A 70,940-nucleotide genomic window follows, 5' to 3' on the forward strand; every position below is an offset into this window, starting at 1 on the left:
CGTGGCAAAGGACTTCCCGCGACCGTTGGTCATGTGGCCCACCGGACGGCCAATCAGAGCGGGCTTCGAGAATTTGAAAGATGGGCGTTCCAGAAGGGGGGGTTGGTGGTTCCAGAACGCGTTGCGTCATAGTCAGCGGAGCAACAATCTGGCGCGAAGTCGATTCTCTTTGATGTGTCTTCGATTTTTTACACCGACCCCGAAACAATGTGCACATTTATTATTATGGAGAGACGGCTCGATCAAAGAAGGCGGGCCGCTGCTCAAAACAAGGAGCAAAGTTAACTGACCCGAAAATACCTAATTTATATATTGGTTTACACGTGATATACAATTCAAGATTCCTTTTATTGTCATTGTAAAATATATATATATATATATATACAACGAAATGTCATTGCACCAGGTGAGGATGGATCTCAGAGCAATAAAAAGTAAAAATGATAAAACTAGATAAATAACATTCATTCCACTAAATGCACATTTCACTCACACAAACACACACACACTCAGTCAACATATGCTGTAAACATAAAATAAATCATATTCATCATAAAATAAATATTATTGCACAATTATTAACCTAACCCTAACCCTTTTATTTTACAGTTATAAAAACGTTTTCAGCTCAAAAAGACTGTAAAAGTTGTATGTATCTTTATTTTCTATCCTTGAACAACTACACCTTCATCTAAAGCAGAGGTGCCAAACTCATTTTAAGTCCAAGCCCAATTTGATCTCATATGGGCTGGACCAGTAAAACCATTACATAATAACCTATAAATAAGGGTGAGAGGGCAACTTTGGAAATGTAATAGGTTACAGATGACTCATTGTTACCCTATTTAAAATGTAATAAGTTATTTATCTATTTCACTTACTTAAGCAAAGTAATGTAATGTATTACATTTTATTACTTTTTGATTACTTTTCTAATTTTCTAACAAATGTTTTCAGCTGTAAGGGTAAGTGTACCCATTACATTTACATTTACATTTAGTCATTTAGCAGACGCTTTTATCCAAAGCGACTTACAAGGGAGAATAACATCCAAGCTACATTGCAACAGAGACATTAGTGTAACAATAAATACATACTGCTAAGTAGTGCTAAGTAGTTGTAAATTAAGAGTGCTTAGTAATTGTAAGTTAAGAGAGGAGGTACTCTCAGAAGAGCTGGGTCTTCAAGTGCTTCTTAAGCACCAAAATCTAAGTTCAGTTGTTTTTCATGGATACTTTCTTATGAAGTAAGATTTATCTCTCATTTGCAAATGTATTCATTAGTTCATGTAGATTTTGGAATATAAAATAAAGATATTTTATGAAAAATAGGTGAGAGAAATATTCTGATCTTTATCTTCATAAAATATAACCATATAACCATGCAAATACATCAAACTACTGTAAGAAAATGAAGTGAAATAACAGTATTTTTTACTCATTAGGAAGACATGTTCTTTTTGACTTAGTGTATTATTCAAATTTTGATTACTTATCCATCAACATAACTGTATTTTTGTAGCTTGTTATTAACAAGTGGTTAAAATTGCTCAGTATTAACAAGTTGTTAATGCAATTTTAACCACTTTATATACTAGTGACTTTAATCATAGCTGCCATTGTATTTTCTGAAATGATGTCCTTATATTTGTAAAATATTTGTTTATAGTAACTATAGGTGTAATGAGTGAAGTAATGAGTACAATATGTGCCTCAGAAATGTAGTAGACTGAATGCATAATGTAATGAAAAGTAGAAATCACTTAAGTAAAAGACCTCAAAATTCTACTTAAATACAGTAGTAAATGTAGTGTTTCAGCCACTGCCTAAAAATGGTGGTGAATACCAACGCTCTCCCATTTACAGTAGAAAATGATTGGTAGCCACCACCGTCTCTTATCAGGAGTTTTTGATAAGGCAGACAGCTGATAACACACATCAAAAGCACATCTATACCCATGACATCAACATCTATAAAGACATTGTTCATATTGATTTGGTATAGTGCTTCAGAATTTGTATATAGTTATTTTTTGTCTCAAGTTGCACACATTTCGCAAAACACTTAAAAGTAGTATTCATTAATCAATACTTAAACATAAGATATTGTGTTATGTATCCCTTAATTTAATGTTTCACTTATATTTTACATTTTCCTCATGTAGTCTTTACTATGTGCTGCTGCAGCTGAACAACAAAGTATAACAAGGACTCAGGTGTTCAAAATTAAATACAGTCAAATAATCACACAATCTTTTTTTTTTTATTAGAAATAGCATTAGCTGTACATTGCACTGTGCATCATAAACATTAGAAAGCATTTTTCCCCTCCTTCCATCTGTTTGGTCGAGGGACAAAATAGCATAGCGGAACTCCAGTTATCAAAATCCTATGTACAGATAAAAGCTAAGTTCATTTGTGGAAAAAAGCCTCGGAGGAAGACTCGTGATTTCTCTTGCAGATAAAGTCCAATTCATATGGTTTTGAACCTAAATCATAGTCCAGAATGTGTCCATCAATCATCTAGGCCGGGTGACTCCCCTTGCTGTATTCTTGATGCTATTCTGATGGCTTCCTCCAGCGAAGGCTGATCACTGAGCTGCAGAGGAAAGAAAGACAAACATTTACTGACATACTGTTAACTACTGTTAATCGATCATTACTACTGATTAAATCTATGTGCTCTGCCACCCCTTTAAAAAAAGACAATACGACCTCTGATGCTGTCAGGCTGCTGAATTTCATTGATGACTGTCACATGGTGGTAAAAGGTTGGAAAAGAGTGTTTGCTTTGTAATTACCATGACAGAAAGAGCAGAAGGGGGTAAATGGAAACTATTCCTTAGGATAAATAAAGGTTGGTCATCAGACCTGCCTTTGATGTGATTGTCGCCCTCAGGGGTTTTAAATAGTTAATATACTACTTAGATTTTATTTAATAATGTAATATATTGTTAGAGCACATATATTTGTGATAATAAAACAGATTATCATCTTTCTAAAATGTTTTGAATTGGTTTGAAAAAGAAACAATGAATGTTTGGCATCACAAAATCTTTATTAATGGATGAAAAATTCCACAAATTTCCTTGTGGTCTTAGTGATAAGCTTCTGTTCAGATGTCAAGGCAATAAAATAAAATCCCACATAAAACCACAACTATAAATTATTATTATAGTGTTGGTTCGGAGCGGAGGTGATCGTTGTAAATTTGGATTACATGTAAACTCACACATCCTGTGTTTGTAAGTTTCGGTTAGTTTGATCCCTAATGAAATGCACCAGCAGGAGGGCGGCAACAAATCTACACCCCCCTCCAGCTGAATCCCACCTCCCCATGATCTTCTGCAAAGCGTTTGAACAAATAGCTAAACAGGGTGGGATCTGGGGAGGGGTGATTTAGGGAAACTAACTTAAGTGCCCTTTAAGTCCTGACTGAAACTCCTGCCAGTATCATGAATACAACACAACACTGAGTGTTTTCAGTCAAAGCAAAAAGGGGATCACAGTAGAATCTGTGGGCTTAACATCCAGTCTCTAATTGATATTTATGAATTTAAGAGGCCTCTTCTGCATGACTTGCCTCCCCAGTTTCAAAAATATCACATTTTCGGCATTTAAACGACACAGTGTCCTCAGCTCCATGAACTGAACTGAACAAATTCACAGATTGTGACTCACCCCACCAATCTATTCACTCCCATGGGGTCGGTCTACCAACCTGCACAGCAATGTGAGTGCCATTAGAAGTGGCCAATAACGTGACAGGATGAATGTCATCCTGGTCTTGGCTGTAGCCTGCCTCCTCCACAGTTTGGAACGAGGCCATGTCGGGGGCCATGATGGCCACCTGAGGGAGACAGAGAAATTGTAGTCAGATCACAAGTTTGGCGTTAATTCACAAATCAATTAGTAGAAAAAACATCTGATGCAATCAAGAATGTCCAGCAAAGAATTGGGAGTTCAACAATGGACACACACCTGAATATAAAACACACTGTGGTGAAGCTGTTTGACTAGTTTGTAACGGTTTGTCCCTGTCATCTAATTAAGTAAGTAATTTATTAAAGGGGACATATCATGCTTTTTGCGATTTTTCTGTCATTCATTTTGTTATAATGTTAAACCTACGTGAAACTGCTCCCTGAAAGTTAATAGTCAGGGCTTCTTCTTCTTCAGGGAATATTTTGGATTGGATGTATAGAGAAGTTTCCATTTTGAGTGAAGAGTGGGAAAAAGAAGCAAAATCTGACTACTATTGTTTGTTTACGTAGCTTCCGGAGCCGGTGGAAGTCTGCTGGGGGATTTCCGGGAGCTAATAAATCACAATAGAGTGGGCTCAATGGGGAGGGGGGATTTTTTTATTATCCTTTATTTAATCAGGGAAGTTTTATTGAAAGACAGCTTCTCTTTGGCAGGAATGCCCTGATCACGCCCAGCACAACCACAGTTTGACCTGCCAGCCACTGGAGCAGCTAGGGTTAAGTGCCTTGCTCAAGGGCACCTCAGTGGTGGTAATGAGGAAGGGTTGCTTTTTCACTTTTCTCCTCTCAGGTTTACCCTTCTGGTCTGGGGATTGAACTAATCACCTTCCAGTCACAAGCCGGATTTAAAGAGAGGAGCTACAACGACCTGTTTGAGACAAAAGCTGAACTGAGAGGCTGCAATAAGGGTCAGTATAACATAAATAATGAACTGTAAATCATCTAGAGAAATTCCAGTAGGGCCCAGAATGAAAATATAGACTTGGAAATGTGCATGATATGTCCTCTTTAACTGCTGAAGCGTTGTAAACCTTCAACAAGGCTATAAGATGGTGGATTACAATACTTAGAGAGTCCTCTATACAAAAAAAAAATCACAGCAGTCTAACAACATTTTTCTACAGTCTATTGAGAACTTGGACAATTATTCACCTGTTCGTCTGAGCCGTCTGTCGTTACCATGGTAACCGCGTGAGCACCTTGCGTCGCCAGTTCGTGGGCCGGGATGGTTATGGTTGTGCCTTCTTGGGTTACCATGGTGATTGTGCCACCCATAGCCTGTAAGTCTGCTTCAGAGATGCTGACCTGATGTGAGACACAATACAGAGGGAAGAGGGAAGAAGATTGAGTTTCAACTAACAGTACACTTGTAATTGTAAACCAGTCTGTAGTAGTAGTAGTAGTATTAGTATTAGTATTAGTAGCATTAGTAGTAGTAGTATTAGCATTATTAGTAGTAGTAGTAGTACTACAGTAGTAGTATAAATGCCTCCAGTTTGTGTAGAGCAGCACAGCAGTCAGCCAATCAGGTGTTTGTTTGATACAGAGCTGTTGTTTAACTGGGATGTGATTTTCTCATTACCATGACAACATGAAAAGTGGCCACCCTGTGGACTTCCTGAGCTCTGGTAGCGTTATGGAGCTTTTATTTCATGAGTGAGTCACTGTTTTGTTTTTCTTGTGCACACACATGGATGCACATGAACAAAGGTGACGTCGTACACGTACTTGAAAGCTGTAGTGACTATTGAGGCTGCTGCTGCGGGATATATAATGACGTGTGCTTCCAGTAAACGTTCGGGGCGTAGAAGGTCAAAGTTCAGATTTTATATATAGCTCTTTACAACCGTTCAGAAATGTCCACAAAGGTATATGAGTCAGTGACAAATAAGGGTTGGCAAGATGAGCAATCAAAAATATCATAAAAAATAGTTGTAAAAGCTGCATCAGGTTTGTTAAAATGTACATTTTGTATTTTTGTTGGTTTTATGTCATTTGAAATGATATATGTACCTTTTTCTACCAAAAGTAAGACTGAATGAATGCTCCTGAAAATGTCAAATGGTGTAACCACAAAAGAATGATAAATATTAAATATTTCATCCACCTACAGTGTATTTAAGTGCACTTATACAGATAATTACTTCATTTAAAAACATCAAATGAAAAGAAACATTTTTGGAGTATTTCCACATTAAAATTTTAAAATATTTTGTCAATATTGAGTGGGACATATCCTAAAAACAACCATTTTTTCTAAATAAGTTCTGAGAAATTAGTTAAAAAACATAGTGTTGTGTTGCAAAAGTGGATGATATTTATTCCACACTTGAGTTTACATTTATTTTCCTGTATATAATAAGACTTTTCTGAAAAAATACTAGCTACACTACTGATTAAGCTTGACTTTCTTAAGTAAAACTCTAAAAAATAAATAAAAATGTTGTTAAGATTTATTTTTGGGCTTTTTTGCCTTTATTTATATAGTATCTTGCAGAGAGGCAGGAAACAGGGAGAGAGAGAAAGTTAAGACCTGCACCATAGGTCCCTGGCCGAATTCAAACCAGGGACACTGCGGTTACGTGGCATGCGCTCTAACCACTCGACCACCAGGGCGCTCGAGTAAAACTCTCAATTTACCCAAAACAAGGCAGCGCTGACTACAAGTTGGACATGTATACATATGTATGAGTGTATGGTGTGGACCAGAGAATTATGTTTGTATTTTATCAGGCTGTTCTAGAGAGCTTAGTTAGATCATGGATGTCAGCATGGCACGGCAACCTCACTCTGAAGCTTGCTTGTCTTGTACACACTGCCGTGAGGGTGATGGGAGGGAATGAATAGCAGCCCCTCCAGTTGATGTATGAGCAGTCTGTTCTGTGGTGAGCTCAGAGGATAATGACTGAGCCATCATATATCCTCCACACAGAATGTGAGCTTTTGCCCTCTGGCAGACGATACAGACTTCCCCCACCATCAACCGTTTTAGAAACTCATTTGTGCCGACCTCTCTCAAACTTTTAAATAATGCTGCTTGAGGCTGTAAGGATTGTGCAATGGTTTCATAGTGTTTTATTATGGGGTGAGTGCAATATTGCGTTATGTGTAATTTATGTTGTTGTTTGTTTACTGTAACTCTGGAGGCATTTATGTGCACAGCATTTGAGTCCAAGACAAATTTCCCTATGGGGACAATAAAGTATATCATATCGTATTGGATCGTATTATATCATAAACACAAACGCACACATACAACTGAAAATGGCTCCTAAATAAATGTTTTCAAACTATTCAAATGATCTACAGGTGGTTGTAAAACCCAAGAAAAGCAGCAATGTGTCAGCAAATGCAGGGAAGAAGAAGAAGACTATGAGCCTGTAAACATTGATGTACATAAGGCGGGATTCAAAATAGTGTTTCAAACATTGACTTTACGAATGTTTAATGAGGAATGGCGTTTAACATTTCCATTACCTGCTGTTGTGTTCCGTCCTCCTGCGTTACCAAGGCAACGTGCTGCTGACCAATCATTTCTGAGGTCTCTACAGGAACCTGCTCCGAGCCGGAGTCGTCTGCCTCGACCACCGCTGTCGTGTAGCTCACATTGGGGTCATCGATGGCATCTGCATTAAGAACAGAGGATTTTAACTGTTTCCTGATGATGATACTTTTCTTAATCTAAAGTATAGATTTCAAATCTTTATTAAAAACTCTTTCTGTGGCTTAATTTACCCTGACCTGTCGGGGGTTCAAAGTAAGCCTCCTGCTCCTCCTCGATGGGCTCTGTGTCGTTGTGCGCTGTGCGTTTGTGCATGGCGAGCGTAGAGATCTGCTTGTAGGTTTTCCCACAGTGGTTGCAGTTGTAAGGTTTACACGGTGTATGAACCACGTGATGTTTGTAAAGGCTGGAGTATTCTGTGAAGCGCTTTTCACAGCCAGGCACAGTACACACATACGGTTTCTCTCCTGGAAAAGTAGGCAAAGAATAGTCAGACAATATATATTACGGTTTTTTTTCTTTATTAGTATAAGATGTCACTAAACCTCAGCTTCCTGACTCATAATGAGAGCAAATAAAAAGCCTGAGTGTCATTTTAAAGGGCTCACCAGTGTGAATCCTCATATGGTTCTTGTAGTTGGTGGCACTGGCAAATGACCGTCCGCAGCTCGGCTCGGAGCAATAGTACGGCCGCTCTCCGGTGTGTGTTCGGATGTGAACTTTGCGGATGTTGGAGGTGGTAAACGACCTGCCACAGCCATCGACTGGACATTTAAAAGGTTTCTCTCCTGCAGCACAAGAGACAGGACATAAGACAAAGAGGAAGAAAGTCAGGGTTTAAATGTGCGTTATTTGATTCTTTTCTTTTTTTGCCACTTGGGGGCAGCGGAAACAAGTTGTGAAAATAACACTGACACATTATTGCCTTTTAAATTAATATGTTGCATTTGTTAGCAATCAGTTTCTTATTTACACATCCAGCAGTTCAGGAGCAACATTATTATACACTCTCTTTGAACTGTTTTTGCTCTCTCTGCTAAATGCTCCACTTTGTCCACCATGTGCTAATTCTGTCTGTTTCCGGTTGGTGCTGAGCAGGTGGTGTACAGTGGGGTTTTTAGAGCTTTTTCTCTGAAAACAGATGCCTGCTGCATCTGAAAATAACGCTATGAAAGTGAGGCGAGAGAACCAAACCAGTAAAGTTGGAGTTGGACAGCTAAACAATGAGCTGAAACTCACTATAAAGCTCTGAAAAGCTCTAAGAGCTGTAGAGTCAAGACCAAATTAACTGTAGGTTCATCACTATGAGCCATGACCAACACATTACACATCGTCATTTGATTGTTATTATAATTAAAAAAATAGATTATCACTGTTTTAAGGGATACAATTTCAAGATTTATAGACTATTCTAAAACTTATTTTATTGACCTGATATGAACTAAAAAATGAAATACAGAAAAAGGTTTGAGGAAGTAGACGACAAGAATGCTACTTTATTCTAGTACATAACGCTCTATTTAATACTGATATATATATATAATATGAATAAAACAACAAAATCCACGTGTTAAAAAATGAACAGCAGCATCTTGGTTTCATATTTCTTCTGTTGACCACATGCCTGAAAGCTCCTCCAGCGCTTTTGTGGTTCTGTGAAAACATTCAACTCTCCACATCCAACCAACAAAACCTTGCAATTTGTTCAGCCAATCGTAACGCTGCATCACAATCTGTGTCGTTTCAAAAAGTCGGCAGGACCAAAATAACATAATCTCAGCTGAACATTGCTCAGTGACTTCTTTATTAAACAAAAAGGCCCTGAGGTCAAACTAACAGTCATGATTTCAGCTCCCAGCAGCAGCAAACTGTAGTTAAACCCTGCCAGACCTATGACACATGATGAGACATTTAAACCTCTTCAGACACGTGGCACAACATAATTATGACTGGTGAATGAGTTTCTGGGTGCGGTTGTGTACCTGTGTGAGTCCGCGTGTGCTTTTGAAGGTCTCCGGAGGTTTTGAAAGACTTGCAGCAGTTCAACTCCTGACATCTATATGGCTTCTCCCCAGTGTGTGTGCGTGAGTGACTCTTCAGTCCGTACCCTTAAATCACCAGAAAAACAAACATTGAGTCATTCACATTCAGCTAAACCATTATCTCTAATCAGTAGGATAAGATAAGATGTATCGTTATTGATCCTCCTTGGAGAAATTAAAATTGACAGTAGGTGCATAAGGGTGAAAGTGATAACATAAATAAAATAAAATAAAAATACTATATACACTAAACAATCTCTGTGTAAATAAATCTACAATAAATAAATGTGATATGTGCAAAAGTTCCTGAGATTATATACATGTGTGCAATGATACTGGGATTAACATAGTAATCTTGTTTTAGCCACATGAGAGCACCTCAAGACGTCATATTTATGTTGATTTCAAAATGATAATCGGTCTAGAACGCCACTATGGTAATTAATGGATGTCTGTCATGGAGTTAAGTAACTTGCATTACAGCAAAGAACATAAAATACCAAAGAAATTTATATTATTTTAATCTAGTAAAAGGCTTTAAATTAAATGAGACTGCCCAGTGTGAAAAGTTAAATACTCCACAGAAGTTAACTACCTGTTGCAAACTTCTTCCCACATCCTGGATAGTCACAGACGTAGGGTTTGTCTCCAGTGTGGGAGCGCTCGTGTACCTGCGGGAAAACAAACAGAAATGTTCAGCAGTGAGGCTACAAAAAGTAAACAAGGAGCTGACAACATCATGAGAATATGTTGTAAAGGAAATATACACCCACATTAGAGTAAGAACAAGCATACAAAGGACCACATTTACATACACACAGCCACCCACACTTACCTTGAGATGGTGGGCAGTGGTGTAGAGCTTTCCGCAGCCCTCATATTCACAGCGGAAAGACTTTTCTCCTACATTTGAGACCCGCCCTGGCCTATTGTCTTGACCCTGCAAGACAATCTGAAAGACAACGAACATGAGTAAGAACCCGGTGTTATACTTGGAGGATTAAAAAGTCTGGGGAGGGAAAAAAAGGATACTCTACCCGCATGTGGACGCCATTGTCTGCTTCCACTCTGCCAAAGGACCCCAAGGGGTTCTCGATGTTCTCCACCTGACAGGAAGGAGAACGGACACTTTATATTAAAGACAGCTGGTGTTATGAACATTCACAACCAAGGGAAATATAAAGAATTATGCATGCACAGGTTCATCATCTACATCTAAAGAAATGCTTTACAACATCTTGTCTTTACAGATAATAAGCAATAATTTCAGCATTTACTTTACTTTAAAAACATAAACACTAAAAACAAACACATTGTGGATGTAAAAGGTTGTTAATGGAAGACCACAACATTACAAGATAAGATGGGGAAACTGACAAAGTAAAATTTTAGATGTTAAAGAGGATACTTATATAAATAAAAAGTGCAAAAAAGTTACAGTATTATGTTAGGATGTGCAGTAAAGCATCAAAAGATTATTCCAAAACAAAAGGAAAAAAGTATAAAAATTAAACAAAAGTATGTATATCTAGAATCAATCCAGCACCTTTACCTTGGTGGTGTATTGTTCCAGTACACTGATGGTCTCGGGGTCAATTGCTGTGGCCTCGGCCTGCAGGTCTGCAATGGTTCCATCGGCCTGGATGGCCAGGATGGTGTTGGACTGGGGCATGTGTACTGTGTGCTGGATGTAGGCGGTGCTGCCGTCCTCCAGCTGCACCTCTTGCAGGCCGCTCTGGTCGTAAGCATCTGAACAAACATAAGAAGAGGGATGTAGAGAGAGAAATCGAACGGGGGAAACTGGGCTCTGGTCCAGTATGAAACCTTAGGTGGTTGTTTATTCAGGGATGATGGAGGATTTTCTGAATGAACACAGTCCAAATAAGTGTTTCTTTATATTAAATCACTCAGCTACAGGACAGGTGTTGTTAAAAAAACAACGGTTTGGAAATCTTAAGGGCTAATGCTGTTAGTGATTAGTTATAAGTAATATATTACACAGTCCTCTTTGTAGCATTTTTTAAAAATAGCTGTAAATAAATAGCCAAACATCATCTAGGTTGGGTTACTTATCCTATACTGACAGAAACAGATCTGAACTGAATGCAGCACACAATTTTGTTTAAAGTGAGTGTATAACATGATAATAACAAATTACTGCAACACCACTTTTTAAGAAGTTGTCCAATAGCATTATAAAAAGGGAGCAGACATGACAGGTAGAGGTAAAGCAAGAACACTAAAATGTTCAATTAAACCTTAATCACTCCCCGACTGATTAAAAATAAAAATGTTAGCATCTTAATTAGTTAAATCCTTTATGTTGGCATGTTTTAACATAAAATTACAGAAATTAGACACTTTGAAGTTTAATGAGAATGAAGAAACTGGTAAAAAGAAAGTTTAACATCTCAAGAAAATCAAGCAAGAGATGTTCAACTATGTTTTTTTTTTACCTTTGGGTGTGTGGATGTAGGCTGTTGTCCCGTCTTCTAGCTGCACCGCTTGTCCATCCTCAAGCTGTAAACTGTCCCCTCCTACGACAGGAAAATAAATGTTAGGCACAACTACCTCACCAACAGGAACTGGTTTTCTGCTTCAGTTGATTTTTGGACGTCTCTGTGTATGCTTGAAGTCATAATAAACATAGATAGAATACAAATAAATGACTGCTTCCCATCATATCCAGACTCATATACTGCATATAATGTAATATTCAAATGATATCCTTTCTTATAAACTGCAGGGCTTTGTGTTTTTTTACCTGCTTTAGGCATCGATACATGCTGAACGTAGGCCGCCGAGCCGTCCTCCAGCTGTATCACCTGACCGTCCATAATCTGCCCGTCTGAAAAGGACGTTTTGGAGTCATGTTGGATGTACGCAGTGGATCCATCTGCAAGAGTAACAGCCTGCAGGCTCACCGTGTCCATGCTCTCCATCTGATCGCCATCTGGGGAATGATGTATATATATAATTGATATTTTGATTGTCAGCTAGAGATAAGATCGTGTTATGGCTGCACACGTCATCTTCAGACTGACAGACAGCTCTAAACACAACATTTCACTTCAGTATCTATTATAAATACACACTGAATGCTCATCTTTTCTAACTGTAATGGCATCATTGCTACGAATAAGAGCACAAAAATCAGACATGAGAAAATGGTGAGTTCAGTTTTCTTACTGCGTATAGAGCCTGGGCTGCAATTAATTATTATTTTCCTGATTAATCGACTATTTCTTTTATGTGTTAAGTATCAAAAATAGAGAAAAACCCTGTTATAAATTTCCCAAGGCAACAGTTTACGGTCAAGTGTGACAAAGAAAAGCATCAAATCCTCACATTTGAGAGGTATCTTAAAAAAATGACTTGTTTGATTATGAAAATAGCTGCCTATTGATTTGTTGTTGATCAAATTTATCGACTAACAGACTTTACATTTGAAGCAAATCACAACGTGCTACAAGATAAAAGCATCAATATAAAAGACAGATATTAAAAACGAACATAAAACATCATAATACATGAGAAAATAAAAGCAGCAACCAGCAACGTTAATTAAAAGGTTCTGCTAAAAATAAATGTTTTATATCCTTCTTTAAAACTCACAATAGTCTATTAAACCTCTGAGCTTCTGTCTCTTCATTCAGAGACTTTCACAAACTTTTTTTGCTGCTACAAGTGCAATAACTGTTCAGCCACAACCATACTGTTTACCTTCAGGGGCAACTCATTGTATTTAATTATTATTACCACTGTAATTACCTTCTTATCTTCTTGCTTTATTTGTAGCTGTGTCACATACACTTTTGTAGTTACTATTTATGTAATAACTATGGGTTTATTTTTATGTCATGCTGTATAAAGTATATAGCAGATGCTTATAATTGATATTTTTATCATCATTCTGATTTCTCTTTATTGTGTAAAGCACTGCAGATCAACTGTGTTCTGTTTAAAATGCTACATAAATAAAGTCATACGCATTATAGCATTAAAGAGTCATATTATGCATTTGTTATGTACTTACTTTGTGGTGCAATACTTAAATATCCCTTGAATCTATCGACTTATCTTATTCAATCTGCAGTGACACAGCAACAAGAAGAATATGTGAATCGATTTAACTGAATAATTTAGCAGGCTGTGCTTCTCAAAGGGTGTCGCAGTCTACACGTTAGAAAACTAAATGTTGTTGTAACAATGACAAGTTCAAGTTCAGGAGCTTACCCGCCACCGTCACGGCCTCTGTGAGACAAAGAGTGACCGGCTGCCCTTCAGCATCATGAAACTCTGCCATTCCCTGGGAGTCCCGGTTTATCTGGGCCAAGAGCATGCTTCAGCTGCTGCAATGACAGACGCAGGAAACACACACACACACATACGTAAGGCTTTTGGCTTGTTAAGAAGAAAGAAAAACCACAGACACACACACACACAGATATACTGCAACAAGCGCTGAGGAGGCAGATACTAACTTCAAAAGCATAAATAAACTGCCTGGTCTCTTTTAACACTGTGTATAGATGTTCTATGCTGAAAATACACAGACCATAATGTAACACAAAGTGCTTTACATAGCTAGAAATGTAATTTAGGGTAAAAATGTCAAATTTAAGAAAACCCAAATAAAATAAAAAGGTAATTAAAGACTCAATAAAAACAGGAACTGAGGAAACGTTATCATAACTCTCATGAATCTGCAGTGAGGAAACACTAGAGGTAGGATAAAAATGTAAAAAATCAGAATACCCAAATATAAAAGGTAAAATAAAAAGTAATAAAAGGTTAATACAAAAATTAAAAAAAATATATAATAAGAAATAATAAAATTAAGTTATTATAGAATAAAGTGGGTAAAACAATAAAACAACTAAGAGGAAATGTAATGAACTAAAACAAGACATACAAGTTGGGTTATGAAGAGGAAAAAAATCAGGAAAAATAAAATAAAAGACAGATTAACGAATAAATAAAGAAAGTCCAATTGGAAACCAGATTATAAAAGGTAAGTCTGCTTCCCTCAGGTCTTCAAGATGAAGGAGAATGAATGGATGAAAAGTCTAAAACTCGATTATTGGCTCAAGATCAGGTACTAAAGTGTCATTTTGAGGTCCTCATCCTGTCATTGTACTTTAGTGGTTCATATGTACGGACACATATTCTATTAAATTAACATAAACCAGTTGACACATAGTAAATTACTAGATGTTTGGGGTCTCTGGCCCTACATAAATTCATGCTGCATTCACTACTGCATAAACTACACTTGCAATAACATGTCGCTACCATTTAAATAAGACTTTATTGATCCCCAGAGGAGAAATGTGCATGTTACAGCAGTGCAGGAAACAAGTTAAACAGTAATAAGTGCAAAATAAAAACTCTATATAGCCTACATTATGAGTATTACAATACTTTGGCTGCTGTATACATGACCTCACTTGTGGATGTAAAACTAGAAAAGTTTGTCAAAATAAGTGCAGAAGTAAATGTTTTAGTAGGTGGAGTTATTTATATATATATATGTTTTATAGGTGAAATAGTGAATATTAATAAAATATGCAGTAGTGTCGTCTAACCAGGCCAGCTACAGGCTTTGCTGATTCATCCCAAGTGTCTTAAGATGATTTTACTTTAAGTCTACTTATTAGTTTCAATAAAGTGTCCTAGCAAGCATGTAGAACAATTATGACTTACCATAATTGTCTCCTTAGTAATAAAAGATTAAATAAATAAAAAATGTAGAGTCCGGCTCAGCTGTGGCCGACTGACAGCATGTTTGAGGAGTCAGACAGATCTCAGCTGCAGCCGCCTAAACGATGTGTCATACAGGAGATGACGCTGAAGTTGGCCTCAGACTCAGGGTTAAGGGAAAAGTTAAGGGAAACATAAATAATTATATTTAGCAGCTGCTTATCTGGTTATTTTTGTTGTTTGTTTACCACTTACAGCTATGAGAAAGTGTTAGACAACATACCAAAAGCTTTAACATTGTTTAAACACACTTTCACGTTTATTTTGCTTATAAAAACAGACAAAAAGGGAGATTTCACTGCTTTTTCCACACCCAAACCAAGTCTAGATCAGAACCAATTATACTTATAATTGTCAAACTTTCTTTATAATAATAATAATAACAATATAATCCAAGTTCGACAAGCTCAACTATTTATTTGGAGCTGCTGTAATGTGGCCTAGATGGGTAAAGCACTTTATTGTCATTATATAGCACAACAAAATTACTTATGTGACAACCCCAGAGATGCATTTAACAACCAATACAGTTAAATAAAAGAATAAATACAGTACAAATAAAGAATAAAGAGATACATTCATAATATGGCAATGATGCCAGGCTCAGATTGTTATTGCACAAGCATCCAGCAGTATTATTAATACACATATGGGGGGGTAAAAGGAGGTTTAATCACCCTTTTTGCTATTTTCATAAGCAAAACAAATGTTTAATGAGTCTCTGGAGTCTCTTTATTAATCTAATCCAGATGTGACAAGTTTAATATAAGTATAATTGTTTCTATTCTGGGTGGAGATTTTAAAAAAGGAGTGAAATCGCCCTTTTTAAAAATTGTTTTCCTATACACAATTAAATATGTCACAAATGTGAAACTATGTTTAATGAGTCTTTGGAGTCTCTTTATTAATCTAATCCAGATGTGACAAGTTTGTGGTAAATATAATTGTTTCTATTCTGGGTGGAGATTAAAAACAAGCAGTGAAATCGCAGTGAAGCCCCTTTTTTAAGTCAGTTTTCAAAAGCAAAATTAAAACATTATAAATCTGAGAATGGGTTTAAACAGTTGCAATGTCTAAACACTTTATCTGCAAGTATAAGTTATTTTAAAAAGCAAATAATAAGCTGCTAAATGTCATTATTGAGGCTTCCCTTAACTACGAGTGAGAAGCTAACTTCATGGTGGCTAACAGTAGCATGCTAACTGTCACGACTGTCTCTTTTAGCTCCAATAAAAAACACACTTTATTAAAGATTATAAAGCTTAAACAGAGTAATAACAGGTTATATTTAACATCTTAAGCCTCTCCGTGTTTACCATGACAGCTGTAAGTATAGCTAACTATCTCCACGGAGCCACTATTCAGCCGCCTTTCTTTAAAAAAGCAGCAAACAAGCTGAGCTAATTAATGATAACATGCAGGGTTTGTCCAAGTTTGATATTTTCAAAATGCTAATATAAGTATAAATCCTCGCTCTGTGTGTTAAATCCCTGCAGCACAGACACAACACAACACTCCCTCTCTCTCACACATGGAGATGGCTGTGTGGGAATAATGCACACTGGGTAAAAAAAACCAATTTATATACTAACCTCCGAAAAAATTTCCAACAATTCCTCCTGTTCGACCACCATGCACCAGTGCAGGAAATGCTCGGTCCACACACACACACCAGGAACATGTGTGGCTGCAGCACATGCCCCGCCCCCATCCTCCATCTGGGCGCAGCGATTGGCTACAACGCTCCGAACGCTCTCTCTGATTGGTCAATCCGAACGTCCGTCATTTCTTATTCAGCTTCACGGGCCCCTTTAGCAGCCGCCATTCCGCGTCGGGTTGCGTTATTGTGTCGTCGACTGGGGCTTTTTTTTTTGGTTTGATTGAAATTGAAATTAAATATTTGAAGGTTTGGCATAAGATGAGGTTTGTTAGGCTCCGTGTGCACGCAGGATGTGGTTTATATTGTGCTCCTCTGCGATATAATCAGCAGGTGTAGTAGTAGTGGTAGAGAGAGAGTGTGTGTGTATGGTGGAGGTTTTTCGGCATCCATGTTGGAAAACAAGGTCGTGTGGGTAAAAAAAAAACATGAAGAAAAAAGGGGGAATATGGGCAATGCAGTGAACAGAGGAGAGAGTCAGGAGAGGCTGCAAGGGATGAAATGTGAAGCTGACATCTGGATGACAGGACAATTAGGAGGACAGAGCATCACATCTGGATTAAAAAGAAGAGGAAATAAATCCACAGCTTCTTTTAATTGATTTCAACTCATGAATAGACACCAAACGCTGTGGTTCACAGTAGCAAAGTCACACCAATCATAACCAAAAGCAACACAAATACACTCAAGAGAAGAACAGCTTTAGTCAGGTTACATTTCAATAGAATATTTGACACGATGGATAATAAGCATTAAATAAAACACATTGTAAAAGAGGAAACTAGTGGTTTTGTCTCATAAAAATCAGTGTGTAGCCCACAGCTTCTTTAATTACTTTCAACTCATGAATAGACACTAAACATTAATACACTCAAGAGGGAAGATAATCTAATAACTGGAAAGTAACTTATTATAACATTTACTCAAGCAAAAATGTTTAGGCACTTGTACTTTACTTGAGTATTTCCATTTGATGCTACTTTATACTTCCACTTTAATACATTTCAGAGGGAAGTATTGTACTTTTTTACTCCACTACATTTATCTGACAGCTTTAGTCAGGCTACATTTCAGATGAAGACGTGACATTATGGATAATAAGCATTTTTTCTCTTAGAAAAAGAAGTGTGTAGCCTAACAGCTCCACCTATTTTTTGTTAAATAGAGCTATAAGTTATGTGCATTTTTGGAGAAATTCAACTAAGGGGAAGGTTTTACAATTTAGGGATAGAAATATAGTTATATTTGGGAGTAATATACTGTTATGAACTATTTTAAATTACTCACTTTATTCTACTGTTATGTTTCCTGTTATTATACACCTCACCAACACATCACAGTAAAAAAAGACTGAAAAAAAATCCCCTTGAATATATTCTTCTGCACATAAAACATTGAGGTGTAGAGGTGAACTTTATAGATACCGATCTGCTGTCTGTGGCCTACATTCAGCAGATGTTTGCTCTCTAGAAAGACGTGTTAGATTTGCTTCCTTTAGTTTCATGTTACCTTAAATCTGGGGTCACACACATTAAAGCTGAAATAAACCAACTTGTGTGTCTTCATTACTATCATCATACCTGTATAATTCATATATGTACAATCTGTGAATACTCATTTATGCAAGTCCAAGTTTACCAATATAAAACAGCATCACTATAGCATACTTAGACTACACTACACTAATCTGTACAGCATGTTATCGCTCTATCACTGTATATAAGTGGTGCAAAGAAATAAAGTACATTTACTCAAGTACTGTATTTAACTACACCTTTGAGGTACTTGAACTTGACTTAAGTATTTCCATATTACACTACTTTATACTTTCCAATCCACTACATTTATTTGACAGCTTTAGTTACTTTTCCAGATGCAGATTTGACACAATGGATAATATAACAAGCTTTTAAAATACAACATTGTTAAAGATTAAACCAGTGGTTTCCAACCTTTTTGGATTTTAACATCTTAAAAGAAGCAGTGTGTAGTCGGCTCACATTTCAGATGTCTATGAGTTGTTAACAGCTCCATCAAATTGTGATTTTTCCCTCTAAACTTCTCACATGGTTTCATTTCAATAAATGTTCAAAATGATCCAATATTTCACCAAAAATTCAAAAGATTGGAGAAAAAGTCGAAAAAACTGAAAACAGATTTGTCTATCAGAACTTAGTTTTTTCTTCTTTCCTCTTTTTTTTTTTATGTAATGAAACAACGGTAGAATAAAGCAGCATTTTAAAATAGCTAGTTTGTAAATGTTTATTATTTCAAAATATAACTATATCTCTATTCAGCCCTGATTGGCAGTTTTGACTGTGTACACATTTATTGCAAACCTTTTTATCTCTCTTCATATCTCTGTCGTAAAACATTCCTCTGAAACTAAATATTGAATCTCTAGAAATGTATAACTTAGAGCTCTATTTAACATTCAGAAACACAGGAAACTTCACTCCTGTCACGTTTGTTTTTCTCCAGCTGGGTCATGTTTCAATAAAATGATTAAATATATTTGGTCCCATGCAGGTGTTATTCTGGTCAAGAGACACAGAGACAGACAGGACGATACAGGAAGTGTGTGTCAACGTAAAATCCCTAATTCTATTCAACACGTAAACTTTGACACCTTTTCACAACCTCACAATGCATATGACCTTTTTCTTTGGTGTATACGCTTTATCGCTTAGTGCGTTTAAAGCCCCCCTCCGTCCAAATATGTATGTTTTGTGTTTTTGTCACTTCAGCCAGATGTTTGAGCTTCTCTGTGCAGAATGATGTTTGATCCCAGTTTGTTTTCACATCTGGACTGAGTGTAAAACTACAAGTGTACTAAGCTGGGTGTAAACTACAGACTTCAGACAGGTACAACTGTGCTTGAATGTATCAGATTATTTGTGTGTCATATAGGCTATAACATGCCATTAACATAATATGAATCTGTTAAGGGATTAATTACAAAGAAAGACTGAGAAATTGTGTTTTAGTAGCAAAAATGTCATTATATTATTTGTGCTGCTTATTTGCTGGAACAACGAAATTCTCATATCTGCAAACAAGTAATATGTTTCTATTGTATTGTCTTGAGAAGCTTCATTGCTTAGTGCGTTTAAAGCCCCCCTCCACCCAAATATGTGTGTTTCTTTTTGTCACCTCACCCAGATGTTTGAGCTTCTCTGTGCAGAATGATGTTTGATCCCAGTTTGTTTTCACATCTGGACTGATTGTAAAACTACAAGTGTACTAAACTGGAAGTAAACTAAAGACTAATTGTGCCAATCATGCTTGAATGTATAGCAGATTATTTGTGTGTCATATAGGCTGTATTATAGTCTATATGCCATTCTCTGGAGGGATTAATTAGAAAGAAAGACTGAGAAATTGTGTTTTTAGTAGCAAAAAATGTAATTATATTATTTTGTGCTGCTTATTTGCTGGATCAACGAAATTCTCATATATACAATATGTTTTTATTGTATTGTCTTGAGAAGCTTCATCGCTTAGTGCGTTTAAAGCCCTCCTCCACCCAGTAGTGGGCCCTGATATGGGCGAATTGGGCAAGCGCTTATCTATTATTTGCATGTGAAGTCAATCTATCACTGTGTCCTGGGGAATTGGCAAATTTGCAGACACTCTGTTGTGCATGTGCCCCTGCTCGCTGAGAGTTATTGATGCTATCCACAGAAGCTATGAGATCCTTCTGATAAAGGATTAGTGCAATTGAGAAATATTATTCTATTTCATTTCTATTATATTGTTCGTTTTTTGCCACAGATCTTGATACATTTTTTATATTTAACATATATTTTTAGATGTCCTTGTGGACATATAATCAATAATATATAATACATATATTAAATAGAATTCCTGGGGAGAGGGGGGTGGCTTGCTCGAGGGGGGGTCTCGCCCAGGGCGTCATTCAAGCTAGAACCGCCACTGCCTCCACCCAAATATGTGTGTTACTTTTTGTCACCTCACCCAGGTGTTTAAACATGTTCTGGGTATTAATTTGACTTTAAAGCAGCTTTATTAACTCTTTTGCTGCTTTCCACTCATCCATTACTTAAAAGCAGGTTGATTTGAGAGAGAGTGAACTGAAATATGCATGTTTTTTTTAGCAAGTTTTATTGTGAAACGTGGCACCAGAAGTTATACCTGTACTCTGTCTGACTTCACCTTCACGGTCCAATGATGATGATGATGATGATGAGGGGGGTGTCTCCTCTTCCCCACTAACGCATCACAGGGGGATTCCTCTTCATTACATACGCAGCTGTTTGCAGGCACAGAGCTCCAGAAACGTGACATATATTTGTTCCCCCCCTCTCAGATACCCGCCGACATGTTCACCGGGATGCGGACTGAGGACTGCGAGGACTCGGGGATCCTGGATGCTGCAGCTCTGAGGCAGCAGAGGAGACTGAAGCAGGCGATCCAGTTCCTCCATAAGGACTCGGCGGATCTGCTGCCTCTGGATGGACTGAAGAAGCTGGGGACATCCACACAAGGGGTGAGCCCCATTTTAGAGGCCTTAACATGCTCACAGCTAGCCAGAATGTAAACTAATGCAAGTTATGACGATGGTCGTGCTTAATTCATAAAAGGTAAAATATGTTGTTCATGTGGACAAAATAGATGGTCTAAATATATGTTTAAATTCAAATATGGTTTAATTTATAATTTCCTTTGCTGTAAAAAACATTTGAGCTTTGCACAGCTGACAGATACATGTGGAGAAAAGGCTAATTGATGACTAAAAATAGAAATAATAAGCTCCCACACCAATTAACTGACCATAGTGTTGACAGTATGTGAGATATTTTAAAATGCAGTGAATTGGTATTTGATAAATGAACAAAATAACCCTTAAAACAGTGAAAATTAATAAATACATTTATCTAGAAATGGTCATTGACATTACTGTTTGTCTCCAAGTTTTAATTACAGTCTATTTACCTCAGAAGTTGGTGCTTTTTATACTGTTTTATATTGTTTATTCAACATTCACCATCAATATGTGTGTTTTTTTTAATGTTCATTGAGCACTGAGAGTATCTGAAGATTTCATCATTATTGATTATAGTTTTGAGTCATGTTAGAAACTTATAATTATTTATTTATTTCTACTGTAGCAGCCGCATCACATCCTACAGAAGCGCCTCCTCGAAGCCAAGATGTCTCGGGGGAGGATAAGCATGTGTGGAGTAACAACACCTAACAACAACAACGCTGTCCTGTTGACCCGCAGTCGTTCAAATTCACATGGGGACGAGGAAGAGGAGGAGGAAGACTTCATCTATGTCCCCTGCCAGGTGACCAACAAGTTATTAATCCAACCAGCTGCAAACAGAGCTGTACTACATTACAACTACTTCAGAAAAAGGGTTGAAACTGCAAATATTTCCAAATTTAGTGATAAGTCATAAGTGTTATTTCATTTGTTTATTCCTGTCATAATAAAACATATAACATGTTTAAAGCATTATGTTTAACATTCATAAGAAAACTAACATTTCTTATCATAATTAACTCAAGAAATAGTCTCTCTAAATGCAAGAAAATGATAGGCTTAAGTTGTTTGAGCTTATTACACCTTTTGAACTCATATGACGACGTTGACTAAAGAAATAATAGAATAAAAAGGAACAAAAAGAAAAGAATAATAAAACAATAATAATGAATTGACCCTGTTTATATAAAGAGTATATTTTAAATATATTGCCTCCTTTATTTGATTTGCTTCTCTACCTTTTATATCTATTGTGATTGTTGGTTGCAGCTTCCTTTTAGGTTGTAATGACTTTACTTTTGTATATTTAGAATAATTCTTCAAATACACAAAATATTTTATATAAATTGACGTTTTTTTGTTTTCTGTTTCTGTTGTGCTTCTATCCATCTGGCCCCTCGTCATCTCCGTCACTCATCCACTGAAACCATGACCTCATCTGTGTGTTGACAGTGTTTAGGGCAGCAGGTGAATGTGTTGATTGACACGGGCTGCAAGCTGAATCTGATGTCCTCTCTGACTGTGGAGAGATTAGGGTGAGATGATTCAGAGCACACATGTTCATTATCTGTCCTTTTTACTGTCGCTGGGTCACTTTGAATATGTAAATAGTAATGAATACACACACGTCAGAGGAAGATAACTATGCCTCTTCTTCTTTCAGAAACTTGTGACTGTATTTTTTGTTTTTGTTTTCTCAAAGTTTGAAAGATTTGATCGAGGAGAACAAACTGGAGATGGACGGCTTTCCATTACAGAGGAAACTCCACATTGACGGTCACATCGAGGAACTCAGCCTGAACATCGGACAGCTCAGGATAATGTGTTCCTTCGCTGTAGTGGGTAAGGACGAAGAATAAGATTAAAGCATTGATTAAAGATTAGAGCTAATTTTGTGAGTGCATTCAGGGATTTCAAGAAGATTTAAAGTATTATGAAGTAAAATTAGTATCCAACATTATTGTATTGATGTATTTGCAGATAGTAACAAGCCACTGATGTCTCTGGGCAACAAGACATTAAAGTCACTCAAGGTAATTTTGCTTCACCACTAATGCTGGCTAACACTTAAACACACAGATCATCAACAACATAGATACACAATAAGGATATAAAGCTAAAAATCCAAATCTATAAGGTGTCTACCAGGCATTGATGCTGATGGACATGAATGTGTGTAACAAATTTCATGGTAATCCGTCTATTAGTTGTTGAGATGTTTCAGTCTGTGTTGGACCAAAGGACTGAAGATTAGCTGAAGAGCAAAAAAGACACAAATACAATCAGGCAGATTTGGAAATACTGACATTTTCCTTCAAAGTTAAACTTGTGGCAGGTTTGTGTGATGTTTCCTGTATCGTTTTATTGCAGTGCGTAATTGACACTGAAAATCAGATGTTGGTGTTTGGAAGAGCCATGAGAGAGCAAGTTCAGTTTGTTAAGAAGCCAATCAATGAAAGGTAAGAAGATATATTTTAAGACAATGAAAATGTTTTTTTAGCTACACCCTCCTTTATGTTCACACAGTTAAATTTGATTTAGGATAATGATTGATTGATTTGTTTACAAGACACTAAATGATAATAACCAGGATAACCGTGACAAATCACGATAAACAGCTCCACAGATTCAAAAAGAGAAAATGTCACAACATTCAGTTTACAGGGAGGAAATGTCCTGTTGGGCCTTAGTAGCCAAGCATCTCCTTTAAATCTCACTAAAACAAAATATCTCTATAATAAAAACCCAACTCAACAGCTTTGAAAAACCAAATCAAACAAATGATTCCTCAGGTAACTTTACAAGTGGCAATAAAATACAAAAAGAAAGTTCATCCTTGACAACAATAAGATCACAAAAAAAAACAACACTTAAATGTTACCCTTAAGATATTTCTTTATATCTAGAATGATTCTTAACCAATGGAACAAAATGCACTTTAATGAAACTTGGGGAGGATATTGTTGTGCAAACAGTTATATGATGCAAATTTCACTGTGTGGACAAATTTTTGTGCGCACAATGCATGTTTTGGGGAAGTTGCACATTTCAGACGGTTGGAGAGTGTTGTGCACCACTGAGAGTGAACATACTGAACATGCTGTGAAACATTTTAAAAAGTGAATGCACACTAGTTCTGGAAAATTGAATCTTAGATTTGTAAATGCACCTACAATACAACTTTATTTTAAGCAGTATGTGCATTATTAAAGGACGGTTTATGTGTATGAAGTTGAGGAAACCAAATGTTCTACAAATCAATCTAAATGAGTCATTTCTGTTTCTTCTTCTTCTTTTCACACAGCACTTTCTCCGACTACAGAAACCTGTAATACTGACTTCCCTTCTAACAACACGTACAGTGACCAAAAGCAATAGAAATGTTTCCTCATACAACTAGACGCCTCATTAGAGAACTTCAGATTTCCCATTTCATAAACTCTCACACTCACTGCCTATTGGTTTGTTTGCTGCGGTCAGTGGCAGCAGCGGTGGACACACACGGTCCCTGGTGTCGTGTAGCACTGACAATCATTTCTTGTAGCTTTGAGTATGATCATTACTGAACTGTCACTACAGTAATATGTGTTGTGCAGTTAGTAAATACATTATTGACAGACAGAACATGTAGTCGCTGTAGATTTTTAAGATTCTTGTAGAATTGTGATTTAAAGCTCTTGTATTGTTCTGCCAGACGAAGTACGACATGTGAAACCGGAGATCAGTCTTGCAGAACAAAGGTTGCATGATTTTTATGTCATGTGAATTGTAGTTTATAAGCCTATAGCACATACAGTAGCTGTAATATATATATACTGTTGAGCTGCTGTATTTTATAATGTTGTAATGTATTTTCTAGTCCGAAACATGTGTTTGCATTGAGGTCACTGCCTTTTAACGTTTACAAAGAGAAGGTGACACTTGTGATATGTTTTATCACTGGACTGTAGCAAAGTGCAGCACTGGATATTAAATAAAATCTCAAATGATGTGACAGTCTTTTGGGTTTTTTGTAAGGAGGAAATCTTACGTAATGAGACTGTGCTATTTCGAAACTGGGTCAGAGAAAAGGTTGACATGATTAAAGCTGCTAATAAGAGTTAACCAAGAAGAGATGGAGCAAAAAGAGGGTTTGACATGGATTAAGAAAAAAAAAAAAAATCCTCACACCCGAGCAGGGATGAGTGTCATTTCTCACCATGGCAACCAAAAGTAGTGTTTGGTCACGCTCAGCTGATTGGCAGGCGAGCAGCCCCTCCAGTGGCTGTGAAGAAGACTGCCTCGGTCTTTAAGAGTTCTCCATGGAAACCATCGTCAACAAGTGAGGTGAAGTTGTCGCCTGCAGCTGACTGAGAAACACTTAAACCTGTAAGTAATGTAGTGACCTCATCTGTACTGCTTATCACTGTGTTTTAAGATCAGATAAGAATAAAAAGGGAGTTGTGTTAAGCTGCTTTCTTTGATTGTTTGTGTTGTTCTCAGTGACAGAAACACTAAATATAAGTGTTGTGTTTTCTCTTACTGTCAGTTTAATGAGGACTAAATGTTTTATTTAGTGGATACATATTTTAAGGCGACCAAGAGCTGAACTTTATAAGAGAGAGAGAGAAAGGGTTTGAAAAATTTGAAAACTTCACAAAACCAGTTAAATATTTTATTAAACATGACCAATTTATGAAAAAAAGTGTTAAAGAATCAACAGAACAAAACAAAAACATAAACTTTTATTTAAATTCTTCACTTCAATTATTAGATTACTTATGAATGTATTTAATAAAATGATAAAAATGGTAAAACTTACAGTATTTCTTATGAGCTTTTAAGCATCTACCATTTGTGTCTGGCCAATGAGCTTAAAAAGGTTGTTTAAATATGTTATAACATATTTAAACATGACAGATAAAATATTTAAGTGCTAGTAAAAATGTGCACAAACTGTTAGTTACCTACTGCCTCCTCTGTACATTGCTTTTGGTCTCATAGTTAAATCTTTTTGGGGAGGCTATGTCAGTAGAAATTAGATTTCAAAATATAAATGTTCCTCCATCTCCTCTGCTTCTTTATATTTATAACATTAGACCTAAATACATTTTAATATAAACTTTTGCTGCTTGCAAGGAAATGTTACTAGAGCAGGTTGAGTCTGAGCCACTTACAGTTCATATGTGGTATAATGAAATATTTAGGATTCTTCCCCCAGAGAGTGCAGGCCTGAGCAGGAGCGTACATTAATTTAGTGAAATATGGTTTTTTTCTAAATCAAATACCACATGTGGTTGGAAATACATCGTTAGCAGGAATGTGCATCAATTCTTAATTATATAAGAACAGAAGAGCACCTCATTAATAGAAAATGAAAGGAATTGCTGTAGAGATGATCTATTTTTGTAGTAAAATGTGGCATTTGCCTTTATTGCAGAGCATAGATGGAGGATGTTTGTAATTATTTGTGTTGTTGTGGATGTTGTCTGGTTTAAGGAGTAGGGGGAGGTGTTGTAGTCAATATGTTCCTTTGTCTTGTACTGTATGTGTACTGTTTATATGTGTGCTATGGAAATAAAAGAAAGATAGTAACTTAAATGCAGATAGAAACAGAACCACACACAGTTTCAGGAAGTGCTGGACAACAACAAACTCATAAACTATAAAACTACTAAACAGATTATCAGATAGTAGCAGACACAGCCTGTTCATAATGGGCTAAAAAGAAAGTGTACTTAATTTTGAGATTATACAAAGCTATTGAAAACCAAATAAAATCATCTTCCCCCACATAATTACAGTGTAAGGATGACGTACATGCAGACAGCGGCCTCCGAGGCTGCACTGATTCCTCTGTTTCTCGGCAAGCGGGGCTGCAGCATCACTTTTGTCCTGGACAGCTCAGAGAACATGAGAGCTGCTCTGGAGGCGGTCAAACGCCTGCTGATTCAGACTCTGCTGACGAAAGCGTCTCTCAGGGACTCTCTGTTCAACGTCATGACATTCTCAGGCAAGGTGAGGTGAGACTAACAGCTCTTTACAACACCAACAACCACAGATACTGCTACACAGAGAGGGTCATTTATCTCAGAGGACGAGGAAAAAACAATCAATATCAGATCAATTAGTGGGGCTAAAATGTTTTACAGCTACATTAGCAGTGCAGTTTGGCTGTTTGGTTGTCATATCCAGACTTAAATATGTCAACAACTATTGGATGGACTGCCATGACATTTGTACATATTGTTGAGTAAGTTGAGTTTCACTGATTTTGATGATCTTCTGACTTTTCATATAGCACCACCAGCAGGTCAGGACATTCATTGTTCCCACATAATGTATCCTCATGACATTGGTGATTCTTTGGCTTCATCGCCAGCGTCAGGTCAGTTTTAATTAGTGAAGTACCTTTATTTAGTACCTGCAAAACTAAGTTTGCCATGGACCACAGTTTTAGTCCAGGGGAAATTTTGACCTGTCACTACATTTGATGAAAGGTCAGGAGGTCAACAAAATACATAGGGAACCATAAATATCTGTACTGATTCCAGTTTAAAAAAACACTTCAGCCCAAATAAAATATCATTTGAGGTACAACCTTCACTTTCAGTTTTTATTTTCTACCTTTAAATGGCCCATTCTCTCTTCCTACTTGGCAGGTGAACTGCTGGTCCCACCACATGCGTCCTTGTACTCCTGACACAGTGTACACGACTCTGTCCTGGATTCACTACATCAGCTGCAGCCCCGGAAAAGATCTCCTAGCTGCCCTGAGCATGGCTCTCACTGACCCTAACTGCCAGGCCGTCCACCTGCTCACTTCAGACTTCCCCGACCAGCCTGAAGCCGTGCTGAGAGCCCTGCCGGCCCTGGCAGCCTGGAAGCCTGTTAATGTCTTCTATCTGCAGGATTCAGGCAGCCAGCTGGATAGCAAGACCCGAGATTACCTGCAGTGTTTGACCCATGCCACAAGAGGAAGCTGTTACATGATTTCAGTCAATTTGAATGGATCGCTGGAGAAGGTAGAGTATGGGTGAATTTGGTGGGTACCAGCCTGGACTGACTGGTTCAGAATTTTGGATTTTTCTGTGATATTAATTATATATCGCACTTTGTTGGACACAAGCGCACATAAGGTCAAATACAACATTTTGACACTGGAGCTATGAGGAGAAACTGCACTACTCTTTCTGCAGTCACGAACACAGATGCTATGCATGCATTATATATACGCAACATCTGCATGCATTAAATATAAGCAACATCTGGGAGAGCCTACATTTTCATTTCTATGAAAAAAGTCATCATGAGGACCAGTTACAGCATTTAAGGCAACTGTCTCAGTCTTTTCATTGAATACTTTCATCCCATCCAGTTTGTCCTCGAACCACTCAAAAGGTTTTCCACATACACTGACTTCACTTCACAGGGCAAAGTTAATTGTATCTGGAGTCAAACTTAAAGAAAAAATGTATCCAGAAAAGACTCAAAAAGATATTTGGTCCCACTTTGTATCAGTTTGTGGGTGAATAAACTAACCTAAATTCAACAAAGGGCCATATTAAAAGCTTTTTTACTCCACAGTGGATTGAATTCATCCAAAATCTTTGTTACTGTTCTCTTTAAGAGTTAGAGCCATTCTTATCTTTGTCTCAATATTTGTTCCCTCAAATGAGAATCTGACATTTTTGCAGACTTACAGAGTTTGACAAAACATATTGAATAATAAACTTAAGAAATAAACTTATAAATTCATTATTAAACATAACCCCAATAATTTAAAAGAGCTTCATTGTGATGTAAAATGTTTAAATTCAGAAAAATGTGTGACTGTGTGCTTCTGTGCATTTTGTCAGCTGACTCTTCTGTATGTGTCGGAGGGCCAATCATCAGTGCCAAGCGTCTCTCTGGTCAAGTGTTGCCGTCCGTCTACCTCTCTTATAATCCCACAGCAGCACAACACATCCTCACCTCAGCTCAGGTTGGTTTCCATGACAACACCATCTTTAAAAATGCAGTATGAACAATATTAGAGCTTTGTAGCTGATAATCTCACCAAGTCTGACAAAAACATGAACACAATATGAGTGATATGAATAGACTCTTCAGCCGAAAGACCTAGTAATAATAATAATAATAATAATAATAACATTAAATGAAATCAAAAGGCAATAACAATAAACAAACAACATCACATAAAAGCTAGTCTGTAGAAATTAGTTTTAAGAAGTGATTTAAAAGAAGTTAGCGATTCTGCAATCTGTGGTCCCTCAGGTGCAGTCTGTGTAATTTTCAGCGCCCGGTTACATCCTGTGTGCCGTCTGGCCGAACTCTGACCAGCTCAGAGTTTCTACCAGGAGGCAGAGTGCTGGCCAGGAGGGAGATGGATGGCTTTTATTATCTGGGCACTGTGATACAGCAAGTGCAGGTGAAAAGATATGATGCCTGTAGGCCTATATCATTACATACACACAGTGATAGACCACACAACACACTATCAGTGTTTTAAAAAATGACGTTGATGGTTTTTGTCCACATCTTCAAACTCAGGGCTGCAGAGGAGTTTGGGTAGTTGAGTTTGACTACCTGGGGAGTGTTAGTTTGGCTGTCGTCTCCTCCAAGCAGCAACTGGTTTGCTCCCTTGACATGCTGAACCAAACCAGAGCTCACACACACTGTCTGGTACCTGGAGATACTGTCCTGTCACCATGGGAACCAGACCTAAGGAGATACGGGCCGGGGAGAGTGATGGCCGCCACTGAACGCAGAGGTAGTTTTGGAGGTACGATGACAGAAATGTTTGGTTTTTACAGTGAATATCAGTGGTGTCAGCTGAGAAAAATCCAAGAGGATACATTATCTTTAAATGGGGGGGTAATATTAGGAGAAAAAAAATTAAAACTGTATATTTATGAGAGAAAAGAAGTTGGATATTTTCCAACATTATAAAGTTGCAAATTTGCAAGAAAAAAACAGAGAAAAGAAAAAAGCAAAGAAGAAAAAAGTGTTTATTCTACCAAGAACATAGAATCACATAGCATCACTTTGCAACACTAGAGAGACATCGCTTGTCGTGCATTATGCCTGCCGTGGAAGAACTGATCAAATTGAACTTTTCAGTTGGGTTTAGCAATGAGGAGATACTGATATCTGTTTATGATCCCCATCAGTAGCTAATTCACTCCCCTTCTTCTCTCCTACAGCTGATGGTGTTACAAGCTTCCGGGTGCTGATGTGGAACGGCTGTGTGTCTCTGGTTCCTGTCAGTCTGGTTTTACCCATTTCAGCTTCTCACCATGACAGAATAATCAGGGAGCTCCAGATGCCAACATCAACTCTCAGTCGTTCTTGCAACTGGCTTTGTGCTCGCAGCTCTTCCAGCACTCCCCGGCCGGTCTGCACCGACTGCTGTCAGTCAGCGTCTACATCTTGCTGTTCAATCACAAACCTCTGGCCTTGCGTAGCTCCACCCAGCTGTAGGTCAAGCCTTGGGAGGATGGATGGATTAGATAAGGCAGAGCGAGATAAACAGGTGGACTTCAAAGATATAGATATACTGAGAAGTGACCCTGAGGCCCCATCTTCTTCCTCTTCATTTCTCTCTGATGATGAGACCAGAGAAACTTGTCCTCCTGCAGATAAGCTGAGGAGTAAACAACAGCGTCCTCCCTGGAGGTACTGGAGCAGAACAGGCCCGGAGCCACAGCACAGACAGCCAGGTGGGAAACACACAAACTGAGTTCTTCAATTAGTCTTAAAGCCAGAACTACCAAACTTGATTTAAATGACAAAATTATCTTATTAGCTATATTAACTTCACATCTGAGGAAAACACATTAATACAACCTGCATGAGACTACCAAGCCTCCTCCTCTGGGAGACTCAAACCAAGAATAAGCAGGAGCGACTGAAAAAATAGGCTAATTTTCACAGGGATTTTTTCATTTTTCTACAAATATAACTTATTTCCTTTACTATCATACAATTATCTGATTATGAGAATAACCAGTTAATTTTCTGGTGATTGACTGATTAATCAACTAACTGTTCTATAATATTTGTGAACTCATTTGTATAATTTCTGCATTTGTGAGTAGCATAAAGGGACTACAAACTACATTGTTATACAACCTTGTGTGTAAAATAATAATAAATCTATCTTGAATAATGCACTGCACAGTGTATAGTGCACAGTATTCAATCTGCATGAAATATCATCACATCGATATACTTCTGTATTTATCTGCAGGGGGTGCAGTACCAAGGAGGGCATCACCACCTGCAAGATTCAGCTTTCCCGTCCCAAAGACGAGCGCCTCACCCAATCACAGCTCTATGTTTCAGACTCTTCCAGGTGCTAAAGGAAGGAGAGCGAACATCAGAGATGTTTTTGGAACGATCAAGTTCAAACCTCGACCACCAGGGAGACTACAGATGATCAAACCTGACCATGTATCTGTATAAAGTTGGTGAAAAACAAACCAAACACCAAAACTTTAAATTAAAAAACACTTTATTTTAAATACACTGATGCGGTAATAGTGCTGGCAAAAATATTAAGTGCAATACATGATGTTGTAGGGCAGAATTTCAACACACGATCTACATTAAAAAAACACTCAAGATAAAATGCAGCAAAATATGGGTCTCAATGTGCAGCAAATAAAATATTTTGATAGAAAAATATAATGTAAACTCTTACTGCAGATACTGGTATGAAAGAAGCAATAAAACACACACACACACACACACACACACACACACAAACGCAGCATTAGCAATGCTTGGTTTTGTTATTGAAAATTAAAGCTGAGTTTGGTCAGGTGAGAGGTCAGAGGTCAAAGGTGAGGTCGATGCTCTCTCCAGCCTTGATGCTGACCAGCTGGGTCTGCTCCTGAGACTCTGGCAAGCTTGCAGTGACAGCGTACGTTCCAGGTGACACCTCGATGTAGAACTCTTCACCTGCAGGCGACACGCGACCCTGAAGACAACAAGACTCGAATTTTAAGTAGTGATGGGGGAAACTCTGTCAAAATAGCGACATCTGCTGTAAAACTACTGGTGTTGCATTTGTAAGGATTAAATGTGAGACCGTAATGAGACAATAGTAGTTTTTCATTATTGTTATTTTGTTCAATAAAGTCTATATTATTAGAATAGATCACTTTTAACAGGGTTTACAACTCTGTTTTTAAATACTGTGGCAGATTCGTATCTTGTATCAGACCTACTCCCATATGAGAGTAACACAACAAGGCCTCATTTGGGGTGAAGCGAGGTATCGAAACATCTCGCTGTGATACTTCTGCTTACATAAGGTCGCTACTGTGAAGTTTTTCTAAGGGCTGCTAATTTGGTGAGTTCAAGAGTCACTATTTTTAGGACATATTAAGGCCAAAAAAGAAATAGTAAAAATGTCTGCATACATTTGTATGTTTTATGTCAACTGTGGTATTTTGAATGGGTCATTCTAGATCTACCAAATCTACAGTTTTATCCACTGTTCTATAGTGATGGCTTTCTACAACATTTGAAGTTTTAGGTTTGCTGACTTGTTTGGCCGTATGGTTGAGTCGCAGCAGCTTTACCTGACACTCAAGCACAGCTACTTCAGGCTCAGACAAACTGAGCATTTGCCATCTGTACCGGGCAAAGTTTCAGCTGTGCGAGGAAACACCTGGATGAGAATATTGAATAGAGTTAAATATTCTTTAGTCCAGGGGACCAAACTGAAGCTAAAAATATCAGTGAGTATGAAACTGGCATTCATAAGCTGGTAACAAATAAATCCTCCAACATTATGTCCATGTTACAGTATGAGAGGGAAGTGTTTGACCGAGTTTGTTTGGGAGCATTTCTGCCCTGTAGTGCAGCTTTAACGGAGCTATTAACACAGCTGAACATTTACACTTTATCAGGGTACTTCTGTTGTGCAAAGTGCTTACATGCTTCCTGCGTGGCAGTACAGATGTTATCCTCCCAGCAGCTGGTCTTGTATGGAACCTGGACACGTGTTTCCTCTCAGCGTCAGTGGGCTCAATGCAACAGCCGGACTCATAAAACTTCTGCAGCACACATGCAACAGTCACATTTTAGTCTTTAAAATCTGTAACTAAAAGCTTTGGGATTGCAGGAAAGCAATTACTGACCTTGCACTGATAGGTTGTCTGTGCCATGAACTCTGTGATGGTTGCAAAGGCGTTATCGAGCCCTTTGTGTCTTCTCTGAAAAAGTGAAACGAGAAATCAGCATGACGACAGAGATGAGCAGAAAACCCAGTGAAGGAGTCCACTCGTGGAAATAGGGATCATGTATATAGAAAAAGACATGCAGGCACCTTGACTGGTATTTGTGTGTCTTCATCCGTGCTTGTGGAGGTCGGGGATGCACCGGTGCTTGTCCAGTCTATAGTCCGCCTCGAGGCCCGCTCCAGCACCTCCCGGCCCAGACTGGCAGAGCGCCGCAGGGAAGACTCCAGCCAGGCTTGACTCGCCATTAAATTGAGTTTAACACCAGCAACCTTCACCTGAGAGAAGAGAAAGGCAAAAATGGTTTCACCCTAAATTAATTCACAAAAACTTGAACAGGAGCAATTTGCTGTCATTTCCACTAAGTCACGTGAGGCTGAAAGTACATGAGCATCAAATTTGATATCAGTTATATAATTGTCTTTTTCCTCTGAAACATTTAACACAATAAATAATTTACAGTGTTCAGAAGAGACTAGTCATATTATGGGTTATTTAATAATGAATGCACACTCAGAAAATCAATAAGTATGGACTCAAATCATAAAGATATAATAATAATAAATGCATTCTCCCAGTAGAAATAGTTCATGTGCCTCTGAGCAGGAGACAGCACACAGTGTAAATACACTATGCAGGGTTTTATTCATGTGCAGGTCATAAGATATATAATATAACAGACTGCCGAGAGAGACCAGGCTGATCTGACAGAGATAACTGTAAGCATTTATTAGTATTAGCACAGTGCACATTAGGGGCGGATTTAGGAGTTAGGAATCCGGGGCTAAGCTCAGACCACCCACAGCCAGGGCCAATTGTTTTTGTGGGATGGTTCACATGCATAGAATTTAATTTTACTGCATTCAATGACTACTGCAAACATTAGTAGTAGTAGTAGTAGTAGTAGTAGTAGTAGTAGTAGTCCATTTTTTTTTTGGTCCTTAGTAATAATTTTTCAAAAACAATGCACATAGACATAGATAAATAAAAACACAGTATTAGCTTTAACCCTTACATACTGTTCATATTCTGACTCTGACATTAGTCTCTACACCAATTCACATTCATAAATTCCCCATCAGTCATTAATACATGTTTGATTAATCTGATGGAAAAAAGACTTTCACAATCACTATTTTATTGTCCGGGAGAACATTTTATAGAATATGATGAATTTTTGGTCAAATTTGTACATTTGCATATGTAAAAATGTGTTATCAGCTGCACAACCCTGTCCCCCCTCCCCCCCAAAAAAACATGCATTTTATTTCCACATTAAGAAAAGTCCAGCTAAAATATATGTTGTAAGGTTTTTTAACAGCTCTCAAATGTAAAAATGGGTCACTGAATATATGTAAGGGTTAAAGGGGGGGGGATTATATTCATTCTTTAACATTGTCTAGACTGAAATATCTTAAGAAGTTTCACTCTTAATCACAATTGTCATAAACTCACCTAGATTCAGTCAGCAGCTGGTTGAAGTCACTACTCAGAAAAAGTGACTATAACAATTTTATTTTTTTAAATAATTAATTTGGACTTTTAAAGAAAACATTCAAGGCTGCTGCCCCAAAAGCCACAACTAGCTCCACACCCCTGGTGCACATGTGAGGAAAAAACGTCTCATATCTAAAAAAAAATTAATACCTCGACGCAAATGAGGGAAACGTAGATACAATAAAAAAGATTTGAATAGTACCCTTTGCACTCCTACGTCCCTACAAGTGGACGCAGTGAAACAGCGCATGCGTGAAGATTAACGCGACCATAAGGAGGTACTTATCACTTTCTCTTCCGACAGACGCTCGTTTCCTGCAGCTGTTGTTTTCACCAGAAACACCAAAACATCAGAACATTCTAACCGCTCACGTCACGTTCTATCGTCGTCTCGTCATAGTTCGGTCATCGCCGTGGCAACAAAGTCTCAGGTGTGACAGATCTATTTTTTCCTGATGTTTACCAGCTCTGCGCGTTCACGTCGAGCGGAGCAAGTAAAACACGCGCGTTCACGGATGTCAACACGTGTTCATATTTAACTTACCTTTTAAAAGCAGTGCTCCTCATATTTCTACATGTTTAATGTGCAGAGAGAGAGTTCACACAGCCGTGGACGGGCTGCTGTTTTCAAATGACAGCACAGGAAATCCTGCATGTGAGACCCCGCCCACCTTAAACTCCTGCCCCCTACACTCACCCACTTGTATATGAAGCTCAACAACTATAATAACCTGTAGTGGAAATGCTCCCTTAATTTCATAGCTCAATATTTTTTATTAGTATTTATTGTATTCCTTGTTTATAATTCCCATTTCTATTCTTTTACAAATCTCTGCTGCTGAGACTTCAGTAAATATCTATATATTTATCTATGTAACTACTGAAAAAAGGTCATTATAACTTGTTTTTATCAGGTACTTGATTGCACTTTATTTATTGCAGCACTGGTCTTTTTTAACTGCTGCTGCCTTATTGTCTTTTAATAGTTCTTATGTGTTTCTTTGATATGTTTAATTATTTATTCTATTTTCCCTTACACTGTGGTCCTGAGAAATGCCATTTCATTACGCTGTATGTATTTAATAGATATGGTTGGAATGACAAATAAAGTCATTTATTAGTGCGAGTACTGCTGTAAATAGCTGAGCTGCTTTGTAAGCACATTGTACTTTACATTTCACATCCTTCATTTAATCTCTGCACTTTTCACTTTCATTTAATCCATCAAACTAGACTTTATATTGTTCACTGCATTCAATTTCTAATGTTATATAATTTCATTCTTCATGCACGTCACATCTAACTTTTGCAGCTTCATTTTTGTCAATATTTCAAGTTGCTAATTTAAGACTACTTAATTTTGGAAACAGATTTTAAATGTTAATTTCATTATTACCTTACTTTTTTATTCTTCTGTTGCATGTACGTATTATATGTTGAGACATTTTTATACTTGCATTGGCTAATAAAGTTGATTTTGATACTCATTGTAGCCATTCAATCACTAATAGTCTCCTCTTTATGATCACTGCTTAACATCAGGGGCAACAGTGTGCATACAATATTTTATAATATATAATTTTTTATGTTTTGGACCTTAACCAGGAAGCAGTGCCATTCATTTCCAGTTTCAACACTTTCCAAAGGCTTCATTAAAAACCTAGTCTTTTGGTTATTGAGGGTCCCATCAGGTTACATCATTATCAGGTTTCCTCAGGGTGAAGTTTTTATCAGTTATCAGTTTTAACCTTGACTCATTGACACTGAAACTTAAACTGGTCCCCACAAATGTTTAACATTTTGTTTGTGGGAACAGTCAGTGTAACCAAGCAGCTGCTCTATATATTTACGCTTCAATGATCCAAAGCAGAAGAGCAACTCTGTCCGGTTCAAAAATGAACTTTTACCATTGTTTAACAATGCTTTCCACATTTTTTAAAGCATAACACCTGAAATGACACCAATTTTATATTTGCAAGTACTGTAATTTTTGGGTCTCAATACAGTACCATAAAAGCGCCACATAGATATAAAATCAGGCATGACAAACTCTTAGTTCCCATTTATACAGTTTATTTCTGAAAAAAACACTGACAGGAGCATTATGCCATCAGCACGCAGGCTCCTCCCACTGCCTTGATCTTCTCCTCGGCCCGTCGGCTGAAGAACTTGGCCTTGACGATCACGGGCTGCTTGGGCAGTTTGCCTTTTCCCAGAACTTTGTAGTAGCCCTGTGAAGCAAAAAACAAGACATTAATCCTACGGCAAAGAGGACAATACTACATGATAGAACACCAGTAAAAATTTTTTTTTTTTTTAAAATCACAAAACAAGACCGTAGGCAATAGCTGAAGCTACAATACACAAGGACACAAAACTTGAAAACCTCAAATTGCTGAAATAAAAATAAAAATTAGAAAACGTGTCAGTTCCTACAAATTTACCAACACATTAACAGTCTTACTAAAGTTTAAAGTCAAGCAAGAATAGTATGTGGCAAACTAGACGAATCTCAAATAGAAAAGGACACTTTAAGGGTGATTCTCCTTTTCACACTGGTTATTGAACCCAGCGCTAAATTGCATTAAAAAATGAAAGTTCAGGAATTCCTCTCTGTATGCATTTGAGACAATAACAATAATGATTGGGAACTGGGAACAAGTGGGCAAACTATTCTCTATTAAAGTAAAAATACAACTTAAAACAACCACAAAAATGTCATTTACACCTTTTAACAAGTTTGTAAGAAATACACCCAGGAATAATCTGTTTAGTTACAACAGCGATAAGACATGGGTTTGTTAATTGATGTTAAAGTTTTGCTTTCCATATCTGACAATTGTAAAAAGACATAAATATTAGCTATAATAAATATTGTGTAACTGTCCATGTGGGTGACTGACCTACAAGAGATGCAGTCGGTGAATAGGACCAGTATTTACTCTAAGAGGACTCTAGCACACCAAGACAATGATATGTGTCAAGATGAGACTCTAGTCTCTACAACATGAACAGCAAGGTGTTGAAATTATTTGAAAGCACATTTTTTAAACCTTTGTCAAACTAAAGTAAGCCACTTGTTTCTAGTCTGAGCTACTCTACAACATGCACACTGCTACCTTTTCTCTGCATCTTCTCTGTATCAACCTCTTCATTGATCTCTCTCACTCTGGGTTAGAGGCTTTCCTCAAAATGTGATCATGGTCCTAGCCTCAAATATTATTGCTGCAGGGTCACAGTATAACCTTTTCAGTTCAAAAACAAAAAGACAGTCCACCCAAATGTTTGGCATATCGTCCTCATCCCATTTCTTGGCCCATTACATACAGAGTGGTTTTACAAGCTCCATCTATCCCTTTATATCATGGAGATGAAGACTGGAGATAAAAAGTCAGTGAAAAAAATGGACTAAAACTTACAGCGCGCACGGCATCAATGATGGGTGCGGGTCCTTCGGGCTTCTTGCCGTAGTTGAGCCTGGTCTGCTCGCTCACCAGAGTCCACAGCTTGTCCAGGTTGATGGTGGGGCAGTGGGTGGTGTTTCTCTTCAGATGGTAATGTCTCATACCCACCTTACCGAAGTACCCAGGATGGCTGGAGATGACACACAGTGAGGACAGACGTTAAACTCAAAGCAAGATGAACATGTTACAGTGTTATTCTGAGTTGTTCCTGTAGCTTTATTTCCATTATTCATTGTTTTAGGTCACATTATTCTACAGAGTTTAAGACATTTGTTTCAACAGCACAGTCACTTTTCAAAGTGTGCGCTACATTTCTAAAAACACATTCCTATTTTGATATTTTATTAGTGCAGATTGAGACGTTGACAGCAGTGATGGACCGAGCTATAATAATTATTGTGTAACTGTCCATGTGGGTGACTGACCTACAAGAGATGCAGTCGGTGAATAGGACCAGTATTTACTCTAAGAGGACTCTAGCACACCAAGACAATGATATGTGTCAAGATGAGACTCTAGTCTCTACAACATGAACCCAACTTCTGACTCAGCAGCAGAAATACACCAAAACACTACAGAGGTGAAAGCCCACAGGTACCAGACCTCACATGAACCCAGAAACAGGAAACAAAGTAAAAACAACTAATGCATACATTTAAGACACATTTCCGTCCTGAGTGTTTTACCACATATTAGGGATGTGCCGGTGCCTCATCTCAGCTATATACACAGTGGTGAAATATTCTGATAGTATCAATACTGCCAACAATTTCTATCATTTCTGTGATTATTGTTTTCAGAGGACATTAAACACTTTAGTAGTTTAACCATAACTGGCCTGTAAGAGCTCAGTACTACTGCTGTGGTCATTTAAGGATTACTCTGCCTTTCAAAAACTAATCTAACATTTAATACCAGAAATCAGTTGAATCAGAAAAACTTCCAGTATTTTAAGTAATATGCAGTTAACTGTCTCAAATGTTGAACAACCTACTCTAATTTAGTGTTTAACAAAGCTGCAACATACAGACCAGAATAAAATCCCAGGTGATCAGGTGTGAATTTATCCATTTTAACACTAATAGTAGGATTTCAGGAAATATGAATTATTGTCATGATACAATTTTAACCTCAGATAATCATAATATGAACATTTGACACCAGCACATCCCTAACACACATACAGGTATAAGGAAAGGTTCATGTTAGCCACAGTTTGTGCCTCTCAGCATACATTCAGATCAAAGAGGTAACCATCAGTTCCTCCTAAAGATAGTTAACGAGCAATTAAAAAGGTAGTTGCATTACTTATTTATGATTGTTATGCACCACAACACCAAGGTAAAATCTGTTTATGTGCAAAATTGCTGAAAATAAATTGACACTGCTAAGTGTTGGAAAAGGCAAAAAGTTTGTTACCAGCTTCCTCTTATAAACATCTGGCTAAAAGATTCATCTCCCCTGCACTTTAAAACACAATTTAACTTGAAAATTGTGACTAATTCTTGTCCTCATATCTTTGTTTTGATACAGAAAAGAGGGGGGCAACTTGAGAAACAGGTTAAAAAAAAAAAACCTCTTATGATTGATCAAGTGAAATATGTTATCATCTACATGGTCAGAAGAGTATTTGGGGGTACTGGAAATACCTTCAGAGCAGCTATAAGTCTTTATAAACAACCTTATGGACAGATTAATTAACTATCTTACAGAGAAACTTGATGGTTACCTCTATGACAAATGCATGCAGATATAAGAGAGGCACAGACTGATGTCAATAGTTAATGTGAACACCTGAAATCAGGTTCATTCATAAGAGCACTCACTATTTGTCGAAGTTGATCCTGTGGTGATGCATACCACCAGCATTACCACGACCTCCAGGATGCTTTCTGTGTTTGCCTGTAGGGGAGAATAAGAGTCACATTAAGCCTAACAAAACTTCCACATGAGCTACAATCAACATGAAAGTGATATACAGGTAAGTTACTCACCAATGCGACCATGTCCGTGGCTGACATGTCCACGAAGCTTCCTGGTCTTCGTCTTCTTGGTTGGCTGTCAAAGAATTAAATAAAAAAGATGAATTATCGATAATAAGCTGTGAGGGTAATGGTCTGACACATTGCTCATGAGGCTGGCTAACTAACCACATTACCCAAGTAACACTTGCTTATGAATACGGACAAAATCTACTATGAATTTGCATAAAATCAGACATTAAATACAAGTTTTCCACCTTAAAACGAGCTCATATCTCCATCAAACTTACATGCTGCCTAGCATCTGGGGAAGCTAATGCTAACTCACCGGTTTTAACCAGCAGACTTAACAATTTAACAGGATATTTCTATTCACTTTTTATTTTTTAACAGCTAGCACAATTCTCACGCTTATGACAAACATTATAAAGGTTTTATACACGCGGTTAACACAAACTTAACTACACAGTAAGCATCGGTATATCTGCTGCTGCCGGAGGCCCCTGGTACTGCCTCACTAAATATACATTATGTTTAACAAAATCATGGTAATAACAGCCGCTTATTAACCGAGGGAGATTATTATACTATAATCCGCCATCGGATGGTGATTTTCTGTACGAATAAACACGGATGGCCACAGATTTGACTGAATTTCTCAGAGCAGGGAGTTCGTGACGGTACCTACCATCTTGGAGGCTAGTTGAAAGAGGAACGGGATTTGGAAGACTCGCGGTTTTGTGCGAGATTTCTTGCCTCGGTGATGTTGCTGATAACATAGTGCAGAGACCCCTAGTGGTGGGAGTGAGGTAGTGCTGTGTCTCTGCTAACAACAAAGTACAGAGACCCGTGGTAGTGGAAGTGAGGTAATGCTTTATCTCAGTTATTATTATACATGGGAGGAAGAAAAGGAGTAGAGGATTCCTGCAACAAAATATATAAAAAGAACCTAGATCTTGTGTCTTTCCTCTCTCCGAGATTTTTTTTGCCTCAGTAATGTTGCTGACAACAAAGTGCAGAGACCCCTAGTGGTGGGAGTTAGTTAATGCTGTGTCTCAGTATGTATTATTATAAATGAGAGCGGGATCCTGCAATACTAATATAAAATATATTAAATCAAACTATATCTTTTGTCTTTCCTCTCACTGTTCAAATATATGTTTGAGATCTAGTAACTGCAAAGAGCAGAGCATACGATTTCATTTTTATTTGACCTGATAATGAGTTGATTGAGATTGATTGAGACAACTTTATTGTCTGTCGTGACAGAAAATCCTCTTCGGCATGGCTCAGCACAATAAGAACAACACATAGACACACATTTTTTATATGCTCTTTGACCTCAATTTGACATTTATTTATGTGGAGATGTTTTTAATAATGTATTTAAAAGTGATCTTTGTTAATTATAGGCTACACAGTAAAGCCACCTATATTTCATCAAATTCAATGGCTAATGTACTTATGTAGCGTTTTTCTAGTCTTTTGACCACTCAGTAGTATAAGAGGAACAAGAGATAGTCTGGCTTTTCTAATTTGGCTGATTATCTATGATTTCATAAAAGCTTGGCAATTTTGTTTGATTGTGTTTTCCCTCTTGTCTGCCTTAGATATAATATAATATAATATAAGAGAACAAAGCTTTATAGTCCACCAATTTGTCTTCAACTCACCAAACACACGAGAAAACATAAAAGCAGATATACAACATAAAAGGTCTCATTACACTTTAAGAACAGTTTATATCTGTAGCTTGGATCTTATTAGTCACTTACATGTGTTGTATTATGTAATGTATCAAGGTTCAAGGTTCAAGGTGTCTATATTATCCCAGAGAGGCAATTTGGTTTAAATCTTCCAGTTGGTGGATGACCACTCGACCTCTGGAGCCACAGATTAACTCACATCCCACCAACATATTTAACATACAAGTATTTATGACTGGGGCCCCTGGGAACCCCAAGAATAAACTACTGTAAGAAGCAACCGACATAGCAAAATGTTAACTTATTTCTTGTCAAAACATTATTAGTTAGATAATTAACGTCCTCTGAAAAAAACAGATGATTATTATTTTAGGGTTAGGGTTAACCCTTTCCCAGTACACTCCTGGGAAGAGCAGTATTTAAGGTCATCGACAGAGCACATGATGAAATGCCTCCTACAAAATGACTGACAGAGTACTCCTAACCCCTGTGATAGTGTGATACATTAAACTCAGTAAATAGTTCCACTCATTAAAACTGTGTAGGTGGAATTGGGTGCATTATATATTAGTATTTTTAAAAAGCACTAATTACAACAGAAAACAGTGATACGAAGTCATAGGAGCAAATTCATTGGAAAATTGGAATGATAGAATAAAGCACCTGTGAGATATGATATGAATATAATATATAGATAGATTGATATTAAGATATTTATTCAAGCAGTGTTTAAATGCTGGATCCATACACAGTTAAACATATTCACACCTCATTTTCCTCATCATAAACTTAAATCCATAGCACTTTTTTAAACACAACAAAAACCAACTAACACCTATATTCTTACAACACCACATGCAGTGATATATAAGACATCACTGTAGAGTTAAACCTCACTGAAATAGCATACATACCTGTCTAATTTGAACATATAGTAGAAACCAGGTCAGCTGTGATGAAAAACCAGTTGGACGTGTTGATTTTTCTGCATCAGCTGGTAATATAATTGTTACCTTGACATATTTATGTCACCGTTGAGCTTCTTATAGGAGTGACGCCCCACTCTGACAGTCAGTGATGATTTATACAGAGTTACACATTGTAACTCGGCAGTTCAACTGTTAGTTTATATTTGGCCAGATTCATGGGAGTGAACTTGTTTGATGAGATCTCACCATCACCAAATATTTTATGGCCCTTTTATTTGTATTTGACTTCATTACATGAAGCCTGTAAGTGAAGAGTTTAGAAATGAAGAAATGACTGAATTCCATCTAAATGTCCGACTGTATATTATATGGTTCTTGCTTCATTTTGATGACGTCCACTCCTGTACTAAAAATATATTTCTGTAGCTAAACCTCTGTAGGAAAACATCTGAACATTTATACAAAGGATTAAGTGTAATTTAAGCTTTTTATTCAACAAGCACAGTTGATGGAAGTGTTGTACATTATTTTTGTAGGATTTCTTAACCTGACAAACAGTAATCTTCTTGTACAATCCTTCTTATTGTCGGATTTTAGCGCTGCAGGGTTGAAGTGTGAGTGTAGTCATCATTGAAGGATTTCCACAACTGATGCAACACATTCAACAACTAAAAACGAGAGTACAGCCATTTACTGAGCTAAGCATTGAGAGGGAGGATTTCTACATAGCACTAATTCATGTTTTTTGACAGCAGTTGGATAAAAAAAACTAAAAAAAAATGGTTGAACTGACGGACATATTTTATAGAGATGATAAGCTCAGAGTGGGCAGAGAGGTTGGCATGCACACATGATAACATGAATGAAATACAAGTCTTAAGATCTATTTAATGGGGTGTAGTAATCTGAGGAGTAAATTAATATGATAACAAGAAGGCTGTATGACTGACAATAGAAAACACATCATGAACTTTCACATATAGGAGCTGAATGTGTTGTTTTTTAAGTTTTTTTTTTTACATCATTGGGTTATCAGGTCACAGTAATACTATATCAGACAAAGTTGATTTACATAGGTCTGTTATTCAAAACCTTAGCCAACATGACAGCCTGGCACTCCATCATTGGTTAGGATTTCAGGGAGGGGATCTCACTACTTCAAACTGATGTTAAAGAAAAGACAAACGACCTGCAAGTGAGCCTTGACAAGATTCACCAGACCAGTAAGGGACTGGTGGTTTTAAATGACTCACTGCCGGATGTTGTTCTACCTTTGATAGGCTGAGTGTTAGATATATCTCTGTTTATTTTTATAACATCTGATGCTAAACTCCTCAGGCTCAGGTAAGAAGAACATGATACACTTGCTTGCAGGTACAGTGGTGAAATGTCAGGGGGGCTGAGGTTGGATCAGAGGCTCTCCACCAATCAAATCAGACGTGTCCCCCTTGGTACTGGACTAACGGAAAAGTGCCATCCCTGTCATCGTCAGCTCTCACCCACCTGGAGACACGTACACCTGCCTTTCTGAAGCTGATATCTTGTTTTTTTTTATTGCTCTCACTCACACTTAGGTAAGTTTCACACATGATGCAACTTAGACTTTATTCTTGCCGGATGATAATGCGTATTTGTTTAGTACATCGATGCTTTTTTTGTTCGTGCATGTTATCATTACACATTAGACTTGGGAGTTACTATTTGTCTTGAGGGAATGGAGCAATCTGAGCATGTGATCTTAAATTGTTAATTCAACCGCTTCTTTGGTGGTTTCCTGTTTGTTTTGATGCGTTTATTTCAACATCAACACTCAGCTCACAGGAGATTTCAAACCAGCAGCTTCTTCTGTGTTTTTCTTATGTTTTTTTTTTTTACCCCAAGAGCCTCTATCTCCTGGATATGGCGCACTTGCCTCACAGATGCCATGACAACTTTCCCCAAAGGCGGGCTGCTCTGTTGCCACTGGAAGCCGAGTGTAGATTACAGCTGGCACTAGAGGCCATGTCATCTGAGACTGGTCCAAATCCAGCATCCACAGCAGAGGAGCCAAAACTCCCAGCAGAACATGTAATACAGAGACACAGGCAGTGTTTTTGAAAAAATGGCTTTAGAAAAAAAAAAAAGAGAGAGAGGAGTTTTAAAGATTTGATTTAATTATTGGTGTGATTCTTTTCTTGGATAGCTCAGCAGTACTGCGTTCTGTGTGATGGAAAAGGAGCCAAACTGGTCCTGCAATGGAAAAACCACCTCAGCCTCTCCATCATGTGAAAAACAACAACTTCCTGACGAAAGTGTTGCAGCTTTACTGAAGAGAATAAGGTGATAAGACAAGACAAACAGATGGTGCATGTTGGATGATACTAATCTGAAAATGTGTAAAATATTTCTTAATTGGCCATAAATTATCAAAGAGAGACAGATACTGCAATCAAGTGTGGACTGGACTCGAGTCAAGTATCACGTGGACTCGAGTCCAGGTGAGTCAGCCTTTTGACTGAGCTATCACATCTCACTCTTAATTTTTCTTTTATATCACATTTGGAGTCATCAACTATTTAAATGACTGAATAGTTGATTAATGTATTAGTTGATGGATAATTGAATGTTAAAAGTTATTTTTAAGCACAAAATGTGAAAATATTATCTGGTTCCAGCCTCAAATGTGAAGATTTTCAGCTTGTCTCCATTTTATGTGATTGTAATATAAACATTTTTTATTTTTGAACTGCTGATTGGCCAAAAAAGCTATTCAAACAAACTCAACAATTACCTTAATAATCAATTTAAATGTTATGAATTTTATAAAAGCATTAATCTTTTATTTGTATTATAACTTCGACTCTATTCATTTTTCTTAAGGTGCTGTGGCAGATGTTGTGGCAGATTGATAATTATTTGTTAAGTTGAAACAAAAAGTTTAGGATTTGGACTAATTTGACACGTCATAAACAAAACTGGATATTCTTCTGCTTACAAGAAGTCAGTCTTTACCTGTTTCCACAGGATTCACCCAGAGGCCCAGAGGATTCTGGGTAATTCCTGCATAGCCGTAGTGAGCCTGGAGCGTCTGAACTTCCAGTCTGTGTCCTTATCGTCCCTGCAGCCGGTGGTGTCTCTGGTACGACTGCCATCACCATGTGCCGAGCTCCATGATGACGTCTGCTGTTTGGATCACCCTCAGCAGGTAGATAGATAGATAGATAGATAGATAGATAGATAGATAGATAGATAGATAGATAGATAGATAGATAAGTAAGTACAGTATCTGTTGTTTGACAAGCAGATCATGTGGGGGATGGAAGATGCTCTCCTTGATTTTTATCAGTTTGTGCAGCATCCTCCTCTTCATCAGCAGCTCCAGGGCATTCAGAGGAGTCACCAGCACAGAGCCAGACTTCCTGATCAGTTTATTCAGCTTGTTAGTATCGTTGGCTCTGAATCTGCAGCCCTGGCAGATAGCAGCAAAGAATATTACACTTGACAACAGACTCTTATTGCACACATTAAAGGGCCTAAGCTTCCTCAAGACGTAGAGTCTCCTCTGTCCCTTCCTGTAGTCGGCCTCTATGTATTTTCAGTTCAGTCTGTTGTCAATATGGACTGCAAGATATTTGGGGTTCATTCATAGAAGGTAAAGATCAGCATGACTCCTTTGTTGGTTATTTTACTTTTTTCTCCCTGTTTTCTCTCACAGAATGGATTCAGTCACAGTGAGGCAGACATTGTGGAGATTGAAGAGGAGACACCTCAGTCTGACCCAGCAGAGTTTTCAGATCTCGCCTGTCAGCCAGAAGCAACAGAAACATCCTGGACTGAGCCCTACTGTCCCGACAGCTCCCCGTTTACAGAACCAGAGCAGGACTCAGGCTTCGACTGTGACTCGAATCCAGATCAGCCTTATATCCTGTTTGATTCTGGATCAGAAGAATGGGACCCAGATCCGGACCCGGACCCGGACGAGAAAACTGACTCAGAAACATTTTATTTGGATCCAGACCCGGAGCCGACCATGGTTATCGAACTGGATCCAGAGCCGGAAGCAGATCAGGATGAGACACTGCAGCTGGAGGAAGAACCTGAACCTGAAGTAAAGTGTGAAGCAGATGTAGTTCAAATGAACAATAGTGATGATCAAAGGGAGCGGAGCTGCTCACCGACCCAGGAAGTGACAGACTCATCCGTCCAAGAACCTGAAACTGAAGCTGTGAGTGAGGAGATGGAGAGTGAAGATTTCTGCGCTGTGTGTCTGAACGGAGGAGACCTGCTCTGCTGCGACCGCTGCCCTAAAGTTTACCACCTGACCTGTCATGTACCTCCACTCATCAGTTTCCCACTGTGAGTATGAACATACACAGCCTTCATCAGCTATACACACACTTTTACGCACTTGTCACACTTTTGGTCTTTTTATGGATTGATTACAACAAAAAGATAAAACAGTTCCAGTCTTATCCTCGAAATAACAAATGCTGAAATGCTACAAGCTTATCTCACATGCACTTTTTCATGTCCAAACTGTGATTAAGAGGCCCTGTGCTGTATGTCCTGCAGAGGCGACTGGGTGTGTACGCTGTGCAGAACTGACCACGAGCCTGTGGAGGCCTACGACTGTGAGAACATGCACTCCTGCGGGGGATTCAAAGCTCCGTACACACTATCCAACCAGGACCAGAGGGTGAGTAGTTTTTTTTGTAGAAGAAAAAAAAAAATACATGCAGAAGTTTTTGAGGTTCTGAAAAAAACTGCAATAACTAACAAAAGAGAAATGTGCAGAAGGAGGCAATAAATCCCATAAGGCCTAGTCAGGTGGCCCTCCTATGGTGAGACATACAACATAAAAACTTTAGAGTAAAGAAATACAGACATATACACACAAAAGCTAAACAAAAAAATAAAAAGTGTAACAAGAAAAGTGACAAATTACCAATGAAGTTGCATACCATTAATAAATTGGGTTCTGTACTCATGTGGGGGAATGTCACTAATAAAATGCTTTTTATCTCTTCTCAAAAATATCACCAGAGTGCAGCCATTTCTCTCTCTTTGGGTGTAACAGAGAGATTAATGCATGCTTTTATATCCAGCAGGCTGCACTGTAGTATTGATGATCTCATATAGACGATTATCTGGAGAATTTTAAAGAATTCACAGAATGAAAATGAACATACTGTCACTGTCATGCTCCTTTTTTTTAGCAATAGCTGTTGTGGATTTACGTAATGTCAGCTCATGATGAGTTAATGAGAACCAAGTTTGATGGGTGGACGGTGACCTGGTTTAAGTTTATGTGTGTGATTATGTGTTTAATTGTGTGTGTGTTTCCTCCTGCAGAGATGTGAGAAGCTGACTCTGCTGTTGTACTGTCACCTGCTCAGCGCTCCGTTCCACGAGCCCGTCAGCCGCCTGGTGAGTCCTGCAGGTTCGCACTCACAATCTGTACTGCAACATGTTTGTTTTATAGAAATCACATCGAATGATAAATCAGCTGTGGCAGTAAGAAATAACAAATGAGTACAAAGAGTACAAACACAGGCAGCAGTATTAGTCATCAGTCACTTTGTTATTTTAATATCAAAAACTACTCAGGACTCACCTTTAAAAAGCTGATGTTAATGTTTGATTTGATGTCCCCTGCTGCTTAATGTATTCAGTGGGCTCTCTCTGTTTACGTGTGTTTTAATAGTTGTTTTTTCTTTTTCTGTATAAAGCTTCTTAGAGTATTTTGAAAAGTGCTCTTTAAAAAAAGCATTATAATTATAAAACACATAAAAAATACAGCCATTTATTGTATCAGACAGAGCTAAAAACAAATGTAGTCCCTGAGCAAAGACATTTATTCATATCCACTATCGATTAATCAAATATTCAGTCATTTGACAGGTTGATTAATCGATCAGAATGTAATAATCTGAGGTATTGTTTGTGTGTCTGCTGGTCTGAGATGCCAAACGTACTTTTTCCAAACTTATGCACACAAAAATACAAATGAAATCAAAAGCACTTTGTTTTGAAGCAATTAAAATGCCTTTATTGTCACAGCATGGTCACATTAGACTTTTAAAACAAAACAAAACTTCAAATACAAATTTTTTGTATCAAGCTTTCGTCAGGGAGGTCTCATGAAACAGCCGACCCTTTTCTACTGGTTCTCCCATCAATAGGAATCCTCCACTTGGTGTTTTGGTCTAGAGAGCATATAGACACATTCAAACTCCAGCAGATGATGTCATTTTGGCCCACAATGTTAAACCTGTGCAATTAGCTGTAATACCATTTAGGATCTAATACGTTTGGCAGGAAAGTCATTCCAAATCAAAAGACTCAAGTTCATTTTGAACATTCAACACTTAAACTTAAAATCACAAGGAGAATGGAAAAAGGAAAATGCTTATTTGCAAGCATCACACTCATTTATCTTTTTAAATACTGATAAATAACATCCATCACATCTATCCAGCAATAATAAATGGAAGAGTTAAACTGCTGACCTCATTTAAAACTCAGCATGTCACGGTTATAACAACACACCTAAGTAGAGAAAACAGTGACCTATATATAAAATGTTCCACTTCTGTTAAAAACAGTATGACAGCATTCTCCACTGCGGTGATCTAATGTCGGTAAATGTCCTCCAGGCCCAAAACTACTACCAGATCATCAAGAGGCCCATCGACCTTTCGGTGATCCGCAGGAAACTGGACAAGAGCAATACTCTCCACTACTTCACCGCCGAGCAGTTTGTCGATGACGTCCTGCTGATGTTCAAGAACTGCGCCACTTTCAATTACGTACGTCCGTCACAAGAATCTGAGTGGATTTTCCTGCTTAATCTAACTATTGGTGTAATTGAATTATTGCTGAGCTGTATAGCCTCTGGGAATAAGTTCCACATGTAGAAAATGAGGCCATGATATAATTTGCTGATACTTTCTCCTTATATGTGGACTGATGCCATTTGGTCCATCTGCCACTAAGCAAGAGACAAACATGCCTGGCTTGATTTTGATTCTGACTGGAAATGGCACTGTGTTTATTAAGATAATCATTTAAAAATACATAATTGCCTTGATAACAGTCTAATTTTTAAATGCTTAGGGATTATTCTGGCCACAATTGTCCCAAAATTTGAGAAATGCCAAACTTGAATGTAGGCATGTGAAATAAAGTGTCTTTATTATGGTGATCTGGCCTGTTTTAAAGGATAATTTCACATTTCTTCCCCCAAATGAACATTGAAACTAGTTTTACTCCTGTTCAAACTGAAGATCCTTTCATAATGTACTTACAATGTAAGTGATGGAGGACAAAATCCACAGTCCTCCTTCTGTGCAAAAATGTATATAAAAGTTGTTCTGAAGCTAATATGAAGCTTCTGCCGTCCAAATGAGTCAAATCAAGTAGATATATTTCAACGTTACAGTCTTTTTAGTGCCACTGTAAATGTGGCAGATATCCACTTGATATGACTAACTCAGGCTGCTGAAGCCTCATATAAGCTTCACATCATCGTTTAAATGCATTTCTACACTAAATCACTGTGGATTTTGTCCCCTGTAACATTAAAAGCACATTTGAAGGGGATCTTTTAATAGTCAGTACGAACAAGAGGAATGGGTACAGCGAGGAAAACCTCTTTCAGTGTTCATATGGGAACCTGACTGCTGTTTGAAAACAGACCTTTCTTCTAAGTCAACTATACTTTTGTATAGTTGAACTCATGTGTACATCCGTCTCTCTCTGCTATGTAGCCGGACTCAGAGGTGGGCCAGGCCGGTCGAAACCTGGAGGTGTTTTTCTTGAGCCAACTAAAGGAGATTTTTCCCAACCTGACGTTTCCATTGGCCAGCCAGGACAGAATGGACAGAGCTCGCCTGCAGTGGCTCAACAGGAAGAGGAAGAGGAAGGAAAACTACAGGAAGAAGAGATGCGTGTTTAGGGGGAAAAAATATTATGTGTAACTAGTTTAAACAGCACTTAGAGAGCTGTAGGTTAAAGCTGTTTAATTGATATAAAATGTAGAAGTTATTCATTCTAAAGCCAGATTTGACTGTTTTTCAGGAGTTTTCAGGGATTAATAAGACTGTGAGTCATATTTCAGGTATTGATGCAGAATATTTGGCAAGTAGGTTTGTTTTTTGTACAGTTTTGAAACTTTTCAAATTAGAAATGAATTAATTATTACTGTTTTTCTGTCATAAACATCTGATCAAGCGCATATTAAACATTTCATATTTCTTTAAGAGAATGTAAATGAGGAACATTTGAAGAATTTCCTTTTATTTTTATAACTTCCGTTAACTCCACTGAGTTTCATTCTGGATGTCAAAACTCATGACCAAAGTTCAGTGTATGTAGATATAATATGTAGATATAAAGGGCTCACTCTTTTTTTCTTTCTATGTAGAAAAAGCTATGAAAAAGCCTGCTGACTACCTGACATGCAAAACAATGTCAATTACTTTAAGAGATACGTGTCTACATTTTTATTACCTCTTCTATATTATTAAATCCTACTAGAATAATTTGTTAATTTTATTGGTTGTTTGCAAAATTTAAATTTGTCATTTTTTGTAGTTTTATATAAAGTACTTTGAGGTGCACCCAATGTATGGAAAGTGTATTAAAAATAAAGTTTATTGTGGTTATTGTAACACAAATTACCACCAGGGGGCGTGCTTGTATCTGAGCCTTCACAGTTAAAGGCTTGAAGTTTTAGTGCATGCAGTCTCTTTTAATTTGCTTTTTTCCTCCTTACAGAAGATGTGATGTTGATTCTGTTATTTATAATGACAAAAAAGTACCACAGAGAAGACAATCCATGACAATATGAAGCCACAGCTTGCTTCAGTTCTCTATTGTTCGTGCACTGTGCCTCAGTGGTTTGTCATTCTGTGTATTTAGAGACCTCGTTCTACGGTGGCCCAGAGCTGCCAAATACACTTTGTCTTTAGTAAAATATGTTTATGTTTTCTTCTTAAATATTGTTGTGTTTTCAGTTTTATTGTGTGTAAAGCTTTTGTGTTTTGCATTGCAGTACCAGCATACTTATTGGACTCTTTGTGGGTCTTTGATTGGATGATAGAGGCTGGATGGATTGTGGTTATAAGAGTAGATTAGAGGTTTTCAAAGTGGGGGGGTGGAAGTGAAAACATATTGCATTAGTTATTATATTAAGTATTAAAAGGAGTCACGTAAAATAGTCTAAATGAGTGTGATTTTGGTTAAAGAGTTGGTTCAGAGCCCACTTTCTCAGAGCCAAAAAAACAAATAAATACCTCATACCAGGTCTTTTTTATGTATCAAGCTATCTTGGCTCAGTTGTTGAGTGTCAAAAAAAATGATCATGATCCCAATGTTATCCCGATTAAGCAAAACTAAGCTATTAACCCTGGGCTGAGGGGGCGCTCCTCACTAACTTATCTTCACATTCATTTTTCTTCTCATTTTAAGGCATCTCTACTGACGAGCACAGCAGTAAATTTCTATCTGACACCACATGATCTGGATTTTAGAAAATGAATTTAAAAAAAAAAAAAGGATTTTATACAGGGCTACAGCCTGCAAAACAAAAATGAAATGAAGCAATTAAATTACTGACAGTAAATGACAACCACATAACTCAATATGACAGTAATGTCCTCCACCAAAGCAGGTTGACACTAACTGGAGTAGAATAAACTTTCTTACTATTTTCTCCTTAGAGGCCGTTGATGTTTAACTTCATCATCCTGTCTGGACTGTAATGCGTCTGCGGGAACACACAGAAACCTGCCAAGTGTCTGTCAACCACCAGCGCTGGATAGCATCATCCGAAGCAATATCGTTAAAACACTTACTGACTCAGATGGCTTAGATAGCTTAGATGAAATGCCTAACGTCAATATGAACTATATATCTTGTTAGGGATATGACAAGGAGTCAGTGTGGTGAAGACAGACATGAATATAAGCAGTGTTTTCTATAGTCGGTTGTTTTTTATCCCGAATCTGCTGCAGCGATTCAGTTGTTTAGTTGTTTTAATCTGGATTTAAAAGTCTTAAAAGGACAGAAACTGTTAATTGGCTTCAACTAACTGCCTTATATACAATTCATCTGTTGTATTGCTTGTACAGATGCAACAGTGTTAATCGTCAATCAATCAATAACACCTCACTGCCAGCCAACTTTTTGGTATACAGAGTACAGTGATGGGTGCTGTAGAGATTGTTTATTCATCAGTTATTTATGGGGTTTTTCCACCCAAAATTAGTTTTTTTCATTTATTGGACAGTTGATAGTGAATACGCTAAGAGGAAACAAGGGGAGAAAAATGGGCATGACATGCAACAAAGATTCCTCACTTGAGTAAAACCAGGAACATTGAAGTAATGTGACATGCGCTCCACCAAATGTTTGTTTTAACAAGATACACTATGGCAGCAAATAACGTTAAAAGCTAATCTCTATATGTGGTCCTTGGTTAGATTATTGTGTTCATGGTGGTGGGATTAGTGCCACAGGGATTCACAGGGATGTAATATCATATAACTCTTACTATAAGAATATCTAAACTGTTCGTCAGATTAATGTTGCTATCCTCTTTTGTTTTCTTTGGAGGAGTTCTCCGTTGTCTGCTCACTGTGTGCTGCTGCTGTCAGTTTTCGATTTCAATTTTCATTTTATCTAGACGATTTCCCTTATTCAAGTGTTTCGGGACATTTTGTTCTTCCAAAATCCAGATCCAGTGTAATTTGTCAGAGAAGAGACAGCGTGAAGTGACCGCTTTGGATAGTTTATTCCATTTGTTCTCATCAGCTCATACTTTCATACACAAAACACGCTTCTTTTGTAATATAATCTGTGAGGAAAGCTGCACCTTGAGTGCTCTTACTTTGTGAAGCCATAAAAAGACTTTCCAATGGACAGAATCTGGTCAAACCACTGATAAAACCCACTCTGGTCCAGCCATAAACACTACATGTTGTCTTTGATCTGAGTGTACAGCTATTGAATGAAGACATACAGAGGAAGATGAGAGGGAGCTTTTAAGGCCCAGCAGCCCTGTGGCTAATGTAAGATAGAATAGGGGAAATTGGCCGTGAGATGTTATCAAAGGGAGGTTTATTCCCTGCTTGTGTGTTTTAAACCCGCTTTGTTCATTCCAGTAAACCTCAGTCACATGCCTGCTCTCTTTCTTTCTCCTCTCTCCGCTGTTTTTCCTCATGTGTATCCTTCTTTTTTCCCCCCTTCTGTGTTGTGATGTGCAGATGTTTCATTTAAGAACATCAAAAGCCCTCCCTTACTCTGGCTGTCTGATCTGGTCTGATGTCGGGTGAATCACTAATGGACACAGAAAAGGAGGAAAAGGGCCGACGTTCCTCTGACTGCACAGGCGAATGTCTTCTTTTGAGATAAGACCTATATTTAATGTTTAGACCAAACTCAAGAGCGTGCATTAACCAAGATTAGACCCCCACATTTTTCATCAATCTCAGAGTAGCGCCGTCATTTTGGTGCAGTAGTTTTAAGACGTATACTTATGCCAAAACGCTGCTAGCTAAGATTTGCAGCTCTCTGTGTTATTTAGAGTCATTAAGACTCATTTCCTCACTTACTGTCTAAACACGCATTTCTTAAATTATCGTGCCTGGGAGTGGGATAAGTGAATGATGTTTTACTTGGACGGTGTTAAGAGCGGAGCTGATAGTTTGTTGCAGCCTTCTGGAAAAGTATTTACTACTTTTTTAGTTTATGACCAAAGCTGATGAAAGGGGATAAGGACTCTGCAGGGATATATTTTAACTTTTTTAACTTTACTTCTGTCCAAAAAAAAAAAAACTCAACAGAAAAACAAGATAATGTTGCACATCATTTTTTGGTTCTCACTTGAAAATGTTTTTATGATCAAGACAGATTTGGATGCTTTTGAAGTCATAATCCTCAAAATAGAACATGCTCAAAGATCACAGACACGCCACAAGTCATCACTTTTTTATTGACGCCAGCACTGCTCGGCTTCAGCGTGGCCCTGTATATCTTATGGTGAGTGAGGAGCGGGACTGGTTCTTTGTCAAACCCCCCCCACCCTCCTCCTGTGCTGTGATTATCTAGTAATCATTACTTCAAAGTGTCTTCTGATTCTGAGCGACTCCAACTTTTGTGTGGCTTGTAACCATAACAACAGTCATAACCGTTAGAAGTGGAGGCGGACAAGTGTAAATAAATAAGTCATTTGTTTGGTGTGTCAACCTCTCACGTAGCGAACATGATGTCACAGACCGGGCCACTGATGGAGGCTGGCAGCTGCACAGCTGGCAGTGGTCATGAACCAGCTGATGTGGTGAGAATAACGTTATTCCTGCAGATGCATATTCAAGATTCATTCAACCATTTGCAGCCATTTATGTCCAAAAAATAAAGCAAATATGATAGTCATGACAAATGAGAACATGTGTTATTCAGTTATATGAGAAACAAATAGGCCATTTTCGGCCAGTGTGTGGGCTGGTCTAGACAAAAGTGAAGGGCTGAATTTTGTCCTAGGTCATCCCTGGAGACATGACAAAACTAGCACAAATTTGGGAATGAAACCGCGGAGAGAAGAAGAAGACGAAGCAGAAGTAGAAGAATAAGAAGAAGTAGAATAAGTAAAGTAAAAGTAGAAGTAGAATAAGTAGAAGTAGAAGTAGAATGAGTAGAGGTAGAAGTAGAATGAGTAGAAGTAGAAGTAGAAGAAGCCATCTCGGTCAGCGTTTGGGCTGGTCTAGACAAAAGTCCAGGGCTGAATTTGGAGACATGTCAAAACTAGCACAAATTTGGGAATGAAACCGTGGAGAGAAGAAGAAGAAGTAGAAGAAGAACAAGAAATAGGAGTAGAAGTAGAAGAAGAAGTAGAAGAATAACAAGAAATGGAAGTAGAAGAAGAAGTAGAAGAAGTAGAAGAAGTAGAAGTAGATTGGAAGTAGAAGAATAAATAGAAGTAGAAGACAAAGAAGAAAATGTAGAGTAGGAGTAGAGGCAGAAGTACAAGTAGTAGAAGTAGAAGTACAAGTAGAAGACAGAAGAAAAAGTACAAGTAGTAGAGGTAGAAGTAGAAGAAGAAGAAGTAGAAGTCAAACAAGTACAAATATGGGTAGAAAAAGCCATTTTCCACCAGTGTGTGGGCTGGTCTAGACAAAAGTCCAGGGCTGAATTTTGTCATAGGTCATCCCTGGAGACATGAAGAAGTAGAAGTAGAAGTGGTAGAAGAAGTAGAATTAGAAGAAGTAGAAGAAGTAGAAGTAAAGAAGGAGACATAGAAGAAGTAGAAGGAATAGAAGAAGTAGATGTAGGAGAAGTAGAATTAGAAGAGGAAGGAGGAGAAGTAGAAATAGTAGTCGTTGTAGAAGAAGCAGAAGAAGCAGAAGAAGAAGAAGAAGAAGAAGAAGAAGAAGAAGAAGAAGAAGAAGAAGAAGAAGAAGAAGAAGAAGAAGAAGAAGAAGAAGAAGAAGAAGAAGAAGAAGAAGAAGAAGAAGAAGGGATGTTGGCTGTAGAAGGATGTTATACAACGTCTTGGGGTCAGACAGCCTCTACTTCTGCACCTCATCAATCCTGCTTATGCCTGTCTCTCTGAGGACGACGGCTCACTACTGTAACATGTTCAAGATGTTTGTGACTATTTTTGATTTTCTGACTTCGGACAGTAAAGGTTAAACATGGGATGAATGCAAAGGTGTGATATTAGACATCAAAGTCCCATTATCTCCGATTCCTTGGAACAATTACTGAGTGAGGCTTCTGTCAAAATGATCAATAGCTGCCATCTCAAGCCAGAGTAAATGCCTCAAAATTAAGACCATATTTCACCATAAATCCCATCATTTCCTGTCACAAAATGAAAGGTTTTTACTGTTCGCTTTATTGAAAAAGATAAATAGTCCTAATTGTGATTTTTACCATATATTCATTCCTTACAACACCTGCAGCCGCTGGAAACCCTGAAAGCTTTGACAGTTTGGACTTGAAGAACAGTGACTTCTGCCTGTTTTGTGTCATTACGTAATAAAGTGTTTGCCTCCAAAAAATAGTTTATAAGCATAAATTGTAAACAAAAATGCAATGTAGAGATAGATAGAGGCCAGTCCTCTGTAAGTGATCATCTGTCTCACAATGTGTTGATTTTTTTGGTAAAAGTTGTCTCTTTTTAATCATAAAATTGAGGTGAGTATTTTTGTTTAGATACTATTAGGCTATTAAATTTACTCCACCCAATTTGCTTTGCATATTAATATATGTGTTTTATTATTTAAGAATCAGACAGATACACGCTCAGCATACATAGAAGTGAAATGCTGTTCTCAACAGATCAGCAGTGTTCACATTTTAAAACAATTGAAGACAAAATACATATGTAACACCTTTAAAAACATAAAATCATAAAATCACATCAGCAAGTCACTAAACGTTGAGTTAAGTAGTTAAGGCTTTGACAACCTCCACGGAACAACTAAGCTAATTGGTTAAGCTTCACCCAATTAACTTTGCATCTTTGCGTATTTGTTTTAATTAGTTATTTTCTTTTAGATCACATAACTATGTTAACAAACTAAGTCAAGTTAGGGACTGACCATTAGTGTGAAGGCTAATTATTATTATCCTGAAACCCCAGTAAAAAAAAAAGTCCCACTGGACCGAAATCCTATAGTTCAACGGCTCAAAAAACCTCAAAAAACAAAAACTCCGATGGCTCATTACTCCGAAAATACACACTTTGGTTGTTGGTGTTCAGTGACTGCAGGACTGCAACTTTTCAGACTCTGGTCACATGTTGCTCAGTTTGACAGATAACATATAAACCATAATGTATAACTTTGTATGACACCTAAAGAGAGAATTGTTCCACCTGCAGTCCCTGTGATAGTCAGACACAAGGACTACAAACACTAGAAAGGGTAGACAGACACGACAAAAAAAACTCTTCTGTGAACTACGCTAACAAGCTTCACTCAATTAGTTCATCACATCAATCAACATCACTAAATTAGTTTTCATCACATCACTATGTTACTAAACTAAGTTAAGATAAAGCTAAACTAACCAACAGTAAACTGGATGACTAAGCTAAGCTAATATGGCTAAACTACACTACAATGAACAAGCATCACCCAATTAACTTTGCATGTTTACATATTTGCTTTGTTTATCTTATTGTTTAGTTTTTTATCACATCACAAAGTTACTGAGCTAAGTTAAATTAAAAAAGCTAAGATAGAATAAAGCAAACTAACTAAACTAAATAAATGAACTAATGTAAACTGAACTGAACTAAAATGATGCTAAAATCAGAGAAACCAAACCAAAACTGAACTATACAAGAATCATTTAGATATGTATGTAAATAGTATTGCTGATGATTAATTAACTGCCCAATAATGACACATAGTCAGAGTAACCATTTAGTTGTGAAATGGCATCTCCTGTTTGGCTAGCAACATAACTTTTCCCTAATGTCATATTTGGCCGATAATCTCATTTCACAGAATAAACAGAAACCTTTCCGACAGATTCCTGGTGCAGAGACGTTATGTAATGACGTTGCTGATGTGCTGTGGGGCCCTTTGATGTTGATTTGTTGGAGGTTTCGAGTGTGTATGTGTATGTGTATGTATATGTGTGTGTGTGTGTGTGTGTGTGTGTGTGTGTGTGTGTGTGTGTGTGTGTGTGTGTGTGTGTGTGTGTGTGTATCCAGCTGGTGAGAATAACATGTTTCGTGGTGGTCACATGACGTCGTCCCATGTGAAAGCCCCTCTGCAACCACGTGTTGATCAGCTCAGGAGAAACAGTTCCTCCGTCTCTTGGCTGATTAAAAGCTGCTATGGATGGCTGGGCCTTCCACTCGGTGCTCACCTTGGAAGTAAAACAGACGGATGCGATTCTTCTTGATTACATCAGGAATGTCCATTGAGAAGTTTTGATGATGAAAGAGCATGAGAGGAAAACGCAGTTTTAATTTAAATTTTTGCGTCAATTCATCATGTTGTTTTTCCAATCCAAAGCACACGCGGCTGATTGAGGTCATCAAGCTCAAGTGTTTCAAGCATCCAAGGCTGATTAAAGTTCTTACTTTAATGGTATTGGATAACACTTGATTGGGGCTCTCATTCAAACTTCCCCGATATGCAATATTAATCGCAATTTCTCAGCATTTTCCTGCGTTCTCATGTAACATTAACAAAATGTAAGTGTTTTCAGTCCTTATCTGAACTCCCAATAATATGTAAAGCTGTCTGGTACCAATTATCTTGCCTCATGCGAGCTCATTTGCAGCGAATACACAGCAGGATATCTAAACATCACTGAGTGAAAAGAGCATAATTTGGTAAACATTTCAAAATCCTATCAAGTCTGCATGTCGTGCGTTATGATTTGATTTCGATGCCATAACGTGATCACGCTGTTTTCATTTCACTGTTAAGGCTTTTGTTACATGGTATTAAAATGTATGATCTTAAAGTCAAACAAAAAGAGGAAAGCTCAAACTCCAAAAAAGGGGTGTTTGGAAACATTTTTCACTTTAAAACTGACTGACAGGAGCCTTACTGCATCGAGTAACAAGTCAATGAACGCTTGTTTACATTTGTAATGCTGGAAAGGTTTGGGCCTGACAATCCTAAATTCTTGAGTATTCAATCCAACCATTTTAATCACAAAAAAACTATGTAAACAGACTAAACCGACCTCAAATTGAGGCTTTAAACAGCGCTGTCACGATTTTAGTGAAATGCTGTTAACACGCAGACGGGTCATGGTATCCCTCTCTAAAGATCAGGGTTGAATTTAAAGCTTTTCTTTGGAAGAGGGTCACTGACTGTGCACGCTAACAGATAGAAGATCAAATGAAGCCAGTCTGGAAATGGGCCTGAAATGCCCAGCAAGAACATGCGAAAGGGTTCAGGGGGGACAGAAATGTGTTTTTAGTCTAAAGAATATTCATTTTGTTGGCTCACGTTGGTGTCTGTGAAATCGAAGCTACTGCAAGATGATTTATTGGCTGTATGTGCCACATTTTGTGTGGCGGCTAAAGCTGAAGTAGATGGATTGCTGGTCTGAATCTGTTCAGATCTGCTCAGTTTGATGTCAAGAGTATGACTGATGCTCTAATCAGTGTTTTTATTGCAGGCCCACTCATGGTTCTGCTTTTACACCATACTCAAAGCACTGACTTTACTATATTGCTTCAGTCTGGTGAGCTAAGACTGTATGGATGATAAAGTACGTAACCAAAGTCATCAACATTTTTTCCCCATCATATCACTGCTTTCCCTTCGTGAAAATAAATCCAACAATTTCACTAAAATTACTTTTTCTTGAAGCCAGAGTTTTATTAACACTGGACTCAACAGGATGTTGTCAGATCTTATCACAGAGAGTTCAATAATAACTCCACCTGTAAAAATAGAGATTTCTTGATTTTAAGCGAATAAGAAGTTTTATTATGTAGAAAACCTCATTTCTGCATGAAAAAAGGAAAAAAGATGAAATGTTGTGACAGATAAAACAAGTTATATTTATGAGAAATTAAGTCAGTGTTCATTTTCCTCAATATTTAACCCTTATAAAATGTCCCAAAACATGGCAAAACTTCTTATCTTGTATTGCAAGAAAACAAAATACGTTGTCAGTTCATGATTTTCAGATATGATCAGTATGAACATTTTTGCAAGACTGTAGATATGTTCATTAAAATGTTTTCTTATATTATGTTCATAAAAATGTAATTAAGGTGGCATTACATTCGCTGTAAATGTATTTGCAGTTTTCATTTCATGAGTAGCATATGGAAGACAATGCTGAACATTTTTTGATGCTAAGTCATACATTCAAAGATAATTCAAACTTTTGAATTTCAAAGTAAAGATTATGAATTACTATGAGCAATACTAAGTAATAGTTATTTGATAATAAGTCAAAACACTTATTTCTTTTTTATTATTTGGTGCTAAAAACCATAGTGCCATGCATTGTTTTATACAAAGTTAATGTTTTATTGTACACTGTCCCTACATTAAATTAAAGATATACATTAAAATCATTTTACTAAGAATTCAAAACTGTCTGAAAAACTGACTTTTACTCAGTATCTGTACATTTGGCCTTGTAGATTTCATTATTATGAATAAGTCTAAAGTCTAAAATGTGACCTTTTATGTCATGAATTTGATTTACAGTGATGTCTCCTCAGTTTGCATCCAGTGTGCAGGACTTTGGTACCATTATAACCAGAATCAGCATTACTTAAACATGGATTTCGTATCACAGGGGCAGATACTGTAGCAAAAACAAAAGCAATGTGTTGTCACTGAACATTTTGCAGATAGGTTTTGTATCAGATATGTTCTTCATGATGTTGAAATTCAGATGGCATCACATCTCTCTGCAGGTGTATTTGATATTGAAAAATGTAGTATGAGTATAAAACATAAATTCTAAGACAGTGATGTATTAATTTGACATATTTCATTTTATTTTTATGAGCATTTTTATGTTTATCATCACCTAACGTTTCATTTGTTTACCTTTTTCTTTTCCATGGCATGAATGGGCTTCCATATAATTACTCAATGAAGAATAGCACTAATGTCCGTAGATGGCAGACCACAGTTACTGTGTATGAAAAGGAAAACTGCACAGTAGGTTTACTCAGTCATGACCTTTGAGTAACCTCTCTGTAGGAGGGAGAAGAGACAGAAAAGGGAGATATATGGGTGCAACAAAGGAAAGAAAGACGGAAAACAGATGGATTGAGGGAAAAAGGAGGGGAGAGAGAGATAAGCTTGGTACAGAAGGCAGAGAGAGAGAGAGAGAGACAGAAAGAGAGAGAGGAAACGGGGATAGTGAAAAGAGAGGCGAGAGCAAGAGGAGGGGGGCACTTGTTTTCCCCTCTTGCCTCTCCCTCTGGCTTTTAAAAAGTGAAACAGCCCTTTGAAGAGAGAGGGAGGGAGAGAGAGAGAAAAAAAGAGAGAGAGAGAGAGAGAGAGAGAGAAAGAGAGAGAGAGAGAGAGAGAGAGAGAGAGAGAGAGAGAGAGAGAGAGAGAGAGAGAGAGAGAGAGAGAGAGAGAGAGAGAGAAAGAGAGAGAGAGAGAGGGAGAGAAAAAGGGGGGCAGTCCTGTATTCCCATCCAGCTTTGGACTGTTAGGAGCATTTAGTGTGGCGACGCTTACCCAGATAGCAGACACAACACAGAGCTGCAGCCAGAGAGCCAGCTGAGGACCTGACAGAGCGCAGGCATGAACGACATCAAACTGGCCCTGCTGGGAAGCCAGGGGGCTGGGAAATCAGGTGAGGGTCTGAATATGTTTTTTTTATTTCCAGCAGCTAAAGAAAAAATACACCTGTGGTTCATCAGTCAACAGCATTGTACTGTATATGATGTCATTTGAAAAAGGGGCTGCTGTTATTTTATGATGACAGTGTGTAAGAGTCTTTCAAAAGGTAAATATATGATTTTGGTGCATAATAAATCAGTGTTTTAGGCGTACAACGCTTCCTTATATTGTGTATTGAAACACAACAGTAGTGTTTGACTTTTTTTTTTTTTTATACCTTTATTTGAGTAAAAAGTACATGTAGGTAGTTTACAAGTGTACTGAGCCTCCAGAAAAGTATAAAAGAAGACACACCTCATTTCTATGCTGTAACTAACACATTTGAGCAGATTATTTTCTAATGATTTTGTCAACAAAATGCCTGAAAATATTCCAAAGTGTTGATTAAAAGTTTACGGATTTCAAGGTGATGTGAAAAATCTAGTTATTTTGTCCAGAGCTCAAACATATTTGAATATTATACGAATTTAAAACAGAAAAGAGCAGCAAATCCACTGGAAACCCTGTAATGCGAGCATTTTTACTTATTTAAAGTGTTATCAAATTAATATCAAATGATTATCTGATCTGTTTTATTAACTTTCTATCAATCAATTAATCAATTAACTGACTGAATTGCTGCACTGTAGCTATACTTTAGTTAGCATTCGTGGTTTCTCTTCCAGGTAAATGAGTTTTAAGCAGCTGTAGGTTTGGTGACTCCAGTTTGTTTAGATGTGACAACACACAGTCATCTGAGGTAAACTAGTGGAAAATATGAAATGCGTACACTCAAAAATCCATATCACTGATTACTGCATGATCTTATCCTGCATATTTGTGGCAGGATTCAATCTTATCAGAGACTCTGTGAAAAAGCTGTGACTGTTCTGTGCTGTTTGTTGATCACAGATGTAGAAAGTGGAGTTTAAAATCAGCTCAGTCTCAATGTCTGAGAGTGAGTGTGTATAAATACTTTAGACAAAACTTTCCAAAACAGCATTGAAGATGTTGTCATAGACAAACCACTGGTTGGTTAAATGCTGTGTGTGTCATTGTTTTGATATTTTACTGACTCTCCAGGGTGACTGAATAATGTAACATGATCTGCTCTGTATGGGGGCGATGTTTTTTGGGTTTAAAAAAAAACTTTTATTTATCCAGGAAATCTGTGTGGAGGTTTTTTTTTGAGGGAAAACACTGCGCACAACATTTTACTAGAAGCTCCACAGATTTGTAACTTTCTGGTCAAAAACCGGTTGATACTGCTCATAACTGTAACACACCGTAATCTGTACAGGTCTATCTTAATAATGGTATATGTTTCTGTTTCTTCCTCCCTGTCATTCTCTTAAAGGAAAGCTGAGGCTTATGGACGTACCTATAGATGAACCTGCTGTAGCTGCACAGTTACTGTAGCTAATTAACCTTAACTGCGAACAATTAGCGTTAAAGTTCAGTCTTGACCTTAAAAATAATCGTTAAAAAAGTACCTAAAGTGAAAAAAGTTTTATAAAAAAGTCAAATAAACAGACAGGCTGAGTTAGCCTGTTTTAGGATATTAAGCCAGTCACAGCTGTTTGTTTACATGTAAACTCAACTTCCCTTTTCACCATGGGCTTCAGTTTCATATTATATGATGAGAAAAAAACATTTATTGGCTTTATTCATTGAGGTTTTTATAGAGAATCCCTGCCTTTAAGAAACCTTTGTAAAATTTAAATTCCCTTTAAGAAAGGAAATTACGGCTTATCACTGAATTGGCGCTCTTTCTGTACACAATCTAAAATAACCCACCACTAAATTAGTTTATATTGTGACTAACTAGATCAGCGTTTTTCACTTTGTTCACATTGGTGATATCTAAAAGAAGATCTATAGCCTATTTGGCTGCATAACACTTTACTCTAAGTTCCCATATTCAGCATTCATAAGCAATATAAACGTTTAATAAATTATTACTAGCATATAAAGTAGTTGTTAACAGATATAATGACATTTTTAAGTAACCACTTAGTGTCAACCATTACAGTTTATCTTATGAAGACATGTTTTATATTATTACAAATGTCACTCATTATTCACCGGCTCACGGTTTATTAAACACTTAAATGTGATTACAACTACATTATAGTGTGTCGTAGATCATTTATTAACAGTTTATACAATGACTGTAAAAAATAGAAACGGGGACTTCAAGTAATGTGTTTCCATGACTTTCAACAGTTAATGTGACCGTACCTGAAATCTGCGAGGTCAAGCACATTCCACGTTGTATTTTTAAACTGTAGTGAAAAAAAAAATGCTGCAGAGGCACGCGGAGGTGGAAGTTATAGGACCCTTGTTGCTGCTTGGCGTCTGGTTGCATTTATCAGTGTTCAGTCTCCTTGGTGGTGGTTGAGACTCACTGGCTCCTTGCTGTGTAAGAGCTTCATAAAACAATGGGATGTCTCCATTCTCACTGCCTGGCGATGAATCAGAGTTGTTACTGTGGAGATGCTGTGTGTGCATGTGCATGTATGTGTCCATGTATGTTTTGCTCATTGCTCTCCAAATATATCCATTTCAGCATGAAGAACTCCCCAAGAAATATCACTAATGTATCTTAATGTCTTGCATATTGCATTGCCTTTGCTTTTTTTATTTTATTTCCTGCACCTGTTGTACTATATGTCCATATTTATGTCTCTCTATTGCCTAAGTATAACCCCTCCAGAGGCTTTTGACCACCATCAGCAACAGTGCTGCAGAGTTCAGCACTCGAAATTTCAGCCTTTAATTGAAACTGATTGTCTGTGGGATCAAAACTGGCTCACACAGTCAGTTTTATGTATTGCTCACAATCTGGAGGCGAAGCAAAGAGGGGAAATATAACAGCATCCCGCTTGCCAAGTATGCGCGCAGACCTTCCAGCAAAGCAATGCAGCCCCTTTAATATGAGGCTACAGTTTCACCCCTCCAATCCCAGAGACTGTTGGCACGGTGTTGCGCCTGCAGGAGTGAATGAGAGTCATTTTCCCCCCACTGCTGCCACCTGTGAGGGATGACTATAACGATGCCTTGATTCATTTAGTTGTTTTCAATCTCGTCTGTTTCCTCCAGCTGTCCTTGTGCGGTTCCTGACCAGACGCTTCATCGGCGAATATGCCTCAAATGCCAGTAAGTGTTTCCAGATTTGATGAAATGAGGCTTTTGGTGAAGGTTTGGTTTTGGTCCAAAAGCATAAAATGTATCAGCGGACACCACTGATGTTCCTTTTCAGCCACTCGGAGGTCCATACATTTTACCTGAGCATCCATGGACTTAAATAAATAGTATGACATTTTGAGAATTAAACTTTATTTCTTTCTTGCTGAGAGTTAGATGAAAAGATTGATACCACTCTGACTGGCTGTAATGGTATCAATCTTCTTATCGATCTGTCAGCAAGAAAACAAGCCTGTTTCCCAAAATGTTGAACTATTCCTTTAAAATACTGAAGGAAAAAAAAAAACCTTCTCGTGCAAATTTCTGTGATGAATGTCAATTTCCAAATACACCTCCTGTTATTTGTTATTTCTAAAAAAGTATCTGAACAATTAAAAACATCAGGCCAAGTTGAACTCAAGTTAACATATCTATAAATTCATGCATGATTTAAAAAGAGAGCATAAAACACACAATAGAAAAAGAGATTTGTGTAATTAATGTGTGACATCATTCAATGTTTTAAATCAATATTGCAAAGGTTATTTATTTTTGACCATTTCTAATCCTCTTTGCAGACTCCCTGTATCATAAAAGGCTGTCGATCGATGGCAGGCAGCTGAATCTGGAAGTTTTTGACCCCTGCTCTCAGGTACAACATGAGTAATATTACTAAAGTATCTAAACTTTTGAATAGATTAACTCTATATTGTGTTTTTTATTAGAAAAGCAGAGCCCACAGTCCTTTGTTTCCTCTTGCATTTCATCAGCTGGACTCAAAGTATACTCAGTGTTTCCTGGCTTGCATTGTTGACCCAATAAAGGAATATGTTTAACAAATGAATATTTAAGACTGATGTCTTTTCAAGAACCTATAATCAACCCTCATGAAAGGTAAATTTAATATTCAGTTGAGTGATTGTGAACAATTAGAGGCCAGATTTCGATCAACATTCATTTTTCCTATGACGATATCTTTCCTGATATAAGATGTCTATAACTCCTCACTGTTGAGGAAATGCCTGTCGTCCCCATGCTGGTCAAAGTGAAGCTTTCCTATAATTTTTAATATCTTTCAGTTTATCCACTGTTGTTGAAAGAATTCTTAAAGACCAAGTATGGTAGAATTTTCTGAATCCACCAAATATAATACAACCTTTCAGCGAAAACATAGTAATGTCTGGATGTGGAGCTACAAGGGTTTCACATAACAACAGTAAAACACTGGACCGTCTCCAGTCTGCGGGGGAAACTGCAGTTCATGCTCATGACCTGGAAAGAACTGCGATCTGATATTTACCTTGGGTCGGCACGTGTACGATTCGTCCTGCACATAAAGTTGGGAATCCAAAGCGATTTATGAGAGTATCCCGAGGCGATGTGTGGCAATGACTGTCTCTTTGAAGAAAAGAGCCACACCAACCTTCTTACTTCTCCTTCAACAAGACCAAAGAGGCCTTTTACTACAAAGTGAGTGTTTTATTGGAATACCCTCAGGCTTAGCAGAACAAGAGCCACTCATTGTCTTTATCAGTTAAACTCACTGTAACACTGCTGATGTCCTGCTCCTCTGACCTATGCTGCTTAGAAAAAACCTGTGGAGTCAATAAGGCAAGAGGAATGAGTGGGTTTTTACAATGCTGAGAGCTCAGGCATGTCCTCGGGCCCCTCATCCTTCCTACGCTGTTTACTTCTCCTCAAGGTCACTAAAACTTAGCCCTATTCTTGTTCTGCAGACGTTGTTCAGAGTAGTGGTAAAAAGAGCTCTGCAAGAAGTGTAATACACAGTATACTTACAGCACAGTGCATACAAAAGGCAATGTATGGAGTAATGTATGGAGTAATGTGAAGTTCTTGCTTGAATATATTTCTGATATGTCATAAATTAAAGTTAAATGTTGCAAGGCAGTGAGATCAAGAGGGATCCTACAAAACTAAAATCCCTTATTTTTTGTGTCAGAGCACCTTGCTGTGCATTATTATATAAACCATCTAAAAAAAGGTATGTTTTGTAAAAAAAAAAATCATTTTTAAAAAGTTTTTTGCATTCAGTTAAACTTGTGGTTAAGTCTGCTTCAACACTTAGATTAATCTGGTAACGTAGCAACAAGCAGAAGTACTGTTGCTATGGTTACCTGCAGTTAAATATATGTCCCCTGCCAACTTTGAAGAGTAGTTAAAATGTTTATTGGAGCCATGGGTGACGTGTTCTGCCTGCCAATCAGAAGTAGTTTTTTTTACTTTGTCACATATTTTTGGAAACAATGCATTAAAAAAATCTTTGTTTTGTGCATTTTTAACCTTTTATTTGTTTAAATCATCCTCAGCATACACTTTGCCACATTAGTACATAAAGGATAAGTTCACAGTTTTACAAGTCTGTTTTAAAACAACGGCCAGGTGCCTGAATGAACACTAAAAGAGGTTTTCTGGCTGTGATCCTTCCTCCTGTTTATACTGGCTATTTAAAGATCCCCTTCAAATGCGTTTTCAGTATAAGTGACGGGTGCCAAAATCCACAAAAACACAGTCATTTTGTGCAAAAAATGGCAGTTCTCCTGCCAGGTGACATTATGCTCCATTACCTGTTATTATTATATCATATCGGGTTGATGTTTAGCGTCTGGCTCTGACCTGATCCACACTCCCACGCAATGGCCTTGTGATTCAGCCAAGCTTCTGCCTGCTGGACTGCCTCGTCAGCCCCTCCCCATCCTCATGGAGATCCCTGCACTGGACACTTCAATATCCCTCGATCCTGTGTACTGCAGGTGTTCTTGTGCTGGTGCCATGATGAATTCCTACCTGACAGAGTTAAACAGGAACCTAAGCTTATTGCTGTTCACGTACAGGCCAATGCTGCTCAGGTCAAGCAGCTGAAGACCTTCCTGAGACTCTTCACTAGTTTCTCTATGACAGATCGGATCTGGTCCTCTCCCAACCTGGAGTGGAACTTGTAAGTAACCTTCCCTCTTTTTGGATCCAAAGATCGGGACTTTGAAACTTCCCCTTCCTACCCCTGGAGGATCCACCTGGCTTCTGGCGCTGTTGTTGTTTTCACCCTAAAGTCATCCATGAAGGCTCTGATGGGTGTTTGCCTTACTCTAGACTTACTGAGAGGGCCACCCTGTTTCTGCATGCTCATTTGGTATTAAACGTAGGCGTTGGTCCCATCTGTACTGACGTGTCACTGTAGTTGTTACTCAGCAGGAAATTGGAGTCTCTTGGCCACAATGCTGAAGAAAATCTTGTTTTCTATGGGAGGAGGAGATTGTTGAGACTGTTTTTGGATCTTTCCACTTTCCCTCATGCGTGTCTGACTGGGCAATCTTCCCTCTCCTAAAGATCAGCTTCAGAGCCCTCTAAAGCCGGTGGAATAACTCTGAGTAGTTTTTTTCTCCACTTTGGCCTGCAAAGCTAATATCTCACCCTATTCATCCCTTCCTCCACTTTACTGAGGTTGGGCTCATTCAGATTGAAATCTGCTGCCGGCCTTGGTGGTGTTATCAATGCATTACACGGTGGAGGTCAAGCGGCCGGTCCTCTTGTAGCCAAGGAGCTGCTTAGTCAACTTGAAGCAGTGGGTCAGGAATGCCACTCTCTTTCTTGCCCTCTCTCTCTTGCCTTAAATCTCTGGCTCTCTGCTTTCTGTAGCTCCTTCCTGAGTATTGCCCAAAGATCTGCAAAGCCGACCTTCTCGATTTATTCTGCCATCTTGTACTGCCTCTTAAGCAACTTGAGTCTTTCCCTGAGATGTTGGATTTTCATTGCTTGGTGGCTTGGAGCATATGTTGATGGTGTGCATTTGGCTGCCTCGGTCCCAAATGCAGATGCACTGTATTCTCACTTTTCCTGCATAATATCTTCATAAGAGAAGTAATAAATACTGATGTACACAGACTTTATGTCAATAAACACACAAATGCTTACACCTAATCATTTTTAAAATGGTAAATAGGGGGGCTTAAAGTGTTTAATATCACAAAGTTACCATATTTCAGTGCTTATATTTTTGTTATTTTGTTTTCCTCATATTATATTTCTGCAGCAAAGCAATACATTCCCAATGGTAATAAGTTTCCAAGTACCAAGCTGCCAGTGAGCCAATCTAAACCTCTTTCTGATGAGTTTATAACTCCTTAAAGAACAAAACAAGCCATACAGAATATATTCAGGATTTCATTTATGTGTCTTCCTTGGCAGAGCTCAGAGGCCAGGTGTATACTGGAGGAGCCGGTGGACTGGGCAGACGGCTTTGTGGTGGTGTACAACATCAGCGACCGCACTTCCTTCCTCAATGCCAAGAACATCCTGCAGCAGATTCGAGAGGCACGCATGGATAACTGCAAAGGATCAGAAGCATCACAGTGAGGGTATTTTAATTATGCTGTGAATGAGAGTGTGGACAGAGATAAAAAGGTCACAGTGGGGTTTGGAGGATCACAAAATCAGTTGTCCTCTTATGTCAAATGGTTTCTGGTGATATTTTATCCATAAAATGTTCAAAAGTAAATAATTTTCTCGTTTCTTTAGTTGTAAAGGTGGAATTTGTTAAAGCGTTCTAGCAGAACAGACTTCACAGAATATAATATCCTCTAGGTATGTTTTCATTAGACTATGAACAAAAATGAAAATAAGTATTCTTATCTTAGAATGAGAATGAGCTCTTTATATCTACATAGGGAGAAGGTCTGCCATGTCTCTACAGTAGCCCAGAATGGACAAACCAAACACTGGCTTTAGAAAGAGCCTTTCATGTTTTTCGTGAGTTTTGTATCCACCGCAGGTTCTTCTATACGATTGGAAGGAGAGGAAGAGGGGTATTCCTTTGGTTGCAATCACCACTAGACGCCACTAAATCCTACACACTGGTCCTATAAACTGAAAATCTTAGATTGTCGGATATTAGTCAGGACCATAGAAGACGGTCACGTAGGAATCAGTAACAGTTTTAATCAATTTCTGACTTTTTTTAGACCAATCAAATAATCAACTAGTCAATAAAATATTTGAACAGATTCATTTGTTTGTTTGGTTTTGTACTATTTGCCAGAACAAGAGAAAATAGTCATTATTGAAGAGTACATGAGATAGGTACAATATGTTCTGAGCATTTGCTGTATGAAGCATAAAATTACAGGTAAATAAAGTTAAAAGCAAGTTCATAACATAGACAGACAGATACAGTAGAAGTTCTATATACCTCTCTATTTAAGTGCTCCATAACCTCTTCTCTCATTTTCAGTGTATAAATCTAAAGTGACCTGTACAAAATAATTAATGTAAAAAGGGTAGGTGTAATAAGCAAAGGCTCCAGGCTCCAGCCTACGCATTTTTGGTCAGTATAAACCTGTTTTGGTTTACTTTAAAAGTAAGGACTTTTTATT

General features: G+C 37.8%; 5 protein-coding genes and 2 non-coding genes across 11 annotated transcripts in view; 2 read left to right on the forward strand and 5 right to left on the reverse strand.

Moving 5' to 3' along the window:
• Positions 1–2,277: 2,277 nt before the first annotated feature.
• Positions 2,278–16,791, reverse strand: znf143b (zinc finger protein 143b). Of its 4 annotated transcripts, none has more exons than XM_062420361.1 (15): positions 16,663–16,791; positions 13,544–13,659; positions 12,072–12,260; positions 11,764–11,844; positions 10,860–11,056; positions 10,345–10,413; positions 10,143–10,259; positions 9,903–9,978; positions 9,248–9,373; positions 7,874–8,053; positions 7,499–7,732; positions 7,241–7,389; positions 4,916–5,068; positions 3,681–3,849; positions 2,278–2,598 (listed from the first exon to the last, which is right to left on the reverse strand). In XM_062420361.1, exons 2-14 carry the CDS (start codon positions 13,647–13,649, stop codon positions 3,694–3,696), a joined length of 1,833 nt encoding a protein of 610 aa, XP_062276345.1. In that variant the 5' UTR covers positions 13,650–13,659; positions 16,663–16,791; the 3' UTR covers positions 2,278–2,598; positions 3,681–3,693. The 4 variants fall into 4 exon arrangements, with proteins under 4 accessions (XP_062276345.1, XP_062276343.1, XP_062276342.1 ...); XM_062420359.1 differs by having other exon boundaries at positions 2,279–2,598; positions 3,721–3,849; positions 7,505–7,732; XM_062420358.1 differs by having other exon boundaries at positions 2,279–2,598; positions 3,721–3,849.
• A 4,278-nt stretch (positions 16,792–21,069) lies between these two features.
• LOC133981934 (nuclear receptor-interacting protein 3-like) lies at positions 21,070–24,569 on the forward strand. Its single transcript, XM_062420811.1, has 7 exons — positions 21,070–21,237; positions 21,860–22,039; positions 22,690–22,772; positions 22,940–23,079; positions 23,218–23,270; positions 23,608–23,696; positions 24,542–24,569. Exons 1-7 carry the CDS (start codon positions 21,070–21,072, stop codon positions 24,567–24,569), a joined length of 741 nt encoding a protein of 246 aa, XP_062276795.1.
• Positions 24,570–31,721: 7,152 nt separating this feature from the next.
• akip1 (A kinase (PRKA) interacting protein 1) lies at positions 31,722–35,629 on the reverse strand. Of its 2 annotated transcripts, XM_062420374.1 has the most exons (6): positions 35,509–35,629; positions 33,557–33,745; positions 33,369–33,443; positions 33,165–33,284; positions 32,808–32,896; positions 32,078–32,200 (listed from the first exon to the last, which is right to left on the reverse strand). In XM_062420374.1, exons 2-5 carry the CDS (start codon positions 33,713–33,715, stop codon positions 32,825–32,827), a joined length of 426 nt encoding a protein of 141 aa, XP_062276358.1. In that variant the 5' UTR covers positions 33,716–33,745; positions 35,509–35,629; the 3' UTR covers positions 32,078–32,200; positions 32,808–32,824. The 2 variants fall into 2 exon arrangements, with proteins under 2 accessions (XP_062276356.1, XP_062276358.1); XM_062420372.1 differs by lacking the exon at positions 32,808–32,896 and having other exon boundaries at positions 31,722–32,200.
• A 1,391-nt stretch (positions 35,630–37,020) lies between these two features.
• Positions 37,021–44,971, reverse strand: rpl27a (ribosomal protein L27a). Its single transcript, XM_062420812.1, has 6 exons — positions 44,921–44,971; positions 41,099–41,179; positions 40,423–40,486; positions 40,255–40,330; positions 38,384–38,558; positions 37,021–37,195 (listed from the first exon to the last, which is right to left on the reverse strand). Exons 1-6 carry the CDS (start codon positions 44,969–44,971, stop codon positions 37,067–37,069), a joined length of 576 nt encoding a protein of 191 aa, XP_062276796.1. The 3' UTR covers positions 37,021–37,066.
• On the reverse strand, positions 37,839–37,968 carry LOC133982603 (small nucleolar RNA SNORA3/SNORA45 family). The gene has a single exon (XR_009925347.1). It is a non-coding gene; the product is annotated as a small nucleolar RNA SNORA3/SNORA45 family (small nucleolar RNA).
• On the reverse strand, positions 38,825–38,954 carry LOC133982604 (small nucleolar RNA SNORA3/SNORA45 family). The gene has a single exon (XR_009925348.1). It is a non-coding gene; the product is annotated as a small nucleolar RNA SNORA3/SNORA45 family (small nucleolar RNA).
• Positions 44,972–62,289: 17,318 nt separating the features above from the next.
• LOC133981597 (ras-related and estrogen-regulated growth inhibitor-like protein) overlaps positions 62,290–70,940 on the forward strand; it is a 9,361-nt gene continuing 710 nt past the window's right edge. The window contains exons 1-4 of the mRNA XM_062420371.1: positions 62,290–62,341; positions 65,470–65,526; positions 66,132–66,205; positions 69,757–69,920. Of these exons, the coding sequence (XP_062276355.1) occupies positions 62,290–62,341; positions 65,470–65,526; positions 66,132–66,205; positions 69,757–69,920 (347 nt within the window). The remainder of the gene's footprint in view (positions 62,342–65,469; positions 65,527–66,131; positions 66,206–69,756; positions 69,921–70,940) is intronic.

The sequence above is a fragment of the Scomber scombrus genome, chromosome 6, assembly GCF_963691925.1.
Source record: "Scomber scombrus chromosome 6, fScoSco1.1, whole genome shotgun sequence".
Taxonomy (NCBI): Eukaryota; Metazoa; Chordata; class Actinopteri; order Scombriformes; family Scombridae; genus Scomber; species Scomber scombrus.

Bases quoted from the DNA above. Each gene is read 5' to 3' on its own strand.
- znf143b (XM_062420358.1), bottom strand. From the start codon at position 13,649: ATGCTCTTGGCCCAGATAAACCGGGACTCCCAGGGAATGGCAGAGTTT. The intron at 10,260-10,344 runs GTAGAGTATCCT...GTTGTCTTTCAG, and splicing joins ACAATGGCGTCCACATGCGG to ATTGTCTTGCAGGGTCAAGA. The intron at 9,979-10,142 runs GTAAGTGTGGGT...GTTTTCCCGCAG, and splicing joins CCACTGCCCACCATCTCAAG to GTACACGAGCGCTCCCACAC.
- LOC133981934 (XM_062420811.1), top strand. From the start codon at position 21,070: ATGTTCACCGGGATGCGGACTGAGGACTGCGAGGACTCGGGGATCCTG. The intron at 22,040-22,689 runs GTGACCAACAAG...GTGTGTTGACAG, and splicing joins TCATCTATGTCCCCTGCCAG to TGTTTAGGGCAGCAGGTGAA. The intron at 23,697-24,541 runs GTAAGAAGATAT...CTTTTCACACAG, and splicing joins AAGAAGCCAATCAATGAAAG to CACTTTCTCCGACTACAGAA.
- akip1 (XM_062420372.1), bottom strand. From the start codon at position 33,715: ATGGCGAGTCAAGCCTGGCTGGAGTCTTCCCTGCGGCGCTCTGCCAGT. The intron at 33,444-33,556 runs GTGCCTGCATGT...TCACTTTTTCAG, and splicing joins ACACACAAATACCAGTCAAG to AGAAGACACAAAGGGCTCGA. The intron at 33,285-33,368 runs GTCAGTAATTGC...TGTGTGCTGCAG, and splicing joins AGACAACCTATCAGTGCAAG to AAGTTTTATGAGTCCGGCTG.
- rpl27a (XM_062420812.1), bottom strand. From the start codon at position 44,971: ATGGCATCTGTGAGGCAAGTGCGCCATATCCAGGAGATAGAGGCTCTT. The intron at 41,180-44,920 runs GTAAAAAAAAAA...CTATGTTATCAG, and splicing joins AGGAGATAGAGGCTCTTGGG to CAACATCACCGAGGCAAGAA. The intron at 40,487-41,098 runs GTAGGTACCGTC...ATTCTTTGACAG, and splicing joins TTCAACTAGCCTCCAAGATG to CCAACCAAGAAGACGAAGAC.